General features: G+C 32.4%; 1 protein-coding gene and 1 pseudogene across 1 annotated transcript; one reads left to right on the forward strand and one right to left on the reverse strand.

Moving 5' to 3' along the window:
- The first annotated feature begins 5,918 nt into the window (after positions 1–5,918).
- On the forward strand, positions 5,919–9,619 carry LOC142317452 (uncharacterized; annotated as a pseudogene).
- Positions 9,620–12,368: 2,749 nt separating this feature from the next.
- On the reverse strand, positions 12,369–38,765 carry LOC142334139 (UPAR/Ly6 domain-containing protein crok-like). Its single transcript, XM_075381940.1, has 3 exons — positions 38,608–38,765; positions 16,911–17,069; positions 12,369–13,965 (listed from the first exon to the last, which is right to left on the reverse strand). Exons 1-3 carry the CDS (start codon positions 38,669–38,671, stop codon positions 13,742–13,744), a joined length of 447 nt encoding a protein of 148 aa, XP_075238055.1. The 5' UTR covers positions 38,672–38,765; the 3' UTR covers positions 12,369–13,741.
- Between the last annotated feature and the right edge of the window lie 33,324 nt (positions 38,766–72,089).

Consider the following 72,089-nt stretch of genomic DNA (forward strand, 5'->3'; position numbering starts at 1 on the left):
TGATGGCCGGTCTTGAACTGTTTAGCCATCTATTCTACCTCTTCTCTGCGCTCCATGAGCCATTCCAACCCCTGCAAGGCAGATGCGCACTCGCGCCGCAGCCTGTCCTGATCGACCCATCGCGTTGGTCTAGTAGTAAACGCATCTTCCCAAATCAGCTTATTTGGAAGTCGAGAGTTCCAGCGTTCGTATCTTAGTAAAGGATTTACTTTTATATGGATTTGAATAGTAGATAGTGGATACCGGTGTTCTTTGGTGGTTGGATTACAATTAACCACACATCTCAGGAATAGTCGAACTGAGACTGTACAAGACTACACTTCATTTACACTCAGTTAATGCCTGAGTGTAAATACACTCAGTCTGTATTCTTGTGAAAGACTGTACAAGACTACACTTCATCCTCATTCATCCTCTAAAGTAATACCTGAACGGTAGTTCCCAGAGACTAAACAGGAGGAAAAAGTGCCTGTCCTGATCCAGGCTCCTGAGGTTATAACGATCCAAATCTGAAGCTCGTAGATCGCCTATGTAAACGATCTCATAGGTTATAAGCCTATGATCGCTAATATTGGTCTCGGGCTAAACAGTCCAACTACTTATACTTCGTAGCAGGTCACCCGTCACCAACGTGACGTCGACGTAACTTTCCCTCGGTTCGCTAGAGAAGGTTGGCAGTTGTTCTGCGTCGTTAAGCAAGCAAAGTTTCCTAGCTTTAACGTACTGTTCGAGACCAGCACCTCTGGAGTCAGTGAGTGGTGACCCTAGGAGTAAGACTTGGCGTTAGCGTCCAGAGCAACCAGCACTCTGATGTCCGAGAGACGGTCCAGAATCCTGTCCAACTTCGCCAGCAGATCATCGATTCTTCATCCAAGCTGGAAGAATCCCGTCACTAGTACGACATCGAGCGTACCTCTCGTGATTCGCACAACGGTAAATTGCCCATCAGACCAATTGGGCATCTAGAAGACCCTCAACGAATCTGAGCCTACCACTACCACGGAGAGCGGCCGTTCTCCACGAGAATGAATAATATTAACCCCGGGGAAACCGACCACCCTATCACCTCGTACGACTCCTGGACCAAGAGAACTTCGATGACTTCACTGGTGGCCACCCGAGAATGATGCAAATTTATCTGCCCCAGCCGCAAGCGTTTACATGGTGGAATCCGTCCTCAAAGGCTTCCCCCAATTCAGCTATAACGTGATTCTTTACAGCTTACGCACGAGCAATTTCATACGCCCTACATTGCCTACCCCTCAACCCGGTGACCAGCATCACTGCCTTTCACCAAGATACAGTCGGCGCACTTGGTGGGCGCAGACTTGGCAGGGCGATTGGCTGCCCTGTGCCCTGGAAGAGCACAGCGACCACACATCTCTGACTGCGCTCAGCAGCGGAGAGACGTGTGACCAAAAGCCTGACACTCGAAGCATCGGGCGACTTCTATATGGTCGACAACCCGACGTCCACCGGTCATCAAGTCCTGCTGGATCTTAGGCAAGGTCTCTAAAACCCAGTGACAATATGCAAATTTTCATTTATTTAAAATGTTTGTATACATTCGAGAAAAAAAAGTTTCGATAGAAATATAAATCGCCTGCGGGTCACTCAATTTAATGTGGCAGGCCGCATGCTGACCGCGTGTTGCCCAGGCCTGTTTTTTCAGATTCTTTTGCTTTCTTAAATAGGTAGTAGTGAATGAACTATTTTGTAAAATATCTATGAAATTGAGATAATAATTTTTATTTCAGTTGTTAGAATTGCTAAACTTCTTAAACTTGATATATGAGATATTGCTGACATATTCAGAGAGGATATGATGAATATCTTATCTGTAAAGGATTTTTTTTGTGTAGTAAATTTCACATGCTACACGGTCTCAAAAATATCCTAGTTGCAAAAATGGTCAAAAATTGTGGCAAATTTTCCAATTATCACCTACAAAGTTTTCTAAGAACTATGGTTAAATATCATTTTACATAAATAAATTCAGGAGAAACAAATTTTAAAACAAACAAGTTATCATACTTTTATTATTGTACTGTTGGGTATGTTGTTCTGAAGCCTTAATCTTTCACTCTATGAAGCAGAACTCACCAAGAAAGTTTTGTAATAAATTCCTAATAACTGTTACTAATAAATATGTTTGTTTTTTTACTTCCTGTAGTCATGTATGACTTGTAGACACAGATTTCCTTTATATTATACTGTCTGTAGTTATGTAAAGTTTTAGGAGCATTTTTTTTTGTTTTGACTACAAGTAGGAAGTGGGTGGAGAGTTGTGCGCATCATTAGGTTCTCATAATGGATTTCTATCACAGTCACATTAAAACATTGCTATTAAAAACAAAAATAAATAAATAAAATTGATATTTCTCTATGACAATCACGATTAATTTAAGTGTTATGTATGTTCCTTACATTATCTCAATTAACTGCAAAACAACCACATATTTATATCTGTTATATCTGTACCTTACCATTCTCTCCCATACAATCATCTACAACTTCCAATGTTTTTAATACAACCAGTGATACTAATCAATTTGTAAAAAAAAATTTATATTCTTAGAACCTTTTATCCTAACACATATCTTTATCAGAAATTTTGATGAACATCTTTAATTTGCTTTATGTTATTTATATAAAATTATTTACTTAAATTGTAAGAAGGGTATATATAAACTTATAAATGTTATGAAAATTTATAATTGCTGGAGAAAAAGAACTAATTGCTAAAAGCAGATAAAAATGATAAGAATAATTTTATTATTGTTATGAATGTAAGAAGTATTATTTTACTGGTACTGTTTTATTTTATTATTATTATTTTCTACTCTTATTTTTATTTTCACTTTAATAGCTACAGACATGATTTTAGCATGTTTGAGGCAATAATTTGTTTAAAATGAAGTATTTTATGTTTTAAATACTTCCATGTACCATATACACAGCTGGTTTATACCAGAAGTTTATTGAAAAAGATAAATTGCATCAAATTATTGATAAATACAAATCTGAAAACTAAATCTTGATGTCTTCAATAACCAGAAGATAAATCTTTATAATTTATTATCTGACTGATATTTTTGGGAATATTTAAGATGTGTACACATAAAAAAGTCTATTATCAGCAATAAATCCTACAAAATTTTTGGTATAATCTATGACATTAATTATTTATAACATACTAATGGATTGATTAATCTTAACAGAGGAATTATCTCAGTAATTATTTGACACCAAGCTGAATGTTTTAGTGCTTGAATTTATGAGTTATAAAATTATTAAACAGTTAAAGAAAACTAAAAGTCATACGAAATGTGTAAAAATGTAGTTATCTGTAAAGAAATTCAACAAAAAATATCATCACTTTAGTCTATGCCTTCCATTGTTAATGTTACCAAACTTGATTGTGGTATTAGTTGTAGGTGGTAAATAGCAGCAAATCAACTACCACAGCCTAAGTACATGTACATTATCTGTTCTTCTTCAGCGTCTTAAAAATTCTTCAATTTTTTCATTTCTTTGCAAAAGGCTGTTCTTTTGAATTTTTTATTTAACAAATGCTCTTTCAGCATCTTGAAAATAACGTTTGCTATATTCAATCATATACTTGAAGTTGTGTTCTTTAAAGTTTTGTTTCTGAATTTAGAACACACTGTTTCTCATCAACAGAGATAACTGCCAGATCTACAAAAACACTTATTAATTCTTTGGATGCCACTTAACAATGTAATGAGAGCGATAAGGATACCGATGTGCACAGAATCATTAATAGTTGTTGGATAGATATCTTCCAAAAAAAGTTTAGATTTTATATCATTATATTTGACAAACAATAAATATTAGGATATATCTGTCAACAACATGCCGCTCTTCTTATTGCTCATATGCCCCCTAACCAAGAAATTTTTCTTTATAATTTTAAAACAACTTACCATTAAATCATTCAGAAGGCCTAATAAATCTTTAGACACATATCAGTGTATCATTATTTTTATCCGCAGCATTCAATAATATCTCTTATCCCTTCATGAACCCTAATCACCAGATTTTTTTTACAATCTTCTTACCAATTAATCGGTCAAATGGTCCCAAAATATTTATGTATATCTGTGTTTCTCAAACTTTTTAGCTTCACTATCCCCTTTCAACCCCAACCCAATGAAACCTAGTTAAAACTATTTAGCTGTGTTGGTAGTGATGGATATGAACATGCATGAATGAAGTGTACAAACATGAGCAGTTTACAGGTTCCAACTTGATGTGTATGTGCTCCTTGTAATTTGGTCTGCTTGCATAATATTCACTGTGACAGCATCATGTTCAATCATGCATCTTGTACTTTTGAACATGTTGTGCTCTCACAGTATAAAAGGAGCGCAAGGGATTGCAGAACATCAGTTTAGTTTCAAATGCAAAGCTTGTGTCTGGTGCATTTATATAAGTTTTTAAAAGTGCAGTTTCATTGAGAATAATAATAATTGAAGTTTCGGTTTTTTAGAGTACGGTCAAACATTGTAACTGTTTTTTTAAAATCAGATTCTTATGCAAAATGGATAAATTCGAGAAAAAACAAAGTGAACTATTTACTTACAATGAATCAATTGGTAAAAAGTTAAGATTGTACTATGACAGTTATTTAAATTATAGTTTTGCCTCATTGGGTAGAAAGCTACAGTGCATTATTTACTTTCAAGTCCACTCTGACGAAATAAAGCTATCAAAATTAATTCTACCCTGGGAAACTAAACATCTGGAATTTAAAAAAAAATAAATTACATACTTTGAAAAATCCACAATCTTCTATTTGTAAATCAACCCATACTGATAAAAGTACACTTGAAGCATTTTATCTTGTAGTATTGAGTAGCTAAGATGTCTGAACCCCTATGTAGAAATCCTCACATTCAAGTGATTGGAATTGTGAGATGAATTAATATTTTTCCAGTTATTCTCAATGCTTTTAAGAATAATTAATATATGTTGCTGATAGATTACCTAGCTGATGTATTTCCGCATTTAAACAACTTGGTTGTGAGTTTACAAAGATGTGATAAAAATATTTTATTAATAAAAAATTCATACTTTCATTAAGAACATTGATATCTGGATTATTTGCCTTCAAAGCAAAAATTTATGTTTCCACTCACTTCCGATTACATTGAGAAAAATTTGGATGAAGAAGACACTATTATTACCACAGTTTGGATAGCATGAAGATGTATTTACAAGAATCAAAAATTCAGTTTGTTAAGTTTTTGGTCAAAGTCGCAGACACAACGTTGTTCGAGAAACCTCAGTTTTGCCGATTTTGCATTAAACGGACTAGGGTTTGTCAACAAATCAGTGAATTCATTGGGTACTGAACGATTCTTCTGCTTCTTCTGCCAGGGTGATCATTACACCTCATATTGCCGTTCTTTTCAGCAGCTCTCGGCATCGGAGCGCCGACAGTTCATCACACAGCAACGACTTTGCTACAATTGTCTGGGTCGACATGTTGTGCAGGCGTGCCGCTCATCCAGACGGTGACTAATTTGTCAAGATCGTCACCACACGTTGTTACACCTTGAGACACCAGCTCAACCGTGCCTGCCCTCCAGCAGGCCCGGACTCTTACACCGGCTTCACCAGCTCCAGGTTCAACGTCAGTCAACGCACTGGCTGTCAGCTCGGCGAACTCATCACCAGGACAGTTCAACCTCGAATGAGGATTCGCCTCCAAGGAGAAGCACACCAACTCTCTCCAGGATTCCAACTCTAGAATGGGAGTTATCTTGGCCACCTGTTTCGCCAAACTCATCACTGATGACGGCTCGCATCACCAGGTAAGAATTTTACTGGACTCCGGTTCAGAAGTTTTTCTAATCTCCAAACAGCTCGCGACACGGCTGAATCTTCCTTACATGCGATCCTCGGTGTCGATCATTGTAGTTGGTGGTGTCTCTTCTGGGCGCTCATCTGATCTGGTTCAGCTCACCCTTCAATCTCGCTTCTCGGATTTCACTCTCAACTGCTCATCGTTCACTCTCAACAAGGTCACTTCCTCTCTGCCCTCTTTTTCAGTTTTCTCTACGCCACAGTGGCCACATCTACAAGGATTAGATCTTGCGGATCCCGAATTTCTTCGCTCTGCTCCTGTGGACATTCTTTTGGGTGCTGATGTCTGCGGTCATGTCATGGAGCCGCAGATTATCAAGACAACGGCGGATTCTCCGGTCGCTCAGTCCACAAAGTTCGGTTGGGTCGTTCTAGAGCCAGCCTCTATTAAGGCGACATGCTGCTCCGTCTCTGCTCACACAGCCTTCGATCATTCTAAGCTCACGGAACTCCTCACTCGGTTTTGGAGGCAGAAAGAGGATCCTGACGTGCCCGACAGTGACCTTTCTCCAGACGAGGCGGCTTGCGAACATCACTTTCAGCGGTCGTTCACCCGTGATCTTTCTGGGCGATACATCGTACGGCTTCCGCTCAGAGAATCAGGCTCAGCTCTCGGTGAATCTCGCTCTATCGCTCAGATTAGGCTCCAGCAGCTTCAGCGTCGGTTTGATCGTTACCCAACATATGATCGCCTCTACACAGAATTCCTAGAAGAATATGAACGCCTGGGCCATATGAGAAGACTTTCAACAGCTCCATCGGTCCAGACGAGATCGTATTATCTTCCACACCATGGGATCCTCAAGGAGCATAGGTCTACTACTAAACTCATAGTAGTATTCAACGAGTCCAGTGCCACTTCTAACGGTCTTACACTCAATGATATTCTTTATCCAGGGGCGAAACTTCAAAGAGATATCTTCGACGTGTTCCTGTGGGCTCGACGACATCAATTCGTTTTTATGACCGACGTTACTAAAATGTTCCGCCAGATTCAGGTTCACCCCGACGATTGACCTCTCCAGCAGATTCTATGGCGCGATACTGAAGGTCATCCCGTGACGTTTCAGCTCACCACAGTCACCTATGGAACTCGTCCGGCTCCGGCCGAGTGTTCCTTCAGCTAGTCAAGGACGAGGGTCATCGGTTTCCACTCGCTATCGATCCTCTTGTCACTGGTTGATACCTAGACGACATCTGCGGGGAGCAGACTCCGAAGAGAAGCTCATTAACGTTGCTCAACAGGTTCAGGAGCTCTGCTCTGCAGGCGGGTTTCCGCTCGCCAAGTGGAAATGCAATTCGTCAGCGTTACTTAAGAAGTTCTCGTCCCATTCGAAGGATCAATCGGTCACCCTCTTTGGTCAGTCCACTTCGAAAATCTTGGGCTTGCTCTGGAGCTCTGCCGACGACCACTTCAGATTCTATACTTCCCCTAAGGAGCACACACAGTTCACTAAGCGCAATATCTTGTCGGAAGTAGCTCGACTCTTTGATCCCTTTGGGTTTCTCGTTCCAGTTGTGATCCGTGCTAAGATCCTCCTTCAGGAATTATGGCTCGACAAACTCCAGTGGGATGATGTTAGTCTCCCTCACTTGGGCACTCGGTGGAAAAACTTTCAGGCTGATGTGGCTCAACTTGTGGACCTTAAAATTCCTCGATGACTCGGACTTTCTCATTCGTCGTCTCCAGAACTCCAACGGATTTTCAGACGTGTCTCAAGCAGCCATGGCCGCAGTTATTTATCTCGTTACTCGCAATTCAGGTGGCTCCATTTGCACGTCGCTCGTGTGCGCCAAAACGTAGGTAGCTCCGCTCAAACGGCTCACCATTCCCCGGTTGGAACTCTCGGCTCAGCCGGCACGTTCGGCATGTTATTGACCAGCTCAAGTAGCCTGAGATTCCAGTGTTTTTATGGACCGATTCCTCGGTAACTCTCGCCTGGATCAACTCTCCTGCTTCTCGATTGAAGGAGTTCGTTCGAAATCGAGTTGCCCTTATTCAGGAGCTCACGCCCACTGCTCAATGGCGGTTCATACCAGGGAAGGAAAATCCCGCAGACTGCGCATCAAGAGGATTGTCAGCAGTTCAACTCGTTCAGTTTATTCTTTGGTGGTCTGGCCCTCCTTGGCTCATTCAAGACTCATCTCATTGGCTTGTGCTTGAGGCTATTCTTGACCCAGCTGCACCTCTCGAGAAGGTCTCAGGGACCCCTCTAGCATCCTCTCAGTCACCGCAAGATTGGGAATTATTAGACAGATATTCATCGCTCTCTCGACTCTTGTGTATTACGGCTATTTGTCATCGCGCCCTTGCCCGGTTCCAGTGCATTCCCGGTTCCTCTCTGCTCTTGCCAATAACGCCGGCTGACCTGGAGGCCGCTCAGCTCTCCTGGGTTCGCTCCATTCAAGCCACCCATTTCGCTGCTGAACTCAACCTTCTTGCTCAAGGCCATAAATTATCAAAATCGAACCCGCTCACCCGCCTCACCGCGTTTGTTCGCGGTGAGTATCTGAGTGGGATATTCAGAGTTGGTGACCGTCTCCAGCATGCTCTCATCGGTGAAGACGCCAAGCATGCCATCATATTGCCTCGTCATGCTCGGCTCTCTCATCTGCTTATCCAGGATGCTCATCTTCAGACTCTCTACGGAGGAACTCAGTTCACTTTAGCTCAACTTCGTCGTCGCTTTTGGATTCTTGGTGGCCGCGCGCCTGTTCGCTCTTTCATCTTTAACTCTGTGGTCTGTGATCGCTTCAGGGATCAGAGAGCTCAACAACTGATGGGTCAACTTCCTGTATGCAGGGTGAATCCCGCTCGTGCCTTTCTCTCCACGGGAGTTGACTATGCAGGTCCAGTTTCTATTAAGGCTTGGAAAGGTTGCGGACATAAGTCCTTCAAGGGCTGTTTGGTCATTTTTGTGTGCATGGTCACATCAGCGGTTCACCTGGAGCTAGTATCAGACTACTCCACCAACGGATTCATCTCGCGTCGAGCTCGCTGTCAGTCTTTATATTCTGATTGTGGAACTAACTTCGTTGGAGCGGATCAACAACTAAAACGGCTATTTTCTCGCGGGACACTGGAATATGCAGCTCCATCGGCTGTGTTACTCAACGATGGCACTCAGTGGTCGTTTAATCCTCCTGGTGCTCCCCATTTTGGAGGAAAGTGGGAAGTAGCCGTGAAACCAGTGAAGTTTCACCTTGCTCGCACAGTCCAGAACGTTATGCTCACGTACGAGGAGCTCAGCACGCTTTTAACACAAATTAAGGCCGTACTCAACTCTCGGCGAACCACTCGATCGAACCACTCTCAGAGGACCCGAACGATTTCTCGACGCTCACACCAGGTCACTTTCTCATTGGGGAAGCTCCCATTACGGTACCAGGACCTTTTCTGCACCAGCTTCCAATCTCTAGACTTACACGATGGCAGCTCATTCAACAACGTCTACAGTCGTTCTGGAAGGCCTGGTCATCTAGTTATCTTCAGCAGCAGCAGTTCATCTCCAAGTGGCACCACCCCACTCACGATATCTCAGTTGGCTCCTTGGTGCTGCTCACAGTAGAGCGATTTCCCCCTTCAAAATGGCCGCTTGCTCGTGTTCTTGCTCTTCACCCTGGGAAGGATGGGCTCACTCGAGTGGTTACACTTAAAACCGCAATCTCTACTCTTAGAAGACCTATCTCAAAGCTTGCTCTTCTGCCCATTTGCCCCCAACCCTGATAACACTAATAAGAATTCTATGTGCCGACCGAAAATCGTGAACAACTCCATTGCTGATTGCCGGGGGAGAAAGTTCAGTTTTTGGTCAAGGTCGCAGACACAACGTTGTTCGAGAAACCACAGTTTTGCCGATTTCGCATTAAACGGACTAGGGTTTGTCAACAAATCGGTGAATGGTGTTATAAACAACATAACCCAAGGTTGTTTATTATTACAATTCTGACCTGTGTGCGAATGCCGTTACCAGCAGTCGCCAGTCTGCTCTCTGTGTGCGTTGGGTGTGTTAGCTTCGGTGCTGTGTACATTGTTCTTTTGTTGTCAATATATCGTCGCGTCAAACTCTTTACAAGATTTTAGTTTTCGAAAGACTTCATTTAATGTTTTACTTACTGCTGACGGCTGTTTCTGTATTATCGGAAAAGCTAGAATTAGATTATTTTTTTAAGTGAAATATTGTGCTCGGTAAGGCTCGTCGTGCTATGCGTTCTCGTACTGTGAGTTAAAATTGTATGTCTGAATTACTGTTTTTTTTATTTTGTGAATATAATAATTATTCTCATTTAAGTCTTCTCTTCTTGTATTTCTAGTATAATTATGAATTAAACAAACTTCAAATAATGCTGATATGCTGTTTTATTTGTTTTTTTCTTATTCGTAATCACTACCCAATCCAGACCATCAGATCCTCTCAGAACACAGTTGACAGAGTATTTCATGGAAGATAAAATGATTTCTTGAAGAGATGGGTACTGAATCCATTTAGTGAAAACATTGATCCAGCTGCTAAATTACCAGTTAAGATTCATGACCAGTTCATCAAAATGTCTGCCATTAAATCATTGCAACTACAATTCACATCTGAAGAGTTAGATACATTCTGGCTGGCTCATCGAAGTGAATATGGAGAATTAGTCACAGAAGCATTGAAAGTATTAATCCCTTTTGCTACATCTTACCTGTGTGAAAAGGGATTTTTATCTATGGTTGCGCTAAAAACTAAATATAGGAATTGTCTTTATCACTTGAAAACAATTTGTTTTTGTTTGTTTCTAACATAAATCCATATTTGGAGAAACTTTTAAATGAAAAGTAAATGCAACCATCATGAATTTAATTTTTTCACATGTGCACTTATAAATGTAAGGAAAATGTTTATAATAAATTATTTTTGTGTCGTAAAGTGATTTCATAACTTTTTATGTCTAAAGTTGTACGTTAATTTCACATCCCTTTTTATATCACCCCCAGGTTGAGGAACACTGCTTTATATAAACAACATCATTTATTTAAAATTAATAAGTAAATCATGTAAACAAAAGAAAATATATAATAATTACGATGTATGCTTGGAAGTGTATTTTTTTGGTAAATGTACATAGATGCACAAGTAATATGATTTCAAGGTAAGCCATGTAACTAACTAGTTAGATGAGTTATTAGATGATTACAATTTTAGATAAGATATCACAGTAGATTCCATTTGGAGTAAACTATTAACTTTTAATAGTAAGTAAGCTAAAATATGAAAACTTAATAGGACAGTTGATCTCTTGTTTGTGAGCTGAAATTGCTGAGTTAAGTTTTTAAAATGAACTTTAAAATAGAATCTCAAATAAGATGTTACTCAGAAATCAATAGATAAAAATAGAATAAGTAAAAAATGAATGGAAAGCCTGTGAAATCTCTTCTTAAATTGTGAAAGTCTGTGTAGAAATCTCTGTAAATGAGTAGAAGCATCTCTATTTTTCAGATAAAAGTTCAGTCTTTGTCAAGGCAAACACTGAACAATGATATTTTTCACACAGTAAAAAATTTACCTCCTATAAAAATAGTTTATTATTGGGCTTCAGGCTGTAATTATCTGTACGAATATATGACACAATGCTTGCTGTATATACTATGTTCTTTTACTCCATATAGTAAATCTTTCCATCTTTCATATATAATGGGAACTAAGGCTGGCAGCCTACTCAGGAAATAAATCAATAATTACTAATTTAACGAACAATTTTCTCATATACATAATATAGTATCAATAAATTTATTGGTTATTATTTATAATTTTTTAGGTTATACTAGGGTAAATTTACTGTTTTATTCAGACATTTTTTAACCTTTTACCCTCTTTTTCTGAGAAGATAAAGATATGTTAGGATTTTATCACTTTAAAATTTGAAAAAGCAACATTATTAATCTTTAAAATTATCTCAAATGTAAAATTTTAACATTCTTGTTATATTTTTAAAATTCTAATTATTTAAAATTTTTTTATATTTCCTGCATAATAAAGTAAAGTAATAATGTTTTATTATGTCTGATGAGTAGACTTTGAATGACAACAACCAAAACCAAGGAATGAAAACAAAATTTTACTGCTTTCATATTGTCAACAAAAATCTGAAAATAGAGTAGAGTGGGCTAAAAGGAAAAACATAAAGAGATGAATGCCAGTTTGAAAAATCCAACAGCCGAAGTGATTGAGGGTTAAATCTGTAAATATTAAAAAAAACTTATTCAAATTAAAAACCTTTTATACAAAAATGCTATTTAGAATAATCTGAACTTATTTAGCTCAGTAATATTAATTTATTAATTTTTTTTTTCTGCAAACATTACTGGTTCAAAGACGTGAATGATTTTGTTAAAAATACTATTATATAAATGTAACTAATTGATTATTAATTTTTTTTTTTTATAAGTAGAATATCTACTCTTCATGGTTTATATTTTGAAGGACATAAACACATAATGAGTGATTTCACTTCAGTGTATTTTAAAAACAAAGACATTATACAAAATTAAAATTATTTTATGAAATACCTTTCTCCTTAACTAGATTTTAATAATTTAAATGACAATTTAACTTATGAATTAATATTTAGTGCTAAATGTTCCTTCTTAAATCATTAATAATAATGATAGCAGGGATTTATGAAAAACACTTATTTACAGTTGGACGGAATACTGATTCATTTAAGTTTTACTTACAGAACTAAAACTAAGTAAATAAGTAAATAACAAAGCACGAAACTGTGAATGGTTCAGCAAAAGGTTTATGATAATATTTGGTAACAGTTTCTTGTAACTAAACTAAACTTATGCTTGGGTTATAACAAACGTGTTGCATGCATACATAAATAAGTAAAAATACAAAGGTGTTCTTTGAGGTATGTCATTAGATGTAACTTTAACTGGAGTGGAGAAATATTATATATACTGTCTAGTATTGCACTGGTTAGTAATAGCAAAAAAAAATATTTTGAGATTTGTGTTTGGGGATAGGTGTATCTTTGACACAAATGTACAGATAATTTTTTATATAATGGGTTTGCAGGATGTAGTGTAAAGGATAATTACTTCTATGAATGCCTTCTTCAGTAACTTAACAATGTAGAAATATTATAAGTATGTGATTCTATTTTTTTCACAAAATGCAAGTCATAAATGAAATCTTAACACACATTGTAGATGGTGAAGGTAGTTAGTTGCAAATATGTGCATTTATTAAGATACAGAAAGAAGAAAACCAATAGTTTGCACGAGGGTGTAACTGTAACAAAACATCTAAATTAAACAAATATTGAAATAAAATAATCTTCAGCATCCAATCAAGAGTTAGCTATACATTATGTGTAATAAAGGCTGGGCTAATCTTAAATGGTGTTCTTAGAACTTCTTGAATTTACATCTATTTCTTCTCTGCTGTTCTTTAGAGCTGATTCTTTTTTTTTTGTCATGTACATTATCTAAAATACGTAATGAAATTGTTTTTCTCTGTTGTGCATGTGTTATATATGATATGATTAATGTGTATACATACATGAATTTACTTGCTAGTTGGTGTAAGTTATTCAGTCCTCACTGACGAATCTTTTTAGATAAAATAAATCTTAAGGACTTAAAAAAAAATTTAAGAAGCTAACACAAATTTCACATTTTAAAGTAATTAAAATAGATTCTAATTTTATATGTAAGTTATTTACATTTTATTAACATCATAAAACTATATTTATATATATTTTTAAATAAAATTTTTACAATTTGTTTGCTTATGTCTAAATAAATCTATCTAAATAAAAAAAGAGAAAATTAAAAATAAAATGTTGCACATGCAGATTTTATTTAGTACTGAAGTGTAGTTTTAATGAGTACAGTTAGAGACGGCACAAGAGCCATCATAAAAGGGACACTTTTCATTTCACTGCCATTGCAAGCATCTGTGCTGCAAGTACTACAGTATTCCAGCTTTACATAAGATGCCACACCAGATTGAGAACATGGGCCGTTATCATGACCTTTGGAAACCTCCCAGTTGCAACTTCTTTCAGTGATGACTTCATTGTTAACTGAAAAAAAAGATTTTTTTAAATACTGATCATTTTATTGATACTTACACATTTGCTTACTTACACAATGAGGGCTTATTACTGCAGTTGAGAAAAAGTTCAAAATCCAAATTTTTTTGATTTTGGGCTTTTTTGGACACTTTTGGTCCAAAAAAAAGACACTTTTGATTGCAATCAAAAGGGGAGGTACACAACTAGATGTTATAACAGTCATAAATCCAAAATTTCAACATTTCAACGTTTTTGAGCTATGCGAGATACATACGTACGTATGTACAGATGTTGTGCTGAAACTAATCAAAATGGATTCAGGGATGGTCAAAATGGATGTTTCAATTGAAATTTGAAAGCTGAAATTTTTCACGATTACAATACTTCCTTGTATTTTGTATGAGGAAGTAAAAAGTAATTTCAGAAATTTCTCTATAGAACAGAGGAAAGGAGGTATCAAGGAAAATGGACTACTACAATGACAGCAGACTATTGCTGGATGTTACACCGACATGAACACTATAAAGAACATAGAAGGAAAAGTGCAAAGCAGAATATAAGCCATCCAAAGAAATTTCAACACATGGAATAAAATTGTAAATATTTTACATACTTCGTTATTAAGGGTGGGTGAAGAGAGGAATTGGTTTTCAAAGGCATGACGTACCTAATAAAAATTAATTAAATAAAAATAGGTTAATTTAAAAATGCAGTATAATAGAAATTAGGCCTATTTTGTGGCAATTTTCGTTAGAAATTAAGGAGTAAATGACCCCTCTCTTCAGACTACTCAACTGCTTAGCTATAAGAATGCATTGTATAAGCCAAAAAAGTGAATATATTATATTAATTTATTGTAAAAAAAAACATTTTATGTCTATTTTATAGTATCATATTTTTGCAATTTTTCAACTTTTTACAAATTTTGAAATTTGCGATTTGTGAAAAATCCTGATGTGATGGAAAAAAAGATGAAGGTTACTTTTGGAATCAGTGTTAAAATATACATAAGAATCAATTATCAAAAACAAAAAACATGACCATCATATGCTTGTGTTACGGAAACAAATAAGGAAAGGAAAAATTGTTACTACTTATATATTGCAATTAGAAATAACTATGATTTGTGTAATAGTAGGTGGTTAAATCTTGTTTAGGACCCTGATACTGAACAATGTTGTGTCATTGGTACTTCAGGTGATATAGATATTTACACATCAGTGTTTTTTTGGTCTCAAAATTTTCTTCTTATGTATTTTTCTTGGCCCACGTTAGGAGAATATCTTATGAAACACTGTTTAGAAAAACAAATTAGTTTAACACCCAAACGGTGTTTTCATTTTATCCTTGTTTAGTATACAAATACCCAAGAATGGACATAAATAATGTTATTTTAATGGTTTGAAAAATAAAATAAAATGTTTATTTAAATAGAAAATCACTTTTCTCAAGATTAATAATTTTTTATTATAAGTTATTTATAAAGGAGATTTTTGAAACTGTAACTTTTTATTGTTTCATCATTACCTTATATGATGTCTGATGCACTTAGGATATCACATGAAATATTCCATGGAAAAACAGAACATTTGCATCCACTGTCTCAATGAATGACCCTCATTCTTACAGGATAATTTCGAATCTGATATATTTGGTAAAAAATTGGGGATAAAGACTGAAACTTTCATTTTAAACCTTGATATAGGGGGGAAAGAATTTAAAGTAACAATTACTAAAATATTTTTTACAATCAATTGTGAGGTAAATAGTGGGTAAGAAAATGAAATCTTCTCTTCTTTTCTTTTAATTGCAAATTTAGAGGCACTTTCTCTAACTCTTAGAATATTAATAAGAAAAGAAACTTTAAATATTACATCATAATTTTTATTCAATTATTAAAAGAAAATGCAAGATGTAGAAGAATGAATGGGATGTAATTATCTTAAGTGCCAGAACAGTAATATATCTAGGCAGCATTATATGAGTCAAAAATCATTCCAAAAAATAAATTACAAGCCATTCTTAAGAATAACAATCACCCATGTCAGGCTTACTGCAGAAAGTAGGGAGTGAAGCAGTCTCCTGTCTGCAACTTTACTGATTCAAATGTATAGTTGCATACTGGTGTTTCAAATTCATTGAAGTGTAGGTGATACTCAGCCAGACAAGTTGCACCTCTATTTAGTTAACTATTGGTATTGACTAATAATGAACACCGTTTCTATCATAGAAAGTAATTCTGACTAGTGCCTCTTGATCTTCAGGTGCTTTACTTGCATCACAGCCATAGAAAGACTGTGACAGAGAGTTTAAGGCAAAAGATTAACATACTTCTTTCTGCAGTAAAATAATTCACTGTATATATATTGTTTCAACGTAATTAGGAAATAGTAGGATACCAGCTAGATTTCTGTTTCTTTTAATAAATTTCTTGCTATGTTTTTATATTATTTTAATCCTCCTTGTTATATTATTTTAATTGAAACTTGACATAAACTTGCAGTTACTTAAAATAAAATAATATTAAATGATTTATGACAATAGATTTATTTTTATAGCAGAATTATTTACTACTTAAAATCTGAATTTAAAGCTTTGGTTCCACTAAACACCTGACTATTGTTTTGAGACCAGTAAATATCTATTATTTATTGTTCATATTGTATAACAAAATGAAATGAGTTTTTATAAATAGTGAATAATATTATTTTTTTTTAATTTACCACGTTTCATTATTTGATTTTTGTTACTTCATTAAATTTGTTACTCGATAATAAATACCAAATTATGTTTTCAAGAGCTGTTTACAATAGCGTAAAACAAACATGGTTATACTTTGCATGTAGTAATTGATAGCAAGTCAACATTTTTTAATATCTTAAATAGTTTTGGATTTCTTAAAATCTTAATAATGCTAGGGTAACATTATTTCATTATAAAATAAAATGACTTACTTCTTTTTTTCAGTTTTCTACAAACTGCTAGCGACTGCAAATATGGAGACTGTGATCTATCTCTATCGCAGTCCATTAGCGAATAGTGTGATGCATTGAAGGGGTCTGCACAATGACGATCAGATTCTGATGAACAAACCCAGCAATGAATTGCTTCACCTGCAACAAAAAGTTTTATTAACAGCTTTTTAAATTTTTAATCTTAATGAAGAAATACATCGCACAATGTTGTTTTCTTTAAATAATAGTAGAAGATTGAATTATGTATTGAGATTGATGAAATATGTTTTATTTTACATTTTTTTAAACTGTAGTAATGATTTTTTATTTATTTTTAATATTTCATTTTAAATATTTAGGGTGGAGATCATTAAATAATTGTACTTTTAGCCACAAACTGTGTATGAAATTTCTTACCAACTTTTATATCCTATTGTTAATAACTCCCATCACCTTTCAGTTAAAATAATGACTAAATAAGATTCTTCCCAATAGAACCATTTTAAGTTTTAAGCCATTTTAAGTTTCAGTAAAATTAAAAAGTATACTCCTTAATTCTTCAAAGATATTACCACAATATTTTTAATTTATTAAAGAAAAATCTTTAATGCATAAATTAAATTAGATTTTTAAGAGGGAACTGTGGCTTTTACCTCAACCCAAAACAATTGTGATTAATGTATTTAAAAATTCTTCACATATATCTACCTTATATTTTTATCTAAATCCTCCATATTGAATTTTATATGTACCCTAACATTTTCTAAAATATAATCCCTAATTTTCTGTGATTTATTAACAGTCAATATATTGCTAGTGTTTCTAAAAAATATTATTAATAGGCTTATCCATTGTTAATATTTATATTAGAAAAGAAAGCTTTCACCAAGTTCAAAATATCCAGCCATAAGAAGGACATGATAAATTTGACAATGATAAATTTTTGTTTAAAAAAATGATGTTGGTATTTCTATGACAGCAGCAACAGAAGATGGTATAAAAAATAGAAATTGATGACCACATCACAAATGTTAAAATTTAAAACAGATCTTTATTTTCTGTTTTATTTTAATTTTAAAAATATTACACATGAATGTTCAATATATGATATTTGCATTATTTGAATGAACGTAATAAGCAGCTGACTATCAAAGGAAGAGCATAGAAGAGATTGTTGAAAAAGTTCTTTAATAGAATTCTAGTCTGTAATTCACATTATGATGTCATAGATTAGGTGTTGGGTGTTGCCGAGTTGGGAGGATGAAACAAAGCTGACGTAGTTTCAACACAATAAACATTCAAGGAAACTTTTACGCTATTAACATAATTGATTTAATTTGTATAAATTCTACTAAAGAAATTACACAATTTTCCAGCCTTTTTTCTGAATAATATAATTTGATAGTTTTTTTATATAAAAAGAAACTATTAAATCAGGAAATAGGTCGCTAAAACCCAAAACTTTTGGACGATATCGGTCATGTCCAATTCGATCAATATAACGAGAAATAGTGCTGGACAGAAAATTTCATACGATCTAATGAATTTTTCAGGAATTTGCTGTATAAACTGCCTGACCTACTGGTCAATTTTATAAGCTATTTATTATTTCTAGTTCACTCTACAAAAATGAAGGAATTGTTTAGCAGCGGAATTGATGTAAATGATGTGCATATTGAATATTCAGAACTGGTCCCGTTACTGTAAAGAAATTAGTTTTTTAGTAAAATTTTATACATCTCACTATTAGCTGAATGTAGTCTATTAATTTTTAAATTTTTGAAATGTTAAGATTGATTTTGAAAACTCTAGCAGATAAAAAACGTTTACAAAAAAATTTAACAGATATTTTCCTTATATAATTATATTAAATGTAAATTAGATTTTACTTTTTTTTTTGTCTTTTTTTTTGTCTTCAGTCATTTGACTGGTTTGATGCAGCTCTCCAAGATTCCCTATCTAGTGCTAGTCGTTTCATTTCTGTATACCCTCTACATCCTACATCCCTAACAATTTGTTTTACATATTCCAAATGTGGTCTGCCTACACAATTTTTTCCTTCTACCTGTCCTTCCAATATTAAAGCGACTATTCCAGGATGCCTTAGTATGTGGCCTATAAGTCTGTCTTTTTCCAAATGATTCTTTCTTCATCTATTTGCCGCAATACCTCTTCATTTGTCACTTTATCCACCCATCTGATTTTTAACATTCTCCTATAGCACCACATTTCAAAAGCTTCTAATCTTTTCTTCTCAGATACTCCGATCGTCCAAGTTTCACTTCCATAGCGACACTCCAAATATATACTTTCAAAAATCTTTTCCTGACATTTAAATTAATTTTTGATGTAAACAAATTATATTTCTTACTGAAGGCTCGTTTCGCTTGTGCTATTCGGCATTTTATATCGCTCTTGCTTCGTCCATCTTTAGTAATTCTACTTCCCAAATAACAAAAAACTTCTACCTCCATAATCTTTTCTCCTCCTATTTTCACATTCAGTGGTCCATCTTTGTTATTTCTACTACATTTCATTACTTTTGTTTTGTTCTTGTTTATTTTCATGCGATAGTTCTTGCGTAGGACTTCATCTATGCCGTTCATTGTTTCTTCTAAATCCTTTTTATTCTCGGCTAGAATTACTATATCATCAGCAAATCGTAGCATCTTTATCTTTTCACCTTGTACTGTTACTCCGAATCTAAATTGTTCTTTAACATCATTAACTGCTAGTTCCATGTAAAGATTAAAAAGTAACGTAGATAGGGAAAATCCTTGTCGGACTCCCTTTCTTATTACGGCTATATTTATATTAAATGTAAATTAGATTTTACTAAATTATTATTATTTATAATACTAATTAATTATCTCAAACTAAATATATAAACTTTTGCAACGACAAAGTGAACCAAATTTTATAATGAAATTCTTTTAAAAACTTTAATCAGAAATTTTTTTATATATTTTATTTTAAAATTGGTTTGGTTTGTGGTTGCAGAAGTTTATATTTTAAAATTGCCTTCATCACTGACCGTCAGGGACAAAAACATAGTATAGAATTATATTATTATTAATAATACCAGATCACTGGAATTTATTAAGAGTGAACTGTATATATTCTAAACTAAAAAGAAAGAAAAACTACTATTGAACTACTCTTCGGCATGTTTTTTCAATATTTTCTGTTTGTGTTTGTCATGCACACAAACACACTCATATCATATAAGTTTCCTTATTACATTCATTTTTACATGCGTAAATAAGAATATTTTAGAAATAAATCTTTTACCATATCATGATGTGCGTAAAGAGTCTTTATAACCGATGAAAATATAATTAAAAAAACGGCCTCCAATTTTTTTTTTTTTCTCAACATTTTGTGGTTACCTGGATCTCAAAATATGAAAATTCTGGCTTCAAACTTTTTATATAGCTATGCATACGTAATGCGAGTGTATGTGTCAGTATTGGCGGCTTCTTTATTCGGACTTAAATTTCAGAAATAGTTTAACCGTGAAAGCCGGTGTGGTAATTTGTAATTTGGAGGATTAATTGAACTAAACGTTTGAAAAAAATTGGATTAGACGTTACGGAATACCCACCGGGTTGGTCTAGTAGTGAACTCGTCTTCCCAAATGTGCTGATTTGGAAGTCGAGAGTTCCAGCGTTCAAGTCCTAGTAAAGCCAGATATTTTTACACGGATTTGAATACTAGATCGTGGATACCGGTGTTCTTTGGTGGTTGGGTTTCAATTAACCACACATCTCAGGAATGGTCGAACTGAGAATGTACAATACTTTACACTTCATTTACACTCATACAGATCATCCTCATTCATCCTCTGAAGAATTATCTTAACGGTAGTTACCGGAGGCTAAACAGGAAAAAAGAGAGGCGTCACGGAAAAATTGAGAAATACTATGTCTAAAATGAGATGAACTTGATGAAAATTTACTTTTTTCGTTTTTAGCCAGTATTTAAGAATATGTGAAATGCCGTTGAAATAATACCATTAAACATTTTTTGAGATAAGATTCTAGAAAAACTCTTCCTAAAAAAATAAAAATTTTAGAAGTTTTCTTTACATTCAGCTGTTTAAACCTACTGATTGGTTTGTTTTGAGTTGACTGGACGACTGGCACTGATCTATCTTTCCGAGAGTTAATGGTTCAAGAGTTGATCGTTCGAGACCCTGGTGAGTAAGATTTATTTTAACACTCTTGGTTCCTAAGTAGTTAGCAGGTCACAATTCTGTTGTTTAATATCATTAACAATACAACTTGACTTTTAGCCGCTCGTATACTCGTTACATCAACAAAGGATAAAGCTGCCAACCCGCTCCTTTTCAAGAAATTTTTGTAAGATATCCAGAAACATCAGGAATATTATATGAAAGAATGAATCAAAACCCGTTAGCTTGGGTTTTTATAATCATTTTTACTACGCCGACCTCCTTTGCGTCTCGCCTGGTAGTGGTAGCGTCTCGGCCTTTCATCCGGAGGTCCCGGGTTCGAATTCCGGTCAGGCATGGCATTTTCACACACGCTACAAATCATTCAGCTCATCCTCTGAAGCATGCCTAACGGTGGACCCGGAGGTTAAATAAAAAAGAAGAAAAAATCATTTTTACTACGTTATCAGATTGAGGAAAAACGCAAAAACTTATCAGAACATAAAATTTGAAATTAGAGATCGACAAATTTTTCAATTTACCTTTTTCCGTAAATGAGGCGTTATTGATTCGGAAGTGTTCAACTACTCCGTAGTTGCGGGCTTATCCGCTTGACAAATGTTTCAATGATAACTAAAGAGAGAATTCCTTAGTAATGAATTTTTGGTAATTTTTAACTGGTTTTAGAATTAGTTTTTATTTAATAAGAAAAAAAATTAATTAGATAAATCATTTTAAAAAAAGTTACATAGTGAGCTTAATAATAATTTTCAGTTTTATTTTGTTCTTTTTTTTTTGTTGCTTTTACGACCTCATGGGATCACTAGTTCAATTTCTGGGCAAGTCAATTTTGTAATCGGTTCTTCTTATTTCCGAATCGTGTGAGTTGTTTTATTCTTGCTTCTTTTCTTTTTGCCAACATCCTTTTGAGGCGTTCTGATCTTTGACGCCTGTCCTCCTCTGAATATAGCCTGTTTGATTTCTTTCTGATTTTAAGTTCAAATGTTATCATATTAGTTTTAATCAGTTTATCGTATTTTCTAGATTTTGTGATTAGATCCTATCTTCTTTGGAGATTCTCAACTCTTTGGACTTCCTTTATCCATTTCGGTTTTGTTGTTCTTCCCCAGTATAAGTTAATTATTTGGTTTACAAGTCTGGTGTTTTCTGTTCTAAGTAGGTGCCCCAAGAATGAAATTCTTTTTTTCCTAAAGAAATTTGTTAGTGGGGTTATTATTTTACTTCTTCATTTGGGATTATCCTCCACTGTCCTTCTACTATGTTTTTCTTGTTTATACATTTTCTGACTATCTTCCTTTTTATCTTTTCGATCCTTTCTACTTCTCCAATTTTATATGGTCTGAAGAGATTCTTGCTGGCGTATTGTATATCTGGATGAATTATTGTTTGGTAATGTCTGATTTTAGTTTTTCCCGATAGACATTTTTTATTGCATATGTTTTGGGTAGTTATTAATGATTTTTTAAGTTTCTCAGTTCTTTCTTGCCAGTTTATTTTCTCATTGATGTTATGTGATATGATATGATTTTCAGTTTTATTATTGTGGAAAAAGTTAAATTTTAAGTTTTGCGCAATTTCCAGAAAATGTCAGTTATATTGCTGTTAGCTTTTTTTATTAGCTTGTTGTTCGTTAAGTATCTATCAATCACTTTTAACGTTATAAATATCTACTTTTAGATTGTTGAAAGTATTGTATAAATATATAAAGAGATTTTTGCTACTGTTATTTTTTATTTGAAAGACAATCTGTATTGGTAAAAATATGTACATTAGATTACAATGAAAAGGAGAAAAAGTATTTTGATGTTATAAAAAACAAAATTTCACAACAAAGGATGTTTAAAAGAGTTTTCACTTTTTACAATATTCTGTTAAAATTTGTTTTTCAGAATATGTTACCAGATTTCTAAGTATAATAAAAACATGTATTATTTTATATTCAAAAGATAATCTGTTAGATAAATATAGTAAACAATTAACAGACAATCGATATAAAATTTTAAATAGAATATTATTACAATTGAAATATCATATTTATTTTCTAATGTTGCAACAGACTTATTCATTTTCTCTTAATTTATAAAGTGACTATGATACAGTTACATTCATCAGAATTTAAGTTAAATCTGTATTTTACTTCTGTTATTCATTTATCAGATAATGATTTATACTTTAATGCTCACAAAATATTATAAAATTTATTAAAAAGAAGGTAATGAATAAATTAATCTTTTAGACTTATAAGATGAAGATTAAATTACCGCAGATTTCGTTTTTAAAGGAATGGGTCGAATATTTTTCAGTTTCAAAGGTTTTTTGTATCCTATACTTTTGAATATTTTAGCCCAGTTTATGTTCTTTATATTACGCAAAGCCTAGATACCTAATGAAAATCTGTTCCCTGTCAGAAATATTTCATTATGCTTAGTTGATTCAAGTAATCTTGCATAACATGAGTAGGTGAATACTTAATTCCTATACGAGGTTTCGTTAAGATTCATTTATTTTTAAACCTAAAGAATCTTGAGCAAGATTCTTAGGTTTAAAAATGTCATGAGTTTATTGAACAAGCTAATATTGTATTATACTGTTCTGAGTGCTAATTAAAAAGAATTTTTTTCTGTTCTGTTAATAGGCTTCATTTTCTATCACTGAAAGTTATGTTCACTTTCTGATCGAAATTATTGCAATTATGTATTTATCATTCATATACTTCAACCTTGCAACTGCCAGCTCAGATATTTAACTTAACTTTTTTTATTTTTTTATTTCTCTTACTTATTTTATTTTGATTTTGTAGAAGCAGTTTTGAGAAGTGAACGTTACCTCCCGCCGCTTTTTTTATTTTGACATGTTCATGTCACCTCTAGAAAGAACCTTTTAAGACATCCGATTTATATAACATAAGTATTTAAATGTATTTATCTGAGTAAATAAATGTACCTTTCAACGATTCAAAAATTGTTGTTCCAACAATTAAAAAGTTACTACTGCATTTGATGCTGCAGTAATTTTCAGCGATGTGTCCTAGTAAAATAATGAGCTGCTGTAACAATTATAACTAATAAATTTTAAATTCATGAAATATTTAAATGTAAATAGTTCATGCAACAATTTTTGAAAAATAAAATTTTAAATAACAGTTATGTTTTTTAATATAACTTCTCATAAAAAATTTAAAAAAAAACTGGCCAAACTCGAATCTCCCCCACTGAGTTTCCACATTAAGCGTCATGTATTTCACACAGATAACTCGACTATCAAACTTTATTTATTGACTAGATTAGTCAGTTCCTTCTGGGCTTTTTTTTAATAAGCTTTGTTAAACATCAAAATATAGTTTTTTTTAGAGATTCACCCCTCAGAGTGAATCCTTACCACCCTGTACGGACGGAAAGCAGCCAAATAGCAGACGTGGTTGGGGAGAACAAATAGCAGAACAACAAAAAGCGTTAGTATACTGTGTTAAATATAAAAATAAATATTCTTAGGTGAATCAAATACATAAATATGTAGCAATAAGCGAAAATTGGAATTTGGTCCATTTACTAAAATTACTAACAGACCGGATATGCCACATAATAAAAGGTATAACAAGAGAAAACGTAAAAGGTAGCCAGAATATACTACTCTGGAAATTTTCTAAATAAAAAAACAAAAGCATACTTCTCATAAGTCATCATTGATATTTAGAAATTTCCACCATGGTTGGTAGAGGAGTCCCTCGCCCCATCATCAATCAACCAAAGCAAAGGCTGTTCCCTAATCAACACTACAAGCCCTACTCAGCGCTTATATATGTAAAATTCATATGTATTTCTTATTTCCCTCAATAAAAAAAAATGAATTATTAAACTTAAAATCGGTTAAAACAATTTCGTCGTAAAATTTTAAATCGTCATAATTAAAAATAATATACAGTTAAAACCTTAAGAAAGAGTTAAAATCTAGTTAAAATTAAATACAATCCAGATAAAACTAAAAGTAACTAAACAACTTCATCGTTGGTGAATTTAAAATTCTTGAATCAATTAATAAAAAGAGGTTAAAATCGAGCAATATATATATAATTACAAAAGTTTAATTAATATATAATATATAATTAATATAATATAATATAATTGTAAAAGTTTAATTAATCTCTGTTACAAGAAAAATAATTAATTTTTTTAGTAGTAAAGATTTTTTTCATGAAACCTACAAACATCCACTTCTTCGTACAGCAGGTTAGCAAGAGACATTCTTCTACACAACAGAAAAGCATCAGCTCTAATACGTTCTATAAAATAATAAAAGTGTCGTAAATTTCCGCTAGATGCACGTAGACCAACAGATAATTAATCTGCTAGACTTTAAGAGATAATTGAGGTTCAAAGACCAGGAGAAGAAAATTGAATGGATAATTAATATTGAAGCGAGAGTGAATAATCCGTAGTTCGCCGAATATCGTTCTCCTCTTACTGGGATTAATTTCTAACTTTGGAATGCAACCAGTAGATGAAACGTTTACCAATATTTTCGATCATATAAGTATTAATACATAGATCAAAGTCACGCTTTTTGTTCCACATTATTGAGTCATATTCAAGATGAGATCGCACTACAGAAAATGTAAACTACATGTATTAGAATCAAAATGTCTTTGGCTATTCAATTCACTTGACAAGCGGAGATTTCTTTTAAGTTTACCCACAGTGGTGTCAACGTGGCATGTTTAATTTCGAATCAAAATCAATTCCAAGAACTCTGAAAACTGTCTTTTTTTTAATCTTAACGTAATCAATTTTATATGAAAACATTTTTTTTTTAAATTGATTGTCAAAATATTCGAGAATGCCATTGGATTACTTTGGCTATAACCTTTGCAAATTATCAACGAGATTTATAATTCTATAATTTTTAAGATCATCCGCATTCAATTGTAAATGATATGATAACTGATCACCAGTATGGTTGGTAATAATAATATAAACAGATGTATTAATTTATACTATATTTTGAGCATGGATTGTTCATTACAGTATGTATGTATGGTTCTCGTCGTACAATTATTGCTATCAACTTTAGAATGTTTATTTTTTTAATAAAACGATTGATATGGGAAGTATGAATTCAACATAGTCTATACCGACTTCATTTATAACCTTTTATCTCTTATTTTACAATTAATTTAAAGCAGAGTGGTAGTGGCAGAGTGGCGATTAGATGGTTAAACCAGCTGTTTAAATGAAAAAAAGTTTATATTTTTAAAAAATGCTGTTTAATTTTAGAAATTCTGTCGATAAACATAAAATATACAAATTTATTATGAAAACTCATCATTGAACCATTGTTTTTCATCAATTTCATCATCTATTGCGCCTCATTTTATTCTAATATTTTTGTATTGAGGATTCCCAAATCAACACAACATTTTGTATACATGTAAAGTGCGTTTATATTGCTGATATCTTCTGTACATATAATAAATGTTAACTAAGGTCGTTCTTTTGCGCGTATCACGCAAAAAAACTATTGGACAGATTTTAATAAAACTTAGCAGATTTACAGCTTAGAATCTTCTTCATTATCCCCAATTAAAATTATAACGATATTCCTTATGGAAGTTAAGTTGTTAAAGATATTCATTAAAGAAAAAAACTAATCCTTTTTCTTCAATATTAAAATGATAACTATCTTTCCTTAATGAATATCTGAAAATATTTTATTATTTTGTTGTTGTAATTAGCTTAAATAAGCAAATTTAACGAACTTTTATGGGTTTTGATGTTTATTTTGGGTTGTCAAAAGTTAAAAAATATGCCTTCAAGAAAGGGAAGTAACCTTTCTTATTATTCAAAGTGTGCTAAAAGAATGAAAGTATCCTGTTCAATAGTGACGTCACCGGAGCTGGAAGGTCTGCAGTAAAACTCGTGACAGGTCTGTTCCTAAGACAGAGCCTTGTGAAACCCCTGATTTGGTATAAAAGAATCCAGATAACTCACTGTTGCATATGACCTGGGAGAAGCGGTCTTCGAGATAATTCCGTAAGACCAAATAGAATGATCGAGAAAGGCTGCGTTGGAACGTCTGGAGACAAGGAGACGTTGAAACGTCAGTCTTGACAAAGTCTGGATATCTATCCAGACCTTGTCAAAGACCTGCTACACATCCAAGAAGGCCACCGAGCAGACTCTCCTTTCTTTCAGGCACTGTGTGATGACAATAACAGCTCTGTGCGATTGCTCAATCACAGAATGACCCCTTCTGAATCCATATTGATGATACGGAATAACCTTTTCCTGTTCCAAGGTCGGCTACAGCCTTCGAAAAAAAGTTTCTCAAATAACATCGACAGAATCGGCAGGGGGTTTACTAACCTGTAGGAAGATAACTCATACGCAGGTTTATCCTATTTCAGAATCATGATTACTTGAAACGCCTTCCATTCTGATGCGAAGTACAACGTCCGAAGGATACTATTAAAGAGGTCCGTAATGTACTTGATGGCCTTGAATGGGAGCATAACTAACAATGGATTAATTTCAAGGGAGGGAGTACTTTTTAAAAATAAATTAAAAATTAAACTTTATTAATCGATGCAACTCTAAGGAATTAAAATTTTCCGACTCCTTATTCTCAATAGATTGACGCTTTCTCAAATTAAGCAAATAAAGCAAAGAATTAACTCGTCACATAAGTTCATCGTGCAACTGCTCTCATTATAACTTATGAGTCAGAGATAGACATAATAGAGTTGCATTAGAGCTAAACGTACTGTACAATGTTTCTGAAATTTAAGAGTAGGAACATAGGGGTCAGTTATTTTATATCTAATGTGAGTGGGAGAGGTTAATATTATTGAAGACGTAATTGTAACAGTAAGAAACTAAAATTGCGTCATATAATTCGGGTGCTTTTCAACAAAATGTTAAATGAAATTTTATTGAATGTTTTCCAAAAAATAAAATAGCACGATGAATTTAAGTTTAACTTAAAAAAATATGTACCACGTAAATACGTAATTAAGTAAATATTTTATATTTTTTGAAATGTATGAGAAAGTATATTTTTCGTATCAATATATGAGAAATGTACTATTTTTTATGTTAAACTTAAATTCATCGAGCTGTTTTATTTTGTGATAAACATTCATTACAATTTAATTTAATATTTTGTTGAATATTGAATTTCAATATTCAATTTTATTCGTTAAGTAGACAAAACAAGTTTTGAAATAAATAATATAATATCAATTTTCAAATAAATACTTCAAAGATTTTCAGCATCCTATCTGGTTCATAATAGGGTCTGACAACTGGTCGGTCGATCGGTAATGTAACTATGTTAACAAAAAATGTTAGAGATGAAATAATTTTGTTGTATAAATAAAGTGGCTTATACACCAAACAATTTCGTTAGGCAGGTGTTTTAGATATCGGATCTAATAGTGGAGGGGAGGAACTAGTCCTACTTACCCCTTAAGGTCTTAATTTCAATAAGCCATATTAGCGCTGTCTTTTAACAACAGTTGATGATCAAACCGGCTTTGGGGTCGAAAATTTATACGTGGGTACTTATACGAAAACGAGTACAAAGAACCTCTGTAAGTGAAGTTGAAATAATGGCTTTCTGAAAATATTAACAGAAAAAACATGATTTCTCAGTGCGTTATGTATAAATTATAGCTTGCAGCAAAAGAAAAAAATTAATAAAGATTAATTTTAAATCTTTTAAAAAAAGAATAATTACAGTTAATCAATAAACTTTAATAAAATAAATAAAAATAAAATTTTTTTTTAGTAATTTTAAAAAATGTCTTAAGTAAATGTATTTTGTAATCGTTTCCTTTATTATCCATAATTAAAGTAATGAAAATAAATAATTTTTTATACATTATCCTGTGTTAATAAGGCTTTCTAAATATTTTAAGTATTTTTAAAAAAAAGAAATGTCAGTATAAAATCTACCTCACAATTTTCTCTGTATATCATATATTTGTTTATTTTCCATTTTTCTTGTGAATTTGGTTACCGAAGGGTACTTCAACAAGACAGAAAAAACCACTCAAAGCCGCTGAAGCTGATCTCAATGTATTAATTATTAGTACAGAATCCAAATCGTTCTTCCTTATAATTTGACAGTAAAATTAAAATATATGAATATATTACCTTTTTGATCAGAATTTTTTTTTTTTATCGTATGGTGTCTATATTTTTTTTAATTTTTACTAAAAGCACATATATAATTTTTATTATCGTCTTAAAATACATTTGTCATAAGAATATTTTTCCTTTATGTTTCACCGCTTCAATGTATCAGCATCAACAGGGAATGAATTAGAATATATTCTATATATACAATACTGAATAATGTTATATTGTGGTATGGGTTTTTTGTATGTGATGTGGATAATTTTCATTCCATGATGCTGATACAATGATGTGGTGAAACGTGTAGGAAATTCCTGTGGCAAATGTTGGGGAAGACGATAATAAAAATATATATGTGTTTTTATGAAAAACACATAATATATTTTTAATATATTATGTGTTATTTTACAAGCTAAACGAGCCTTCAGTAAGAAATATAATTTGTTTACATTCAAAAATTAATTTAAATGTCAGGAAAAGATTTTTGAAAGTGTATGTTTGGAGTGTCGCTTTATATGGAAGTGAAACTTGGACGATCGGAGTATCTGAGAAGAAAAGATTAGAAGCTTTTGAAATGCGGTGCTATAAGAGAATGTTAAAAATCAGACGGGTGGATAAAGTGACAAATGAAGAGGTTTTGCGGCAAACAGATGAAGAAAGAAGCATTTGGAAAAATATAGTTAAAAGAAGAGACAGACTTATAGGCCACATACTAAGGCATCCTGGAATAGTCGCTTTAATATTGGAAGGACGGGTGGAAGGGAAAAATTGTGTAGGCAGGCCACGTTTGGAATATGTAAAACAAGTTGTTAGGGATGTAGGATGTAGAGGGTATACTGAAATGAAACTACTGGCACTGGATAGGGAATCTTGGAGAGCTGCATCAAGCCAGTCAAATGACTGAAGACAAAAAAAATGTGTTTTTAGTAAAAAATAAATAAATAAATATTTTTACAGATATATATATATATATATATATATATATATATATGTTTCCCCATAAAATAGGATGATGCGATGGGCTGTTTGATGTAAGTGCTGATATTTTTATTTTAGCTGCTATTGGCGCAGAGCGAACCGAGTGTACCCCGGGCAGCTGTGCGCAGCGCGCGAACGATTCATTCGTTCGATCGATTTATATTTCTTTATTAGAACGATTTATCTGCAATGATATTTGTGTTTTGAGAATAAAAAGGAAAACGTCGGGATTAGAGATGTGTTAAAAAATTACAATTCAAAAAACAGCTAAAAATGTTCAGGATTTTGAAGCTTTTCGTTGTAAAAGTTTTTGGTGTAAGCTAAATTTATGAACATTATTTAGTTACAGCTGCCAAAGACATTTAAAAAAATCACGTGTAATGAAACATAAACCGTGCAACATTTTCACGGCGGGCCATTGGCCCGTCTTTTTTTAGTATATATATGTACATACACACAATGTGACTTCATATAATAACTTCAAGAGCACAATACGTCTAAAAATTATTTTTATGTGAATTCCTACACTATTGTGATTTCACCTCTTATAGTTACAATTTTGATACTAGAATTATTTTTAAAAGTTGTTTATTTTTATTTCCAGAAATCATTACTATCACTGCTAAAATTACGCACGTATATCAAAACAATTTGGACATTAAATGTTAAATACTCGTTAAAATGTATTTTTATCGCTCTATTAAATTACTGATTATGCAGTAATTTATGCTTAAATACCCTGCCCGATTAAAATTAGAAATATTTTGTGCTAAACAAGGGGCTAATGTATTGTAGATGTGTATTTAAAATCTTTAAGTGGTCACACATTAATTATGTTCATAAAATAAAAGGTATTTAGTGAACAAAGTTCACTAAACACATGCATTTTCTTCGAAATGCCAGACCTTTCATGAAATAGACAATTTTCAACACTTCGATTGTCGACTGACAGGAAAAATTGTTTTTTTCACTGACAGCTATTCAATTAGCACTCAAAAATTGTTTCTTGTAATTGTATTTTCAAATATACTATGACACCACTTGAAAAACATCACAACATTAAATATGATATACGTGAAAATTATTAATACTAAAAGACAGAAATTATATTACATGTAGAATGATGTTCTGCACGAGTGTGTTATTAAATTGAAAAGCTTTTGTAAGTTACTCCATGTACCGCTCCATTCAATTGGTTCCGTTCCAAATAAAGAATCGTGCATGAAGTAGATCATTTCATTTAACTTATAACATGTCTACTCGGTAAGAATAGTTACATTTTCTACCTTACCCAGATTTACTTATCAGCTATAATAAAGTCAACAAATGTGATTCAAGACTATGTAAGTCGGGACTAAAATGTATGCACGTACTTTGTTTTAATATTAATTTTTTTTTTTTTGTAAATCATTGTATAAATAATAAAATGAAATGGCGTTAATAACAATTTGAAGGTTTTATTGTACTGAATTTAATGGTTTTTAATGATACAATTTTAACACGAATGACTGGAACACAAAATCTGATTGAACTTTGTAAGTAAGGAGAGATACACAACTTACAACTGAGCTTTCGGAGTATAATAAGTTCTTATCGATTGGAATAATTGGATATTACTTCATAAAATGTAAGATAAAATTTTTATATTAAGTAAAAGGTTTTTTTTTATGGAAGAAAATTCATAACTGTATTGATTATAAACAAACCGCTTACTTTCGGTATTACAATGTAACTGTTACATACATATGAGATCACTCACAATGACAGGTTTGAACCTAATTAGGTCTAGTATAGGAAACTGTTATTCAGAACCTGTGAAAATGTAAAAGGTTTACTAAGCTCAACCGTTATGTGGTAGAGGGAATTTCTGTTTTTAACGATCACCTACACTTAAACGATTAATGAATTCACTTGATAAAAGTATATGCTATAAAGTCAACATCAGAATAACTCCAACGTAGATCAACTGACAATTGCTGCTAATTATTAAGCTAATAAAATAATCTGGCAAAAAAGTTTTGCTACTGAAAGTAAAAAAAAAAACTGTGGTGAAATTTAAAAATTCGGAATACGTCACCTGCAAGTAAATGGTCAATTCAAAGAATAGAAAGAAATTAGGAACAAATAAAGAGTCAACATCGAAAAACGGAGAATAAGTTTAGGTCTGCATTTTCTAAATAGATCAACAAAAAATTACCAAAAGATATAAGAAATTACTAATTTATGACAATTATTGTTTAGTAAAATTAATTGTAACATATTGTAATGTAATCCGGTGCATACTGGTGTACTTTAGTTGTTCGGGTTCAATTAATCACACGTCTAAGAAATATCGGCCAGACACTTACTAGACTACCATTTCATTTACATGCCATATATATCATCCTCATCTCATTGAGCCGCGGAGGGGTTACTTATTTTTCACTACTTGAACAGATTCCAACGTACACATAAGGGGAAAAATATTGTAAAGGATGACATTTTTAATACACTTGTATACGAATATCGAATAAAAAAATTAATTACATTTTTTTTTACAACATAAAATTCATCAATATTTGTGTTTCTTCTTGATCACACCTAGAGTGCTTTAAGGATATTTAATTCACCAATTTATGCATAGACAATTAGAAATTAGGAATTCACAAAAAGGGGGAGAAATCACAATATTACTGAAATATCCATCACCCATATCCAAGTAATAAAAAAAACAAACAGTTTTTCATACCAACCATATAAACAAAAAGGTAAAATTAAAAGATAGAATACAATTATAATCGCAAATACATGCAACGTAATTAAAAAAATTAAAATTGTATGTAAAAACATCATCCGTAAAAGGTCATTCGAGTATGCTGTCGATGTTCATAAAATGTATTTTTGTAATGAAATAAATCATTATTACAGAATATTTTATAAATTTATATATTTAGAGTGTACATTTTACTACTTATTAGCTACTTATTTTACATAATACTACAATGCTAACGCTAAATTTTACTACTTATTAGTTCATAATCTATATCTGTTATTAATATTTTATTCTAATCTTGAAATTTGAGGTAATCCTCCTCTTGAATATAAGATTTTGCGGTATTTAATATAAAGCTTAAAAAAAAAAGAGAAAACGAAATGTGAAAAAAGACGAAGTCAGTGATACCAATAAATTGTATCCAAGTTAGTTAACCAGATGGTTAGCGCTTCCCTTTCATTACGGAAAGTAAGAGTCCAAAGGCAGATCCTTCACCTGCCAAATGTAAGATCACTTACATTTTCTTATTAATAGTTATTTGATATTGTTTCCTAACCATATTTCTGTTATTCAGTCCTAATTAACTGTACATCCTGACGAAAAAAGTGGACATTTGTAACCCAAACTGTTACCAGGTAAACAGATATGCTTTAAATGTAAAATGTTGAGATGGCAATGATGACGGAAAAGACCTTCATTAGCCAATTACCGGATTACATAATTTCCTTAATACATAATTTCATAACTTGTACACTTTAAAAAATCTGATATGGACAACACGTGACTTCCTTGTACGCCTATTAAATTACATTTATACATTTAAAAAAAATGAAAAGTACATAAAATTTTATTTCATTAAAAACTTCGGATAATTTTTCTCTTTTTTTTGTTGATATTATTGAATTATTATTCAACGTAAAAATTATTTTACAATGAAAGGTTAATAATTATTAATAAATCAATACATTTAAATTTAAAAAAATTTTAAATACAGATGAAGTCTGATTCGAACCGATGTGCTAAGATCCAAATATTTCATTAATTAAAATTTAATTTGTCTATAACTCTGGAACCAATAAAAATAAGAACCAGGTGTTACATATCGTAAAATTCTCTCAATGAGGGCTTATAAATGCAGTTAAGAAAAAGTCTAAAATCCAAATTTTTGGGGGGATTTTGAGCGTTTTTGGGACACTTTTGTTTCAGTCGGTTACAATCAAAAGAGAAGATGCACAACTAGATGTTACAACAGTCCTAAATCCAAAATTTCAACATCGTACGGCTAATCGGTTTTGAATTATGCGGGATACATATACACGAACATACATACATACATACATACGTATGTACAGACGTTACGCCGAAACTAATGAAAATGGATTCAGGGATGGTTAAAGTGAATATTTCCGTTGAAATCTGGTAACTGAAAATTTTCGCGATCACAGTACTTCCTTTACTACGCACAAGAAAGTAAAAAGTATGCTTATTAAATTTAATATCGATCTCATATTATATATTTTTCATTAGGAAATATTGGAACTATTACGTTTATATTTAAAATTTTATACTTAACATTTAGCTGAAGTTTAAACAATCAACTTATGTAGTAGTTTTGTCTCTCTCTTTCTCTCCCTGCAAGCGCGCGCGTGTGTGTGACACTTAAAGCGTTAGTTTTTCGTACTCAAATGTAAAAATCATGTTTTTGAATATTAGTCCATCTAGCAGTATCTGATCATTCGTTCTGGGTATTATAGCTCAAGGAACTTACGTGTGTGCCCTTGAGCCAACGTATTATGTATACTGCATCAAACATTGTTTGCATCAGGATTCGTCTAATAGTACAGAAGTATAAGTAGTACAATAATCCCCCTAAATATATGTATTTTATCAGAAAATAATTGTGTTATGTTAATTATATTCTATAAATTTTCTTTAGGGGACAATAATTAATTAGTAGCATACGATACACACTGAATGTAAATTACATTCATTACCTCTATGACTGATACCTCCGAAGTGATGCAAGAATTTTTGCAGGCTAATGTTATCTCAGATAAGTCAAAATATAACTTCTGGGTAACACATATACACGTGGGTTGATTGAAAGATATTTGAGATAATATTATTCTAATAATACTAATTTACAAGAAAAAATCAGAAATAATATATGCTTTGTCTTCAAGAACATAATTTTTCTTTTTTCTATTCTTTAATGTATAATTAATAAAAATAATCAGAAAGATGGAAGAATGAGTATTTTATCTCATTTGACTTAGGACATAAAAATTACTGCAGAGTATTAAGTCGGTAATTTTTCTTCATATTAAATAAAATTACGGTATTTAAATATTTGCTTGAATTTTTAAAAAAATTCGATTACATATTTTATTAATTGGTTTTTATATTTATCTATTTTGAATCGTTGTTAATATTGAAAACATAAAGCATTACTTTGTAAAGTGTGGGGTTTTATAAAAGAATTCAAAGACAGAATTTAATACCTTAAACAACGAAAAATATTTATTAACTATTTAAGCTTACCCTAAATTTTAAGTAGATTTCATAAAAAAAGCTACTAGTTGTAATAGGAACCCTGATTCGACTTCCGGAAAATTTCGTCATATCTTTGCGTTTCACATCCCCCAGACCCCAAAAGTTTAAATATTTATATATATTTCATTTTCTTATGGGCACGATAACTGCCGTAATTTTGCTCCAATCACTTTCATATTGATCCTTAAAAATAACTCATCCCGAAGTCTCGATTGAGTTCATTAACGGCCAAAACCAGACCATGGGGATGGGCTTTTTCGAAAAAACAAAATATTGCTATAAATTTTTTATTAAGTAAAATATCGAATTCGTCTAAAACGTTCCTACTATTTTTATTTTTTGGATAAGGGCCTAAAATCAATGTCAGTAAAGGTTTTTGATATCACCAACCATTGGCCCAGGGGGTGAAAAAATGGGGGTTTGAAGACAAAAAACATACCTCCCTTAATAGGCACAGTTTCAAATCGGTTTAAAGTGGTCGTTAGTCCTCTAAACATTACCTAAAACTTTTGTCTGAACAATTTTTGATTATAACCAACCCTTACGGCAAGGGATGACCAAAAAGTTGCTGGAATTGTAAGAAGATTGGGCTTGTCGTATAATAAACATGTGAAATTTTTTCACGTATAACCGTTGTTTATTGAATAAATTAGAAGTTTTTTTTTTTAACTTTAAGGTAGAAATATTTTTATCCCCTACTTAGCATCGGTGAAATCTACCTCCGCCTTCCGGCGTGCCGAAAGGATTTTTTTTTAAATTATTTTTGAGAAATGTTAAAAATGTTTAAAAAAAACTTTTAAAATTAAAATTCACAAAATCAATGATATTATCCATATTCGCAGATATACATTTTTTCGCAATACTGATGAGTTAGAATCAGTAGTAGATGAGAAAGGAAAACGGTTGAGATGTAAAACAGAATTTCCTTCTAAACGATACTTCACCGTTTTTTGTGTTGTTGGACCGTACACATTGGTCCGTTTTTTAGAGGATGAATTATTTTTGATGATAGTTAAGCTGAAATCGTCGCATTACACTTTAAGAATAACATTTTATGTATTTCTTTCCTCCCCTTAATAGACGTCATTCATTTCTTGAAAGTCCAGACGTGTGATTTAATAATCCCTTGCCGATTTGCTAAACCGGTTGACTCCACATTGTTTGGCAGACGAACCAATCGATTCCACGGTTATTACGGGACATTATGACTGTAGATGATTTTGAAATATTTCATTAATATTCTGTACCAAAAGGAATGTACTGTAAAAGATGAAGTGAGGAAGGAAAACAAACGAAAATTTAACAATAAACTATATTAATTTATGGAATATGTTTCCAGAAGATATACAGAAGTTATTATTTAGTTCCGGAATGTTGAAAATTGCCAAGGAACACAAGTTACACATCAGCAATTCCATAAATTTATATAATCCTAAAATCTTTTCAAACATTATTCGTGTCCGCGAAAAAATATATGAACATGATTGAAAACATATAATATATGAACATAAAAATATACTGGAAGCATATTCAAATAATTAAGAGTTGCTCTAAATTTATATTTATGTGTTCAAGATGTTATATATTTTGTAGTAGATTAAGTTTACAATATTTTTCCCTACATCAGATGTATATTACAAAACTCGTTTATTTACGTGAGATATAGGAAGTATGTAGAAATTTCATGTAGGTCTGTTTTCTAGTTTAAAATTATATTTAATGATTAAATGATAAATTTTATAGTAGAAACGATAGTGAATTGAACTCAGATGTAAAGATATATGCTTGGTTTCGAATTATTACTCATTGATTCCTGTTACAAAATGTCTTTTTTGTGAACGATTTCCTAAGGCTAGCCGTAGGATATAAAATTAAATAAATATTCCGTACAAATTATGGATCCAGTGAAATTCTTTCAAAATAAGATAAATATATTTATCTTAGGTTTATCAACGTAAGATACGTGTATCAACGATATTTATCAACGTTTTAAATATTAAACTCCGTGTATTTCTTCTCAATTTTAACTTAATATAATAATTTAAACCTTACACTAATAATTGTTTTGAATACCTTATAAACTAGAGGTTTTGCAATAAACTCGTAAACTGGATGATCGTATTATTTAAGAAAACAGGAACATCTTTGCACTATTTTACGGTAGAAATGGATCATATGAAACAAAAAATATTTTTTTTTGCAGAAAGACTGTTTAAAATTTTCTTGTAAATAAAGTAAATATGTATTTATTTTATCTAGATCGGTACATAATTAGTCATTACATATATCATGTAAGGAAAGGGGTAGGAATGTTGCTCCACTGATTAAAGAAACTGACATTTGCTTGAAAGAACTAAGAAAACGCGAGAAAATGTTGATCAGAACAGCTCACAAAAGAAAAGTAATAAAAAGGAGTGATTATAATTAATATTAATAGATAAGAATAATAATTATTAAAAAATAATTATATTAATGAAGCTAAGGGAATGCAATAAATAGAAATAAAAAAAGGCGATACAAAATTAAACAAAAATTTGAGAATTATAAATTAACATCACGTAAAATTACTTTTACAAACAAGTAGTGTATGCATACATACATCTCTATTTAACGACTTTATCAAACTTTTAAAATACGCTCTACCGCTTTCATTAGCGAAAAATTGGATATATTTATCCGTGATTTATAGAAATTCTTGTACATGTTTATCTTCTTCTATGAATGGAATTGTCTTTACTTATATACGTTAAACGAGGATATAAGTATATAAAGTTTTGGTTCTGTAAACAAACAAAAATCATAATTGTGTGGAAATTTACACCTAAAGGGTTTTTTTGTGATGAGTTTTTCAGCTCCTTCAGTCCTTTTCACACCAATTTAATTTTAAATAATTCTGTAGACATGTTACATAGACATACTAAATTACAAAATCGATCTTATATAAAAATTTTTCTTTCAAATTAATCAGATAAAAAAAACTGAGAAAACTTTAGAATTTCAGAAATAATATAAAAAACAATAATATTAATAATTGAAAGTTATAGAATAAATAAAAAGATTTATTAAATTAAATTAATTATTACAGACCTGAGAACACAAACAATATAAGAAAGACTCCGGTTAGTCCAAGAACAAGTTTAATTGAAGCCATGACTGTGGTGTATGTAGTATGATCCTATGTAAAACTGTCACATGAACAGGAGAGCTCAATCAGTTCTAGAGGATCTACTCCCACCAGTTCAGAATTCACCTACTGACCTCCCTCTTATAAATGAATGATGTCAGCTGTTCCCGATTTTTGTAGTCATTTCTTTATTCTTTGTCTTTTAAATTTATCTTAATAAGTCTAGTATTTCGTAGTTTGACTGAGTTATAAAGGTTAAGAAGAAAGAACACACGTTTGTTTACTGTAGTACAGTTTCTTCATCATGCCTTTGAAAATTATTATAAGTGATAAGTTTTAAGTTACCCTTTTTAAATAGTTCGGGTGGATTTTAAATCGCTGCTAAAACAAATCCTTGTTTCTTTTTGCAAATTAATTTTTCCTATGATAATAAATAGTTATCTACTTACGCAGTTGCGTAATTAAATTATAACATTATATTTCATTGAAATGAGAAAATAGTAAATAGGGATATTATCAATTAAACTCCACGGGACAATACGCGCATAACAGAACTCGTTCACTATTCTCTACATGCGCTAGCAAATTCCACTGATCAACAGTTAATTGAGAGTAAATAGCTGATCCTTATAGTATTTTTCTTCCTGATTTGAAATATGAAATTAGACTTCCACGATCAGGCTTTTTTTTCCTGTTTAGCCTCCGGTAACTACCGTTTAGATAATTCTTCAGAGGATAAATGAAGATGATATGTATGAGTGTAGTCTTGTATATTCTCAGTTCGACCATTCCTGAGATGTGTGGTTAATTGAAACCCAACCACCAAAGAACACCGGTATCCACGATCTAGTATTCAAATCCGTGTAAAAATAACTGGCTTTACTAGGACTTGAACGCTGTAACTCTCGACTTCCAAATCAGCTGATTTGGGAAGACGCGTTAAACCACTAGACCAACCCGGTGAGTTCCACGTTCAGGCTTATTTTTTTTGTAACTACCATTCTTATTTTCTGGTAGTATCAACCATTAACCTCATAAGTATAGCATTTTGGGAACATATTTCATTATATTATTTAATAACTAAATAGCTTTTGTTTATTTATTACAACCCCTTAATTGTTGTCACATTGATTTGTTAAACATTAATCATCATGTTTATTATTTACAAACTAATTAAAATGAACAAGAATGTAAGTCATTCTTCCTATTTTCATCTTACTATAAACATATCATCCATCCCTGAGTTATTTCCGTCGTTATTATATTTACTTATAAACTGTCGTGTAGACTAATGAAATATTTTTAATTCTCATTCTAGTGCGAGTTCTCGTGTGTATAATAAACTTTTGTAGCTACCTTTCGTATTTGCGAGTATATGTTGTTCAGTATAGCGAGTGTATGTTTATTAAATTAGTGTGTTTACAAAGTGTTTTTTTTTTTAACAATATTAATTATTGTAATGTATCAAAAATGCCTCGCAGTTGCATTATTCATTTAAATAACTTCTGCAACATCTGTAGTGAGATAATGTTGAAGTCTCAGAAAATAAATATAACTCCACTGACAAAAAAGTCGTATGAACTGTATTTCGGATGTAAATTAGATGATCAGGACAAATCTTGTGTTCCTCATATTTGCTGCGCTTCTTGTGTAACATTGTTGACTGGTTGGCTCAAGCAGAAATACTGGTATCAAGCCTGAAAGGATGGCATCTTTTACAACCAAATACTAAAACACAGTGCTTTCTGTGACAAACCGTCAGAATTTGAACATTTCTTCTGTCAGTACAAAAACTTAGTATAATATATTGATGTGGACTCTTTACGGGCAGCTTTGGTACATATGCATCATCCTGACGAATCGCTACTTTTTATTGACTCGTCAAAGCTTAGTTTGAAAGTTGTTCTACATCACATTGGAAATAAATACCCGTCCTTATCATTAGCCTACGCAGTTCACATGAAGGAGTCTTATGAAAATATGAAACTTGTGTTGAGCAGGATTCAGGATAAAAAATATATATGGCATATTTATAGAGATCTGAAAGTAATAGCGCTTTCACTTGGACTGCAACTTGAATACATTAAGTTCTGTTGCTTTTTGTGCAAGTGGGATAGTAGGGATAGGAAAAACCGTTACATAAAAGAGCAGTGGCCAAAGAAAGAGGTACTGACTGTAGGAAAGAAGAATGTTGTTAATCAGGCATTAGTAAAACAAGAAAAGGTTTATCTTCAGCCACTACGTATTAAGCTAGGTTTATTCAAATGTTTTGTTAAAACAATGGATCGTAATTGTGCAGGGTTTCAGTTTTTTAAAAACAAATTCCTTAATATAAGCGATATTAAAATAAAGGAAAGTATATTTGTTGGACCACAAATAAGAAACCTAATGAGTGATCAGCGTTTGAAGAATGTTTGAATGACTTGGAGGTTGCAGCATTGAAATCATTTCAAAATATAGTAAACAACTTCCTTGGAAACCATAAGACCAGCAACTTCAGAGAACTTCCAGGTGAACTCCTTCAGAAAGAACTTGAATGTAACATTTCACTCAAAATCCATTTCTTACATTCACATTTGGATTTTTTTTCTAACAATCTCGGCACTACCAGTGATGAACATGGAGAATGCTTTCACCAAGAGATATTTACGATGGAAACACGATACCAGGGAACCAGGGAAAATGGAACCCAAAAATGTTAGCTGACTATTGTTGGAATCTAAAGAGAATATTTACCTACAAGAAAGAGAATGAATCTAGAGCAAATTATTGTAGAAAATCCAAAATATATTTTAAATAGATTTAAATAATTTTGAAATAGATTTTAGGTGGATACAAAATGCATGTAATGTATTGTCATGTTACGTTCACCATATATATGTTGTTTCAAAAGAAATTTCAATTACAAAAAAAAACTGAGCCCGATAGAAAAAATATATTAACATATATGAAATCAGCATAAAAAATACTATAAGATTAGCCATTCACTCTTATTTAACAAACAAAAAATTAAGTTTTGTTGACCAGTGTTATTTTTATTACACTGTATTTAGATTTGATAATTATACAAATAGATTACTACAATAATAACAGGGAAATTAAGCTAACAAGGAAGGTTATATTAACATTACTAAATAAAGCCTATTATGCTAATGTATCAACGATACTAAAATCTTATCATATTAATCTCTAATTATTTATCCTAAAGAAAAGAGTTAATCATGAAAAATTACAAAAATCTTTCGTGATTGGATAAATATAAATTATTTTTTATTAGACAAATCGATAGATAAATGTAAATTATTGAAAAATAAATAAAAGTACACTGACATGGGATTTATTGAAAATATTACAGTATGAAAAATCTTTTACATTATTTTAATTTAACCTTCAAATTTTCCATTTTTAACAGCATAGAAATTACCTCAGTTTTTGTTTTTACATATTAAAATTTCTCAGTAAATCTTATTTTCAAAAATTTATAGCTAATTAAAATAAATATCAGTAGTATAGTATCATATTCAACTGCAGAGAGTTGACCGAATCAATCATGTTTTGTTTTTTTTCAAGTATCTGTAAAAATCCACCACTATAGAAATTTTCACTCGTAATGATTCTCGAAATACATTTCGAAAATGTATTTATTTTGTAGGTACGTCATAATTACTTACAACTTACATCGAATTAATAAATTAAAATCATATCTAATAAATGTATGTTAACAATAGTCATTATGTGTTACTTCATAAGCAAAGTCAAAATGACAAAAAAAGTGTAATAATTAATTTTTTGTCATATTGAGGCAAAGTAAGTAAAACAATTTTTTCGCAAAAAATTTATATCTCTTTGTATTAATTTTCATATGAGCGATTAAATATATATTAACGTAGGTGAAAAAATGTAGCGAAAGTAAAACAGTTAGTGGAATTTTGTAAAATAAAATCATATCCTTTGGCCCCACCATCGTGCGACCTTTGAATCCCAAGTTTGCTTTCTTGAAGAGTCTTCAATGGCTCAATTTAAAATGTTTCTTCTTTCTCTCGTTAATGCACCTATTTGGAAGGAGATGGCTTTTTGAAAAAAAGATAAAACATTACTTTTCTGATATTCTATTGTTCATAATACTATAATGCTAGAAAGAAATACTAAGCACGTTTCAAAGCTCAGATATATAGGATTAATAGAGAAGTTATTTTTTCATTATGATTACACTGACAGACAAAAAAAAAATTGTTTAATGTTTCTCTAAGTGTGATACCATTTCTTGAATTGCTTTTTTGATACATTACAAATCAGTAAATATAATTTGTCTATCACCCTTAGTTTTAAACTACTCTTCACAAAAAAATAAGGGAAAATATAATTAAAAATTGTAAAATTTATAATTTTGCATGGCCATACCTGAATTAGAATGATTTCACTGACGCTTTTCTTTTGTAAATAGCCTCAAGCACATCCTGAATTAATGTCCAACAGTAGTCGGCTAGCAGGTTAGTATATTACTTTCCCTTTATAGGGCTTTCCATCATCAAAATGTCTTGGTGGAAATGTTCACCGTGTTCGTCACTTACGTCTCCGAGGTTGTCCGAGAAAAAAATCCAGATGTGAGTGGAAGAAATGTATTTTCAAAGACATATTACATCCAATAGCTCTGCATGAAGTAAGAATTTGATTAACAATATCGTGGTAATTGTTAGAATTTTTTTTGTCGAGAAAAGTTTTGAAAAGCTCTTTAAATAAAGCCCATGCTGCACTTTCTACATTATTTAAGATTGAGTTAAATACATTATCTTTGACCAACTCTCTTGTCTGAGAACCAACAAATATCCCTTCTTTAATTTTTCCTTCACTTACTTTCAGAAATTTCTGTTTTATGTACAAAAATCCGGAACTATCCTTCTTCATTGTTTTTACAACATTTTTCATTAGTCCTAGGTAGATATGGTGAGGTGGTAAAAATATTTTTTTGGGTTTAACTAAGGGCTCATGAATAATATTTTTCCTACTTAGAGTTAAGTTGTCTCGTTTCTTCTACTCTTTAGTAACATAATGTTTATCCCTAGCTGGCTGTCCCATTCGCAGAGAAAACGTATGTGCTTAGTATAGGATAATTGCATGACCAACAAAATAGCTATAACTTTCACCATCTATGTTTATTATAATTTATTTTTTCAAGAACATCTTTCATCACATCGTATGTCTCTTTCAAATTAATACCACAAGCGATTGGTATCGAATGATATTTGTTACAGTTGTGCAGTAAAACCACTTTTAAATTATACATGGACGAATCTATGAAAAGGAGCCAATCCTCAGGTTTATGAACTTATCCTAAGTGCAACATAAGCTCATCAATATTTGTGCAATAAACCAAATTATTTTCATCAATATAGTAATGAGAAATTTCGTTTTGACGGATTCGAAAGCCTGAAAAGTTTGTATTTTTTTGAATTAAATTCCAACCTTGCATTTTTCACTCATTACATCAGGGAACCACTGCAGCCGATTGGTTTAAGGCGTCAGTCAGTCGCTTCCCGCGACTGATTTGGCGCTAGTATGCCTATTTCCGTACTACTACTACTACTACTAATAATAATAATGATAATAACAATAGCTCTTGATGGGTACGATTTTTCTTGCTCTGTGTATTTGCTGTTTTTATTGAGTTTTTCTTTGTAATTTTGTAGTTACTTTTTCATTGTTTTGTGTTTTTTTTAGTTGTTTTTTCCCGTTTTTATTGAGTTTTTGTGTTTCGAAACAGTTTGTTTTGTTTCCGTTAACCTATATTTGATTGTGTGTAATTTATTCGTTTTCCGTGTTTTTTAGCCACGTTTAGTTTTGTTATATTACATTAATTAACTTTGTTAATTAGGTGTTTAATTTAGTTTTGTCGCTTTATTTACATACAATGACGTGTTTTATATTTATATTTGTGTTTAGCCTACGGTAACCAAGGCCTGTTTAGTTAGCTTAGCAACCGTCGAATCTTTTCGTTTATATCAACTTAAATTTTTTGTTTTGGTGTTTGGACTAAGGAAATTTTTGGTATTTTTTCTTGTCATGTCGCATCCTGAGGGATCAAAGAGTGAGGGTTCGCCTCCCGGCAATGATGAACGTCCCTCTTGTGATGGTTTTCTTTCCGGATTTCTTTCATCCGCGGGGTTGAAAAGCCATCGCAAGAAGAAAACTGTGCTAATACAGGAGACTACCCCTGATAGTAGAGGGACTGATAGCTCTAAAGAGGCCTAGACTGACAAATATCGGTATATGGAGGCGTCCTATTTAGAGCCTAGACGTAGGGAGAGGAAGATGAAGGGAATGTCGGCTCGGCGGCAGCAGATGGGTGTGGGTTCGCCAATTCCGACTCGAGTACAGGATGGGCGTTGTAGAGGAATCGAGGAGGATTTCCCGCCTCTGCCAATGAGATCAGATGATGAAATGGGAGGTGAACAGCTGACTTCAAAGCCATTGGGGAAGTTGAGGCTGCGACTTTCTCCCCCTTGTACTAAGGAGAAGAAGAAGCCGATTGCTAGTTGTAGGGGCTTCTTGTCCTACAGGGAAGAAGTTTCTGATCCAGACAGGCGCTGTTTATTACAAGTAGCGTCTAACATGGAAGATAAGGAGCCAGAGAAAGTGAGGGGAACCAGTAGCGAGAGTAGAAGCTTTCAAAGGCGGGCAAGATGTCTAGCTTTTAATACAAATGTTCTACTTAAATACGTGAGGGAGATGAGTTCGCTTATCAGACAGAATGAGAACACAAAAACGGAGATCCAAGAGTGTTCCCTAAACATGGACGGGCTCGCTCGAATGATTGAGAAGTTTAAGGACGTTTTCGACAAAATTGGTACAGAGCCTCAGGCAAAGCAGCCCAATAGGTCAGAAGTAATGGAGAAGCTACGCAGACGCGTATAAGATCTCAGGGGCTGTGCTGCTTCAAGAGGTGGCCACTCAGACTTCGAGTGGTCTGACTCAGATGCCTGATGGAAGATGTGATCAAGGTGACTTACTTCAGGCCCTTGAGGAAGGGATCTCTGATAAGGCTCTTTTTCGACTGGTTCAACGAAGTTGGCCGAAAAAGATATTTTTTTATTTTACAATGGTGAAAGATCCTGGGAAAACTGATGAGGCCTCTTAGGCGTGGTTACTGGACTTAGTGGTGAGTGTTGGCCACTCTCAACATTAACCAGCCCTTCTTCGGGCTCCTTGAATTGGAAAACTGGTTAGTGAAGGCGGTCTACAAGCAGGACAAGTGCTTATCGAAAAGTTGAGTATCACTGTTTTATTTGGTGATGCGATTGAAGATGGGCAGACCACTTAAGTTATTGTCGTTGACTCTGCCTAGGTGGAGGATAGGATCGTTCAAAACCTTATGATGGCCATCTTTGATGTAGTTTCGGCGCGCCCGTAGTGAGTACGTTCATGTTATCAAGGAAGCCAAACTCAAATTTTGGGTAGACTCTATGCATTGGTTTCAACGCAACCATGGCAGCTCACGTTACCGACCAAAGTCAATGCACGTGCTGTCCAGTGTTCGATGAGGGTTTGGTGGTCGGGACCACACCTTAACATCTGTGGTGACTTACCAGGCGTTCCTGGATATTCTGTTTCCAGATGCTCCGGAGGATGTAGCAGAAGTCAGCGTCAGGACGGGTGAGACACCATTACTGGCGTACGGAATGTAGATCCCGTGGATATAGACCAAATGGTTTCTCGAATAGCACTGAGAAAGGCACCGGGGATTGAACAGCTTGACCCGGATATATTTTATCATCTGCTGGCTGTCATAAGAGAGCCACTTGGCAGGCTGTACTCGGGTTGCTTTAGCTGGGGTTTCTTTCCGTCCTATTGGAAGGTGATTTTCGTGAAATTGCTCTTAAAATCAGAAAATAATCCGAATGAGTTCGGCAGTTACCGACCTATCAGCCTCTTGCCGGTAATCGGCAAGGCTGGTTGTGGAACGGCTCCACAACCAAACATCGATATGAACGATTTTCTAAATTGAGGCCAATACGTTTTCATGAAGGGGTTCACATAGAGAATTGTGTGTTAAATGCTATTACCGAGGTGGAAAGCGCCGATTGTAAATATTTTTTGGCAATTATTATTGACATAGAGGCAACATTTCCTTCCTTGTGTTGGAGTTCTGTCCTCTTTGATTTGGGACGCCGCTGTGTTCCATAACCCTGCAGTCCGTGACTATTTGTCTAATCGAACGATTTGTCTGCACTCTTGAGAAATATAAACTTAGTCTTGGGTACAGAAATCTTTAAATTTTGCATTTCCATCCATTTCTCTGCGGTTGACAAAGCCGCCTGCGTGCGGTCTTTTAGCTGCGGTCGTGAATTACTAAGAACTAACAGAAGACAGTCATCGGCGAAAGCCTGTACCGTGACTGCATCTGGAAATCTCAATACCAGAAATCCGTCGAATACGAGGTTCCACAGCAAGGGACCGAGAAGGGAACCCTGCGGCCTCCCCCTGGTGTTTTCCACAACTAGGTGAACATCCTTAAAAAACGGAAAAAAAATAAAACAAAATAATAATGTTAATAAAATTAATAATAATAAAACATATTTTAAAGTTAATATAGTCAGGCTATTATCGAGCCGCTTTCATTATAAACATAGTATAGTTTAATTTACCTGCAAAATGATTTATCATTTTTCCATTATTATAATTTTTTTTTATAAAATGAAATTGATTATTTCCATAAAGCTGACGATAAATTAATTTCCATTATTCACACAAAATTAACCTAAAAGGCTAAATATAAAAATCATACTCTAAAATATTAATTAGAAAATTTATTAAGTAGTCACGCTGATTTAAATTTAGATTTATCGGAAATTACTGAGTCAAGTTAACTTTTTATACGAGATTGATCAACAAAAGAAAGAGTGTGCATTCTGTAATTTTACTAACAGCATATAGTATTTTAGTAAGGTAATAATCACAAATTTTGTTCAGAGAAAATAATTAAAAAGTCGAACGCGACGTCATCTAAATACAATTCGTCATTTTTTTTTTTTTGTCTTCAGTCATTTGACTGGTTTGATGCAGCTCTCCAAGATTCCCTATCTAGTGCTAGTCGTTTCATTTCAGTATACCCTCTACATCCTACATCCCTAACAATTTGTTTTACATATTCCAAACGTGGCCTGCCTACACAATTTTTCCCTTCTACCTGTCCTTCCAATATTAAAGCGACTATTCCAGGATGCCTTAGTATGTGGCCTATAAGTCTGTCTCTTCTTTTAACTATATTTTTCCAAATACTTCTTTCTTCATCTATTTGCCGCAATACCTCTTCATTTGACACTTTCTCCACCCATCTGATTTTTAACATTCTCCTATAGCACCGCATTTCAAAAGCTTCTAATCTTTTCTTCTCAGATACTCCGATCGTCCAAGTTTCACTTCCATATAAAGCGACTTCCAGACACTCCAAACATATACTTTCAAAAATCTTTTCCAGACATTTAAATTAATTTTTGATGTAAACAAATTATATTTCTTACTGAAGGCTCGTTTCGCTTGTGCTATTCGGCATTTTATATCGCTCCTGCTTCGTCCATCTTTAGTAATTCTACTTCCCAAATAACAAAATTCTTCTACCTCCATAATCTTTTCTCCTCCTATTTTCACATTCATAGGTCCATCTTTGTTATTTCTAATACATTTCATTACTTTTGTTTTGTATTTGTTTATTTTCATGCGATAGTTCTTGCGTAGGACTTCATCTATGCCGTTCATTGTTTCTTCTAAATCCTTTTTACTCTCGGCTAGAATTACTATATCATCAGCAAATCGTAGCATCTTTATCTTTTCACCTTGTACTGTTACTCCGAATCTAAATTGTTCTTTAACATCATTAACTGCTAGTTCCATGTAAAGATTAAAAAGTAACGGAGATAGGGAACATCCTTGTCGGACTCCCTTTCTTATTACGGCTTCTTTCTTATGTTCTTCAATTGTTACTGTTGCTGTTTCGTTCCTGTACACGTTAGCAATTGTTTTTCTATCTCTGTATTTGTAAATTCGTCATTAGTAAAAATAATAAAATGCATTATTGTATTGAACAAATCATTTTCCTTGTTAATTATGCAATTAATAGTGATGATAACATAAAGAAAACCGGTTGTTGTTTATAAGTGGTTGACATCATCGTTGTTATTAAAGTTCTTAAGCGTTGCTTACTCGATTAAACTCCAGCTCAAATGTTTAGCTATTTCAAACAGTGTAGATATTAGTTTTATACAAAATGGTTAAAAAGCTAAACCCTGTGCCAATAAATAATGCGCCGCAACAAGATGATATTTTCGTCAGTACAACGATCTAAAATTCTCAAAAACATCAGCCAGCAACATTAGATCCCATTTTAAATAAACGTCGCTGTATTAGCCTAATGTTTTGCAAAATGATTCCAGACTCTTCTTGCGTGTTTATATTCATCGTCAGTAATATGTGAATTGGTTAATGAACTGTAGAAGTTTGCTTTTGCCGGTAATTGTGTTTTGTTCAATTTTGACTACGAATTAGTATATTCGTAAGGATACACGCTCTTTTTTGTAACCAATACTAAATCGTCTATTTTAAAATGTTTTAAGTGGCAGACTGGATGCTAATTTTTCTAAACTTGAAGCAATAAATTGAAAATTATCTAAAAATTTTACACTCAAATTTTTCGATATCCAATTTTAAACGTTGTATATTTTCTAGTAGTTTTAGGTATGATGTTTATATTTTCCCTGTTATAATCCAACTGTCTTATTATGAAATTTAAGTTGTAACCGGTTAAATTGTGAATAAATATTCATATGGTAATTTATGCTTTGTCTCTGTAAATTTCAGTTATTGCATAATGCGGCTCGATAACGAGCAGTAAAATGGCAATTATCTCTAACTTTTTCAATTTCTTCACCAGACGATCACTCATTTCTCGTCGCTCAGCGTTGTCGAATTCTTTTTTTAATCATCCTTCCCCCTAGGAGAAGACACCCGCCTTGTGACACTTCCGGTCGCCATACCAACCTCTCCCCCCACCTGATGGGATTTAACGGGAGTAGTATTTCGCCCTCTAATTTTTTACATCGACAGTTATAAGCCAGACCCCTCGTTGGGATGCCACCGATGTAAATGCCTCGATAGATATTTGCATCGGTGGTTTTTGAAAACAGCTTTTGCCTTCGCTGTAGGCCTCATCCGGACATCTTGAATGTTCTACATCGTTTCCTTCTGAACTAGCTAACAGAAACCGCAGAAGTAGGAACCCGGCGTCTAATTCTAGTAGATGATCCAATAATAATTCTAGTACTTAATTCTAGTAATTCTAGTAATTGATCCAATTCTAGTAGATATCTCGAATTCAAGCCAATTTATACAACATACCATCAAAAACGTGTTATTCGCAACAACGAAATTTAGTCCTAATTCCCTTAATGTACTCAACTTCAGTTCATACCCCAGACTTAGGTTAATTACGGACTCCGGTCTCGTCTAGCAATGAGAGACGGACAGACCTCCTACTCCCACTCAGCTCCATTGCAGAGTACCGTGTGACATTTACTTGCTTTCAAACATTAGCCTCCCATTACAACATTAGTCTACCCATTTTTTCCTTCGAAAAATTGCTTGTAAATGTTACCAAAACCAATCGCCATGTAATCAACTGAAGTTTTTGAAGGGATAGGTTTTCAACTGCACTAAAAATATCTTTACTAATTCTTATATTCAAAAAACTAAACGCTGGAAGTTGGAAACTAGGCCGATTTCGATTGTTACCTTTACGTCTAAAATAATACATAACTAACTAATAATGAAAGTTAGGGTTCTGAACTTTCTGAATGCTACAAAATTTTTAATGAGAAACAACATGGTTTTCTTGAAGATGAAATACATAAATAGCGTTGTACAGTCTACTTGAAAGAATGCGTGAATAGTAATTTTAAACATTGGCATTATTTTTAGATATAATGAAGGTTTTCGGTAGTATCAATGACGAAAATTTATTGAGTTAGATGATAGGAATAAAGATCCAACTGAATAATGCTGGTAGAATTCGACCCACTTTTAAATCAAGGCTACAGAACTATATAACTTATTAGGAGGGATTACACCAAATGCATTTAAGACCGTTAAAAATGGTCTGAAAAACGGTAATTATTAGAATTGTATTGGGAAAAAAGTACGAGCCAACTGCACTGATCTCTAAAAGATTAAGTAAATTACCATTAAATCACCTTAAATTCTTGTACGTATTCAAAATATTCAGTTTATTGTTCAAGAAATCTAAAATAATTTCATTTACAGATCTGGAACACAGAAATTGGGATCATCTGTTTGCTGCGAATGAATAACATTTTATTTAGACATTAATTTCTTTATATCAGTACTAAAATATGTAACACTTGGTGGAAAGATTAAAAGCTTAAAAAATGAAAATGTTTTTTTCCAAAAGAAATTAATGAATTTTTTCATTAAATGATATCCAACAGTAGTTGAGGAAATTGTAATAAGCGTTACAAAATAACAGAAAGGGTTTACTTTTTTCCCTAAAAAAGTTATCTCTGTATACTTCTCTATATATTAGTATATGGCAACTTACATAATTTTTCTTTTTTTTTTTTTTAATTTCGATCATATGTAGTAGTACATGATAAAGTACTACTACCGTTGAAGGGAGACAGAAAACGTTCTAAATGTTTATTTACTTACTCTAAATGTTCTTTTGAAGGTCAGAGATATGGAGTTGATTGCTGATTGAAGAGAATTAAAAATGATAATAATAATAATGTTTTTTTTATGCAACTTTCCTTTTCATACACCATAATAACTAAACATATTATCCTTTTAATACCAAGAATAGTATTTTAAGATATTATTATTATTATTACGATAATTAAAAATATTATTTCTTGCTTTTGTTTGATTCTATGAGTATTTTTTCTACAATTATAATATTTATTTGCTGCTTAAATAATTAATACGATTCGGTTAAGTATTTCTCATAACTTCAAATATTGGTATTTAACTTATTGTGAAATATTACTATAAAGATTGAACACCAAAAAAATTATCACCCATATACACTAGGCAGTTGAACTACAAAACTAAACTTCAAACAAATAAAATTCAGTCACTGTATTTTTTTTTTTTTTTTTTTACCCCAGGTAACCGGAAGTGAACAGATTGTCTTATATTTAAGTATTATTTTTGTTTATGTATTTTTAAACTAAATATAGTAACTGCGTAATACAGGAGTGAAATAAAGAATTACAGTTATCAAATTGTGAAAAAATTATATAGGTGAATTGAGTTTGCTAACTAACCACTGATCGAATTTTGACAGCATCAAAATAGTTTTTAAAATAATCTCCAAAATTTTACCGAGCATTTGACAATGGCGTTTTATATTTTGATCAAGTTATCATTCATTTCAATTTTGCTTATTGTTTCAAAAATTTCCCAAATGTTGAAAAATAATGCAGGTTTTAATTAAAAATACTAATATTCGTCATTTGAGATATTTTTATAAATGTTTTAATTTTTTGAAAATCTATTTGTTGTTTCACCTTGCAAACTTAAATTCAAGTTATTGAGGCGATTGAAAATATCTGATAAGTAGGCGAATGTTGTGATTCACAGCTCGTCTGTCAATCGATCACGCATTCCAAAATCGGTATCTATTGGAATAAATCCTAGTAAAAGTAGTTACTTTTATACGGATTTGAATACTATATCGTGTATATCGGTGTTCTTTGGCGGTTGGGTTCCAATTAATTGCACATTTCATGAATGGTCGACCTTTTTTCTTTTTCCTGTTTAGCCTCCGGTAATTACCGTTTAGATAATTCTTCAGAGGATGAATGAGGATTATATGTATGAGTGTAAATGAAGTGTAGTCTTGTACATTTTCAGTTCGACCATTCCTGAGATGTGTGGTTAATTGAAACCCAACCACTAAAGAACACCGGTATCCACGATCTAGTATTCAAATCCGTGTAAAAATAACTGGCTTTCCTAGGACTTTAACGCTGTAACTCTCGACTTTCCAAATCAGCTGATTTGGGAAGACGCGTTAACCACTAGACCAACCCGGTGGGTACGAATGGTCGACCTGAGACTGTATAAGACTACACTTCATTTCCTCATTCATCCTCTGAAGTAATATCTTGTTGTGGTTCCGAGTGCTAAACAGGAAAAGAAGATGTCCATTAGGAACATCTGTATCGCTGAATGTAGCTCAAATACCTACTTAACATTTTTCCTTTACAAAGTCATGTCACCTCTGTGTGCAGCAGTAACTAAATGTCACTGGCCATTTCAGTGCATAGTTTTGAAAATAAACGTTAATTTAAAGCTCGAGATTTAATAAAATTGACAACCTTGATGGCCACATGGAGAACATGTTTAATTTTTTCAGACTCCTTTTTACCGCTAAAAGTTCTCTGTGGGTACGGAACAGAAGGAGGGTAAAATTCTCTGTAACCGATTTTAAATTGGTGACAACACCTCCGTATTTTCCGGTCATGGCTCAAGCACCTCAGAACACAAGCCAACACATTAAAACATATCTATTATTATGTACTGTAAGGTATTTGTAAATATTTCTTCATTTTTCGTTTACATCGCTTAATACGACCAGCCGTTTAACGGAGCCATATGTTCCGGTCCCAAAGTGGTTCTATTATCCGGAATCCATTTTATATGAAAAAACCTTTGGAAAACACTGTATTAAAAATAATATTATTAAATATCTGGTGTACAAATAAATTTGTGTTTAATACAAACGTTTTCTATTTTTTATTGTATCTGCATACCATCCTGAGAAGATTTGTGTACCTCATCTGATACACGTACGACAGTTGAGAACCGCTGATCCAGAGTATTTTGCCTTTTTGCCTGTTTTATTCCTACGACGTCTTATCCCTTAAAAGTAGACATGTTTAGAACAATTACCCAAAAAAAAAGTTTTCGAGTTTCAGTAAAATTTTGCTGTTTCTATGTAAAATAACATAAAATAAAAGCACTACAAAAAATAAAAACTAAAACTATAGTAGAATTAATTATAGATTAACTAATAAAATAAAGTGATAAAGCAAATTTGAATCAAGTTATTTATACTGTATATTAAATACAGTAAGATTTTATCACTTGTATGATTTCGCTTCCAACATGCGAGTAAATTATTCCCTAGAATCGATTGCGTACTGGAGACTACTTACTGTCTGTTCACATGTCTGAACTCTCATTTGAATTAAGCTTAATTATATAAAAACAGAATTCCAAAAAAGGGTTTTCTGAGATCAGTTTATTTGGTTTATAATGTAGAGTGATATTAAATTACAAAGAGACATAAAATTTCAGTCAGTTATCCGATATTAGAATTTTATGACCCAAACTAATGTAATACCGTTTTGTAGCAGTTGGTGAATCTTAAGTAGGTTTCCAGGCGTTCCTCAGGGATCCGTGCTTGGACCTACCCTGTGGAACGTCTTCTATGACGGGATTTTTAGATTAAATTACCCGGAAGGGGTATCAGTGGTCGGCTATGCGGACGACATAGCGGTTCTAGTGGAAGATAGAAATGTAGATATCGTAGAGGACAAAGCCAATCGAGCGCTATGTCTAATTGACGAGTGGCTGGAAAGAAATCAGTTGCAGATTTCCCTTAGGAAATCTTGTTGCATGGTTCTTGCTGGTAGAAGACCCATCAGAAACATAAATATAAACATCAGAGGAGAAAGAGTCATCGAAGTCAACGAAGCGAAATACCTTGGTGTTCTGCTAAACAAAAGCTTAAAATTTAGTAAACATGTCGATATGATTTGCAACAGGGTTATCCCCACCATTAAGGCCTTGAGGGGCTTTTTCAAAATCATGGCACAACTAATAAGATGGAAATCAGGAGGCTGATAACGGCGGCCACCACATCGGCGTTATTGTATGCGGCCCCGGTATGGGGAAATGCAATAAATACACAGAGAAATAAAACTAAACTAAAAAGTGTTCATAGACTCGCTCTGCTTAGGGTGGCTGCAGGCTACAGAACAGTGTCGTTTGATGCGTTGTGTTTAATAACAGAAGTTCCCCCTATATATTTGCAAATTAGAGAGAGGACATTAAGAGTCACGGGACTTCCCAGAGGTGAGACCATAGAGCTAATACAGCAAGAGTGGCAGAGTGCGTGGGTGCACTCAACAGTTGGGGATTGGACGAGAAGGCTAATCCCCAACATAAATACATGGGTTGGCAAGAGACTGGGTGACGTGAACTTCTACAGCACGCAACTATTGACAGGCCATGGTTGTTTTGGTCAATATTTATTCAGAATTGGGAAGAGGGCCACCCCACTATGCGTTTATTGTCAGGAGATCGACAATGTAGAACACACCATCTTCGCATGTCCCAGATGGGCTGATAATAGAAGGGAAATTTTAATTAATAAACTGACCGCTGAAAATTTAATTAATTGGATGGTGTATATTCAGGAAAATTGGGACTGGTTCAAGAAGTTCGCGGGGGAAATTCTCCGTATTAAAGAAGACGAAGACAGAAGACGGGGGTCGTAGTTAAAGTAGGGAAGGGAGGACAGTACTTCCGTGGAGGGCCCGCATGCTGAGGTGTGCGGGTTCCTGAGAAGAAAGGGAACTCCTGGGAAACTGTGGGGTAAAGTTAAGACAGAGCCCCGGCCGGCGGTGTCGGCCCTGCGGGTGCCTTGATGCTTAGTGGGGTCGGTGCCGCCTGTTTGAGGCATGGCAAAAGATAAAGACCGAGACCCGGTTCCCTGCCGAGGGGCTGAGGGACGGCGTTGCCGGACCTTGGCCATGAGGTGGGGGATTAGAGGCATGGTAAATGAAAAATAAAAGATCCGAGACCGGGGAGGCTAACCTGCCGTGCCGGACGTGCTGCCGGTGGGTGGGGGACGCCTCCTTTGAGTATATGGACACTCTCCCCGACTGCGTATACTTAAATGGATATCCGATCGTGACGAGAAGGGGGAAAAAAAAGTAGGTTTCCAGCTCTGGATTGCTTTGTTATAAAATCTGCAGCATTATATTCAGGCTAGCTAAGTGTACTACTGTGAACTTAATTTTTTATGAGATTTTTACTGTATAATTGACTTGAAAGAAACAAGTGTTCGTAAGGAACTGCTGATAATACTTCTCATTGTCCATAATTAGTGGTTCTAGTATTTTCAAAATACATTATTTTTAAATGAATCTTCTTACAAATTAGCAGTTCCTTTAGCCCTACCATCTCCTGCATCAAATTTCAAATAGTTACCTTTAAAAAAATATCTTGTACGTGATATTCTTAAAATATAAAATAACCTAATTCATGTTTTTTTGAGACATAATTCAATCCGATTTTGACGAAACAAAATTTACCGTTTTGGCTTCATATTCTTAATCGTTTAGAATATAAGGATAAAATGCGGAAGGTTTTATCTTGACTTTTTAAAAATATCCCTAAAATATTTAAGCTTTACAATAAATATTAAGCTGATGAAATTTGAACAAAAACCGTACTATTTTCGTTCAGAATAACGGTTTTTACTTGAAAGATTTTTTGATAAAATAACTAACAAAACTTTTATTTATTTTAACAATGTTGAACGACTGCTTTTGAAAACCAGTTATTCTATTACAGCTACATTATAGTAGTTGTACGCAAACAGCTCAGAAAATTGCATCTTAGCAGAAAAATATAATTATTTTATTATAAAAAATTAATCACCTTACTTTTTCTGCAAGGCAATTAAAATTTAGGACTTCCGTAGAATCTAAATTTCAGAACGAATAATTGTACAAAAAATTAATTCTTTGAAGAAAAATTATGCTAAGTACATTCTTTAGATCCATACATGAATGAATTCGGTCATTCTATTGCAATGACTGAAGTAACTGCACTAACTAGTATCTCTACGTTTTTAACGTTTTTTTCGTCACTAATAACAGAGAACTTTATCAGAAAAATCGTTAGTACGGAAAAGAACAGTAAAGAAAATAATAACTTAATATATAGAAATATTTTTTTCATTTCTTTAAATGCATAGTTGACAAAACCTGCATTTGATTAATGGACATTTTTTTTATTATTTTAGCGGTATAGTTAATTTAAGACAAAGATTTAACGTAAAAATTTGTCTTAATTAATGTATGTTATGTTATCCACACATGTTATATTACAAGCGATACTCCTTTATTTTGAAAACAAAGGGAAAAGTAGGATAAATTTCTTTAGAATAATTAATAAAAAAAATAATATAAAGATAATTTAAATAAAATACTTGTGTACGAATAACAAATAAACAAACAAATGTCTATAACTTGCAACTAATAAAAATATGTCTCGAAATAATTAAGAATCACGTGATTAAATTCATTGCATTCGACTGGAGCAGAAACGAATGTTGCACAGATTTAGGTCTTTAGTTCACAGAAAAAAGAAAATTCTGTTTTAATTTGGAAATTATGAAAGCTAAAGGTTTTATACTCAGTTTAATCATTAACTACCATCATCTTTCATAAAAATTTATTTTATTATTTTGTAAGCTGTGAATTTGTTTAAAGATCTTTTCTTGATCTTTAAACAAATTCACAGATTGTTAATCTGCTTTTTGATTTCTTGATAAATCAAGAAAGTTTTGAGTAATTGAATTGTAGGACAAAACTGTCGTTGTTGCAATCAATACTTGTTTTGTTGGTATGAGGATAGAGAATAGTATTTTTGGTGTTTAAGGATTCAAGAAATGATGTTTGTGCATGTCCAATTACAGTTAGATGTAGGAAGAGTTTCTGTGTTAGAGGAAGGCGCGGGGATCGCGCTTCCGCGATTCGGTAAACTTGATAGTCGAGGGTTGTAAGTTACGGTAGGTGGTCGTAGTTGAAGAGACCATACGAAGACGGTAGTACATTGTGTAAATACACTGATGAAAATATTTGCCGAGGCTTTTCCAACGGTGGCATCCTGACAGAGGCCAAACTGATGACTGTATTGTGTTATCAAGTTTAGAGGATCCAGCAGACGACCTTCGGTAAAGCCCATCAGAGCTAGGAACAGAGGGGTGATGTGGGGACCGAGATCGTCACAAGGCGGGTGTCTTCCTCTTCGGAGGTCCGGATGCCTATAGATCCTTCTATATTTGGTCGTAAACTTAAGTACAAAAACTAAAATATCATTCGTTACATGTTTAACTATGTACCTCTAATAAATTATAAAAATCTCAAATTCATTGTGTAGAACAATTTTTAGTAATGAATGCTTTTCGTTTAACGAATAATATTTTGATAGTTAAATGGATTTGTTTTATACTAAAATGTGCCGATAGATAAAATCCGTTTCCTTTTTTCTTGTTATTTATGATTTTCAGCTCGATACAATCTTTTAATAAGCTGCATAAGTTATTTTTCAATGCTTTCCATACTTATGTGGTCCCCACCCCTGTTTCCTGTAATGGTATTTCTTTACGATATCGCTTGACTAGCTTGTCAACCTTGTACGTATTTAATAAGCATAACACGCTGAAAGAGTTTGCGACATACATACAGAGCAGTACTTAAATATCTTGTATTCGCAACACAACATATTCTACAAAATATTTTTGATTTTTCACGTTTCTAACCGCTTCAATCTTCAAACCATCGTGAAACGATACTGTCTTCATATACTTTATTGTTTTTTTCCATACTTTTGCTGGCGATGAACAAGTGGATGTTAAATATTTGCATAAAAACGTTATTATTTAAATGTTTATAACCAGTAAATTTCTTTAAAATATTTTCACTATATATTCGGGCCCTTGCTTTTATTGTTTGTTAATGAAAAATGTTAAAATTTTATTTTTTTTAAAACACTGTTCACATGTAAATAAGACTATAGATTAACCAAATCAGAAGTTTTAGGTCGTATAAATCTCAAATATACTCTCATGTATAAGTTTAAATTTAATAATTTAAAGTTTAAAATTAATTGCTCAAAAAATTAAAATAACATAAATCTGACATAAAGAAAACTCAACATCTTATAATTCAAAACCATTCACAGCTGATAAATCAGTTGGAAAATTTAAATTTGATTCAAAGTAGCATAGTTTAATGTAATCCCAAAGTCAATCCAACAGATCAAAACCTGGTTGAAGCTGGAGATAAACCTTTAATCTGATTAGCTACTGGACAAATTTGAATACTTATTTTTGAAAGAAGACCAAAAAGGACTAAATGATATTTTAGTGATAGCTTTCCCTTTAAATTATGTTTATTCGCGTAAATACTTTCTTCCCTTTAAAATTTATTTATTTATACTTGTAAAGCAATTTTAAAAAAGAAGAATATATATGCTTTTACATTTTGAAATAACAAAAGTAGTGAGTGGTAGAAGCCAATATTTCCTTCTGAAAACCAGGATTAAAAAAAATTATCTTGTTGAACGTATCTCTGTTCCAGTCAGAATTAAATGAAAATTTCAACTCATTTTGCTTTTAATTTTTTTTTTTTTGTTGTCTTCAGTCATTTGACTGGTTTGATGCAGCTCTCCAAGATTCCCTATCTAGTGCTAGTCGTTTCATTTCAGTATACCCTCTACATCCTACATCCCTAACAATTTGTTTTACATATTCCAAACGTGGCCTGCCTACACAATTTTTGCCTTCTACCTGTCCTTCCAATATTAAAGCGACTATTCCAGGATGCCTTAGTATGTGGCCTATAAGTTTGTCACTTCTTTTAACTATATTTTTCCAAATGCTTCTTTCTTCATCTATTTGCCGCAATACCTCTTCATTTGTCACTTTATCCACCCATTTGATTTTTAACATTCTCCTATAGCACTGCATTTCAAAAGCTTCTAATCTTTTCTTCTCAGATACTCCGATCGTCCAAGTTTCACTTCCATATAAAGCAACACTCCAAACATATACTTTCAAAAATCTTTTCCTGACATTCAAATTAATTTTTGATGTAAACAAATTATATTTCTTACTGAAGGCTCGTTTCGCTTGTGCTATTCGGCATTTTATATCGCTCCTGCTTCGTCCATCTTTAGTAATTCTACTTCCCAAATAACAAAATTTTTCTACCTCCATAATCTTTTCTCCTCCTATTTTCACATTCAGTGGCCCATCATTGTTATTTCTACTACATTTCATTACTTTTGTTTTGTTCTTGTTTATTTTCATGCGATAGTTCTTGCGTAGGACTTCATCAATGCCGTTCATTGTTTCTTCTAAATCCTTTTTACTCTCGGCTAGAATTACTATATCATCAGCAAATCGTAGCATCTTTATCTTTTCACCTTGTACTGTTACTCCGAATCTAAATTGTTCTTTAACATCATTAACTGCTAGTTCCATGTAAAGATTAAAAAGTAACGGAGATAGGGAACATCCTTGTCGGACTCCCTTTCTTATTACGGCTTCTTTCTTATTCTTCTTCTTCAATTATTACTGTTGCTGTTTGGTTCCTGTACATGTTAGCAATTGAACATTTAGCTTTTAGTTAATTGAACAAAAATTTATAATTTCAGATTGATATGTCAATACATTATAAAATTACATGTTATAATTTCAAATAAAAGAATATGTGAACGATACATTTTCAAAATGTATTTGTCGTAATTGTAATTCACCTTATTATGCGAGGAGGTAGGAAAACACACTATCCAGTATTGTTTTTGTGATTTCTTTTGCTATGAAAACGTAAGTGTTTACAAACCAAAATTTTTAAAATCCGATGTGAGAATTTTGATCTGAATTCCTCAGAGCCGTCAAAAATTAAAAAAAAAAAAAAAAAAAAAAAAAAAAAAAACATTACTAGTATTAGTTTCAAAGTAAAATTACTAGCTTCAAAGGTAAGATTTTCTTTCGAAGATATCATTACTTATTAAATAATTAAATGCAGGTCATTTAACCAAAAATTGCATAAACATAAACGTGTTTTACGTTCAGTCGGTTTAATTTAGCTGGCTTAGCCCCGTAAGAATGATAATTTTCATATTTTAGAAATAAAACTTTTGATAACATTTTTTACTGGTGATAAAATTATTAGCTTTTCAATTTGTACGAACGGCTACGAAAGAAACACCTATTAATTTCTTATAAAATATTTTAACACCTGTTTTAAAAGATGTTTTGCATCAACAAGGTAGTAAACGATTCATTCGTGACGGGGTACCTCCACATTTTAGTGGAGAATTTAAGAACTAGGTACCTATTATGATATAATAATAAGTGAAGCCAGCGTTCCTTATTATAATTAATTTACAAGATAAGTTTCTATTAACTAAGCTTCATTTGTATAATCTTTAATACTTTAATTTAAATTAGAAATATTTAATTTTTAAAGTTATATCAACATAATTACTTGAATGATAGAGCAAGATTAAATCTCTCTCATAACTATATGTGCTTAATACTGATCTGCATTGGGTTGCGACCAAAACGAGCGTAGGAGTTTTCACTGTTCTCAATTGTAAATTCATAATAGATCTTACGAAAACTTTAATACACAGATAAAAGATCAAGAGAGCAAGAGAAAAGTTTTGATGAAAAATCACAACGCGCTGAAATGATGCGGAATGAACCTTATACTCTACAAAGAGCCACCGAAATAATTTTAGATCAAGTGAAACGTAATTAACCATCTACGAAGGACATTTTGAACAATTTATATAATCATTCCCAAACTGAGATAAAATTAATATTAACCAAGCATTCTGAATGATGGGCTGAGGATACTTTTCTCAGCGACAGTCGTAATGCGAAAAGCAGTGTTAATTACTATTCTTTCCGGGACCACTTCACATGACATGATCTAGAAACGGTTTCGACGATGAGAGCGAATATAGCGGAAAAAGGGTACCTACCATTTTAAGAGCAGGAGGATGACAAATTTTATCTTTTCACAGAATGAAGAAAGCGTATACTGATAACTTGTTTTTTTTTTCGATTTACTAACCCAAAAAATTCTGGTTGGATTATTAAATCTCAAATATTGAAGAAAAATCTTTCAATGCTAGCAAAAATCAGTTAAAAAGATAAAGATTTCGTGCTAAGTTATTATATATTTAGTTTTAATTAATGAGGCGTTCAAATTATCACAGTGTTATTCGCCAAGTCTTTTATTGTATAAGTTTATCACATCGAGTTGCTTGAAAAAATATTTTACATATTTTTACTCAAATACCTTACTTGTTTGAACGAACAAGTAATTGATCGATTCACAGTTTGGCTTTTAACAGAAAAGAACGGAATGAATTTTGACTTAATAAAATTAATTTGAAAATAAACGAAATTAGAAAAAAATCAGGTGTAAAATAGTAGGAGTTAGAAGTTACCAAAAGGTTTATTAGAACAGACCATTCAGCGCGATGTTATAAATTGAACTGAGATATTGCGTATATTAATAATACCAAAGAATACTAATTGTTCTTATTTGAAAATGTGTTTTAACTTGTAGATCTGACGGTGGTAGAAATGAAATGTTACTCTATAATTGATAAATATTTGAAAGGGTTGTTAAGAATTTTTGATTACTTTAAATTTATATTCAAGTAACATAAACACATTAATAACATATAGTTGTTAATGTAACCTGTACCTAGAACGGTTAGAAACAATTCTTTTCATCTCTATTTTTCAGAATTGAACGCTGGTAGAAAAAGTTGGACTGAGCTTGTCTGAAAGGTAGATACTGGAGTGCATTTATCTAATATAAATTTCTCTCGGTGTTTTTACACTCCCACAGTGAAAGCAGCGTGTGCGTGCTTCTCACACACTTCCGCAGTGAAGAAACTAGAAAATTAATTTTTAAAATGCTGTGGAATAAATGATTAAATATATACCTTGAACAAAAATTGACGTGTACGATATAGCTTTATCAAATCTGAAATTCTCTATACGTTACGTTGTTAATTATAAATGCTTAAAAAATAATAAATATGTAGAAAATTATAAACTAAAAAATGTTTTGCTTAGTTTTTTTATACAATTAAGGAAAAACCAAATTAGTAATTTTATTGTGAATTGCTATTGGTTATTGTGAATAAAAACAAATGGTACTTTTAAAATTTAAATAGTTCCGTTAAAAAAGAATGTTTATTATAAAACAACTGTTTTTATAATTTTTTTCCGTTTTTTTTTTTGTCTTCAGTCATTTGACTGGTTTGATGCAGCTCTCCAAGATTCCCTATCTAGTGCTAGTCGTTTCATTTCAGTATACCCTCTACATCCTACATCCCTAAAAATTTGTTTTACATATAAACGTGGCCTGCCTACACAATTTTTCCCTTCTACCTGTCCTTCCAATATTAAAGCGACTATTCCAGGATGCCTTAGTATGTGGCCTATAAGTCTGTCTCTTCTTTTAACTATATTTTTCCAAATGCTTCTTTCTTCATTTATTTGCCGCAATACCTCTCCATTTGTCACTTTATCCATCCATCTGATTTTTAACATTCTCCTATAGCACCACATTTCAAAAGCTTCTAATCTTTTCTTCTCAGATACTCCGATCGTCCAAGTTTCACTTCCATATAAAGCGACACTCCAAACATACACTTTCAAAAATCTTTTCGTGACATTTAAATTAATTTTTGATGTAAAAAAATTATATTTCTTACTGAAGGCTCGTTTAGCTTGTGATATTCGGCATTTTATATCGCTCCTGCTTCGTCCATCTTTAGTAATTCTACTTCCCAAATAACAAAATTCTTCTACCTCCATAATCTTTTCTCCTCCTATTTTCACATTCAGTGGTCCATCTTTGTTATTTCTACTACATTTCATTACTTTTGTTTTGTTTTTGTTAATTTTCATGCGATAGTTCTTGCGTAGGACTTCATCTGTGCAGTTCATTGTTTCTTCTAAATCCTTTTTACTCTCGGCTAGAATTACTATATCATCAGCAAATCGTAGCATCTTTATTTTTTCACCTTGTACTGTTACTCCGAATCTAAATTGTTCTTTAACATCATTAACTGCTAGTTCCATGTAAAGATTAAAAAGTAACGGGGATAGGGAACATCCTTGTCGGACTCCCTTTCTTATTACGGCTTCTTTCTTATGTTCTTCAATTATTACTGTTGCTCTTTAGTTCCTGTACATGTTAGCAATTGTTCTTCTATCTCTGTATTTGAACCCTAATGTTTTTTAAATGCTGAACATTTTATTCCAGTCTACGTTATCGAATGTCTTTTCTAGGTCTATAAACGCAAAGTATGTTGGTTTGTTTTTATAATAAAAAAACTTTTTCAATCCTTTAAATCTTGATTTTGAGTAGTTGGCTCAAAATTACAAACAATAATCAATAATTTATTATAACCTATAATTTAGTGCTGACTCGTGAAACAAAATTTATTTATTTTTTTTATTTCTTCCAGTTTTATTACTTTTTAAAGTTTATTCTATTTACGGACTAGATTTTCAAAAATGATGTCCTTTGTAAAAAAAAGTCGTTTGTAAGAAAAGCAAAGACGAGAAAAACTACTTCTTTAGAATAGGAAAAGGATGAAAACAGATCACTATAGAGAATATGGTTTCCTGAACTATGTAAAATGCTTGACACGATTTAATTTTCTAAATAGTTTATTATAATTAAATAAAAATGATGAGAAAAAATAAATGCTAATTAAAAAATTAATTATCTATTTATATAATGCAATTTTTTTGCTTAATAAATCTTAAATCTCCGGTAACTACCGTTTAGACAATTCTTCAGAGGTTGAATGAGGATGATATGTATGAGTGTAAATGAAGTGTAGTCTTGTACATTCTCAGTTCAACCATTCTTGAGATGTGTGGTTAATTGAAACCCAACCACCAAAGAACACCGGTATCCACGATCTAGTATTCAAATCCGTGTAAAAATATTTGGCTTTACTAGGACTTGAACGCTGTAACTCTCGACTTCCAAATCAGCTGATTTGGGAAGACGCGTTAACTACTAGACCAACCCGGTGGGTTTTCTTAAATTATCTAAATAACACTTACATCACGATTCTGGTGATAGTGATGAACTTCTACAAAATAATTATTTAAAGAATTTTAAGAACACATAAAAAAATGCATACGGATCAAATTTAAAACGTCCAATTTTTAGAAGTCTGTTAAAAATTAAAACATTCTTTGGTGATTTAAAACCATCGATGGACCATAAGATCAATTTCTTCAAACCAGAGCTTTTAAAAATTTCGTAACTTAAAACATTATATAAAAGTACCTGAAAATTAAATCTCTAAAATATAATAAACACATCTTAAAATCATAACATAAACTTTAAGTTGTGTGTTAACATGATATTTTTAAATTTCAGTGAAAGTTCGCAATTTAACTATATCAATCACACTTTATTACTGTAACAATCTTCCTGTTCTCCCTAGTATTCGATTATAGTTCTGCCTTCAATATACATATAATGTAAATTTATTTAAATATATGTTCTTTAACATATGAAATGATCTCCGACCGTTATGAAAATTTCAGTATGATTATTTTTTGATGCTAGATCCTATTGTTCCATGGCAATGCCATAGGATTAATGACGATGTTCCGTTCAGCTCTCTAAGCTCAAAAAAAGAGTAAAATACATTATGAAAACTTAAAAAATGCTTCTTTTCCTCGACGAAAGCAATACAAAAATTTTCTTCAGTTAGTTAGACCTTTGATGACACTCGCAGTCCATCGGTCCAATCCAGAACTTACTCTTAATGAGGTTTTAGGTTGTATTAAAATTAGATCCACTTGAAACCAAATTGTAACATTTTCACAATCAGATTTTATTTGGAGTAATATATCTTGTGAACGGTTTGGAAAATTTCTATTTTATCGATATTGCTGAAAGTAAAGTTTGTACTTATAATGTACATATAGGTTATGTAATGTGAATAACAAATTTTTCTGGGTGACGCACATACAGAATCATTAAATTTGGTGTATTATCAGTATAAAGTATCAACATAAATTGGTTTAATTCAATAAAATATTAAGTCTTAAACGGTCTTTAAATTTGTAAATTTAGGTTTCTTAATTTATTTACCTTACAATCTTCATTTTGTGTGTGCCCAAATAACTCAAAAACTAGCAAACCGATATAGCTGAAATTTTCATAGTTTATTATTTTTCCCGGCAGTGTTTACATGTTATTAGTTTAATAATATTTAATAATGTAGTAGCATAACATTTAGTCACATAATAACTGTCTGAGGAAGTCGTTATTGACATTATCAACGATCGATATGCACAATGAAAATAGACGATATCTCTCAATATATACAACGATATTAAGTTTAGTAAAAGAAGTTTTAGGTTATTTATTTATAGTTTTTTTTTATGATTTATATAATTGTCAGTTTGGTGAGGTTTGAACTAAATATTCTGGCAACAGCGAAACATTAGCTGTTAATAAAAAAGAATATAATAATAATTTATCAAAATTAGGGATGAAGTTTAATAACTTAAATCTTGATTACTCTCCTTATATTTTAAAATGGTAAAAAATCATGAAAACCAAAAATTGTAGAACTCGAGACCTAATTGTTCTACTGGGACGGGCAATGGCGAGAATTAAGGCATACCTAATCATCAGCCAAAATATTTCCTCAACTTTGAGTCGAGATATGAACGAATATTGGTTTTTCCTGTATTATAACATGGTAAGGAGAACTTTGAAATACTGGCCACGAAGTGGCCAGGGGTTGCATCCCTCTAATTTATTATAAATTAAATAACCAAATTTAATTACTTTATGTCGATTCGGTAAATTTAATGAAATTTTATTGTAATAATGTATCGTAATGAAGAAAAGAAAGCAAGATCTGAACGGATGAAGAAATACTGGGCAGCTCGAAAGAGTAAAATAACACGCTTTTCTCAGAAAAGATCCAACTAAAATTGACTTAAGTGGTCCCATGTTGGACGTAAAAGCATAATAATAATAATGTATCGTAATAAAATAATAATTTTGAGAGATTCAGGAAAAAGCGATTAATAATTAATGTTTAAATTAAACATTAATTAAATGTTTAGTATTTAGTTAGATTAATGAGGAGAAAAAATTAAAAGTATCTGTTATTATTACAATAATTAAAATAATTTTGCTGAATAAATATCTGAAACAGTAATTATTGCAGATAATTAGTAACTCTTTTGAGTGTAGTATTACCTAGTAAAACTGAACTGATAATTTTATAATATAATAAGTAACAAAAACGAAATTTGTTAGTAGATCGATGTTTGATGAAAAATTTGATTTCTTAAAAGAAGCCTACTTATACAATGAAAGCATTTTAAGAAAGTGTTTGTTTTTAACAATCGATCCGTTCTGCAAAAACGCTCAACAACATTTGGCCGTTACTTTTTTTATATGTGCAACTCAGACGATACAGCAATTAGGAAGAAACATAGGGTGTAACGAATGAAGAAAGACTTGCTGTCTCCATTCTTCTACTTGTTACGCAAACACAGGTCGGGGTTATGTTGATACGGTAAAGTATAGTATTATAATATATTTATTCACGCTTTTCCGAAGACCGGCTGAATTTAATGAGGAAATTAACTTCAATGAATAATACACTTATTTATCAACATAAAAAAGGTAATTGTTGCAGCATATAATAATTTCATTCCTCATCTTAGAGGTTTTAATAAAAAAAACGGATAATAGTGCTCCAGTGTACATTTTTGAAGTGAAATTTATCTGTTTTTTTTTTTTTTTGTTTTTTTATTGAATTAGTATTTCATTTTTTAACAAGCATTAGATCTACAATACATTATTCAAAAATTCAAAATATTTTAGTAAAACTAGTCGGTAAATAAAATTATAGCAGTAATGGTAATCAAAATTATTTAATTAATTTCTTTCCAAAAGAACAATTTACAAATGTTTCGTGATTTTTTTTCATTTTATCTACATATTTTCTATGCATTTAAAAAAAAATCTGATGTGGACCCCACATGACTTTCTTGTACGCCTATTAAATTATACGTACACATTTTTTTTTTAAAATGAAAAGTACCCAAATTTTATTTCTTTAATAACTTCAGATATTTTTTCATTTTTTTGTTTTTTGTTATTAAATTATTATTTATTGTAAAGATTTTTTTTAAAAAGTCAGATGTTAATAATTATTAATAAATCAGTACATTTAAATTAAAAAAAAAAGAAAGTAAAATAAAAAAGCGATGAAGTCTGATTCAAACCGATGTGCCTTCCCCTAAGATCCAAATATTTCATTAACTACAATTTTATTTTGCTATAACTCTGAAACCAATGAAAATAAGTATCACTTATGATATATCGTTGAAAAGCTCTCATTGAGGGCTTATTACTGCAGTTAAGAAAAAGTCCAAAATCCAAATAATTTAGATTTTGGGCTTTTATGAACACGTTTGGTACAATCGATTGCAATCAAAACGGGGAGGTGCACAACGAAATGTTACAACAGTCATAAATCCATAATTTCAACATCCTTCACCTAATAGTTTTTGAATTATGCTAGATACATTCGTATATAATTACGTACAGACGTCACGTCAAAACCAGTCAAAATGGATTCAGGAATGATCAAAATGGATATTTCCGTTGAGAAAACCAAAATTTTTCGCGATCACAGTACTTCCTTTACTTCGTATAAGGAAGTAAAAATATTAAAAAATATCCGATAATATATAATATACATATATGAAATAAAATGTTATGTACTTTTCATTTAAAAAAAAAAATGTGTATATGTAATTTAATAGGCGCTCAAGGAAGTCATATCAGATTTTATATTTTTTCTAGTTTATTTATTTCACTATCATCTGGAATTTTTTATGTACTTGTTAAAGAATTTTCCCAATTTGGACACGGTTTAGGTTTCTTGACTTTTTGTTTTGCCATTTTACCTTTAGTTGGTTCAATACTAACGGAACTATGAACTTCAGAAGAACCAGTGATATCCGAAGGAATGAGATCACCCCAATCGTTGATAACAATTATCAATTGGTTATCAATATTTTCTTCGTCCGTATTTTCATCAACATCAGGTAGTATAATTACTGAATTAACATCGTATGTTGCTTTCTCTTTCTCGGTCTCATCAAATGCTACAAGCAGCTCTTCTGCTGTTCTGTTATATTCTTCTTGCAAACTCATTGCAGAATATATTGGTCAAAGTAAAATATCAATATTTGCGTGCTAATAATTACGTCTAACTGTTCGATGAAACTACACACTAGAAACTAATAACTAAATTTATATTTTTTTTTTTTTTTTGTCTTCAGTCATTTGACTGGTTTGATGCAGCTCTCCAAGATTCCCTATCTAGTACGAGTCGTTTCATTCCAGTATACCCTCTACATCCTACATCCCCAACAATTTGTTTTACATACTCCAAACGTGGCCTGCCTACACAATTTTTCCCATCTACCTGTCCTTCCAATATTAAAGCGACTATTCCAGGATGCCTTAGTATGTGGCCTATAAGTCTGTCTCTTCTTTTAACTATATTTTTCCAAATGCTTCTTTCTTCATCTATTTGCCGCAATACCTCTTCATTTGTCACTTTATCCACCCATCTGATTTTTAACATTCTCCTATAGCACCACATTTCAAAAGCTTCTAATCTTTTCTTCTCAGATATTCCGATTGTCCAAGTTTCACTTCCATATAAAGTGACACTCCAAACATACACTTTCACAAATCTTTTCCTGACATTTAAATTCATTTTTGATGTAAACAAATTATATTTCTTACTGAAGGCTCGTTTAGCTTGTGCTATTCGGCATTTTATATCGCTCCTGCTTCGTCCATCTTTAGTAATTTTACTTCCCAAATAACAAAATTCTTCTACCTCCATAATCTTTTCTCCTCCTATTTTCACATTCAGTGGTCCATCTTTGTTATTTCTACTACATTTCATTACTTTTGTTTTCTTCTTGTTTATTTTCATGCGATAGTTCTAATTCATCTATGCCGATAATTGTTTCTTCTAAATCCTTTTTACTCTCGGCTAGAATTACTATATCATCAGCAAATCGTAGCATCTTTATCTTTTCACCTTGTACTGTTACTCCGAATCTAAATTGTTCTTTCACATCATTAACTGCTAGTTCCATGTAAAGATTAAAAAGTAACGGAGATAGGGAACATCCTTGTCGGACTCCCTTTCTTATTAGGGCTTCTTTCTTATGTTCTTCAATTGTTATTGTTGCTGTTTGGTTCCTGTACATGTTAGCAATTGTTCTTCTATCTCTGTATTTGAACCCTAATTTTTTTAAAACGCTGAACATTATATTCCAATCTACGTTATCGAAAGCCTTTTCTAGGTCTATAAACGCCAAGTATGTTGGTTTGTTTTTCTTTAATCTTCCTTCTACTATTAATCTGAGGCCTAAAATTGCTTCCCTTGTCCCTATACTTTTTCTGAAACCAAATTGGTCTTCTCCTAACACTTCTTCCACTCTCCTCTCAATTCTTCTGTATAAAATTCTAGTTAAGATTTTTGATGCATGACTAGTTAAGCTAATTGTTCTATATTCTTCACATTTATCTGCCCCTGCTTTCTTTGGTATCATAACTATAACACTTTTTTTGAAGTCTTATGGAAATTCCCCTTTCTCATAAATATTACACACCAGTTTGTATAATCTATCAATCGCTTCCTCACCTGCACTGCGCAGTAATTCTACAGGTATTCCGTCTATTCCAGGAGCCTTTCTGCCATTTAAATCTTTTAATGCTCTCTTAAATTCAGATCTCAGTATTGTTTCTCCCATTTCATCCTCCTCAACTTCCTCTTCTTCCTCTATAACACCATTTTCTAATTCATTTCCTCCGTATAACTCTTCAATATATTCCACCCATCTATCGACTTTACCTTTTGTATTATATATTGGTGTACCATCTTTGTTTAACACATTATTAGATTTTAATTTATGTACCCCAAAATTTTCCTTAACTTTCTTGTATGCTCCGTCTATTTTACCAATGTTCATTTCTCTTTCCACTTCTGAACACTTTTCTTTAATCCACTTTTCTTTCGCCAGTTTGCACGTCCTATTTATAGCATTTCTTAATTGCCGACAGTTCCTTTTACTTTCTTCATCATTAGCATTCATATATTTTCTACGTTCATCCATCAGCTGCAATATATCGTCTGAAACCCAAGGTTTTCTACCAGTTCTCTTTATTCCGCCTAAGTTTGCTTCTGCTGATTTAAGAATTTCCTTTTTAACATTCTCCCATTCTTCTTCTACATTTTCTACCTTATCTTTTTTTCTCAGACCTCTTGCGATGTCCTCCTCAAAAATCTTCTTTACCCCCTCTTCCTCAAGCTTCTCTAAATTCCACCGATTCATCTGACAACTTTTCTTCAGGTTTTTAAACCCCAATCTACATTTCATTATCACCAAATTATGGTCGCTATCAATGTCTGCTCCAGGGTAAGTTTTGCAGTCAACGAGTTGATTTCTAAATCTTTGCTTAACCATGATATAATCTATCTGATACCTTGCAGTATCGCCTGGCTTTTTCCAAGTGTATATTCTTCTATTATGATTTTTAAATTGGGTGTTGGCAATTACTAAATTATACTTCGTGCAAAACTCTATAAGTCGGTCCCCTCTTTCATTCCTTTTGCCCAGCCCGTATTCACCCACTATATTTCCTTCCTTGCCTTTTCCAATGCTTGCATTCCAATCTCCAACTATTATTAAATTTTCATCTCCTTTTACGTGTTTAATTGCTTCATCAATCTCTTCGTATATACACTCTACCTCATCATCATCATGGGCGCTTGTAGGCATATAAATGTTAACAATCGTTGTCGGTTTAGGTTTTGATTTTATCCTTATTACAATGATTCTATCGCTATGCGTTTTGAAATACTCCACTCTCCTCGCTATCTTCTTGTTCATCACGAAACCTACTCCTGCCTGCCCATTATTTGACGCTGAATTAATTACTCTAAAATCACCTGACCAAAAGTCGCCTTCCTCTTCCCACCGAACCTCACTAATTCCTACTATATCCACATTCACCCTATCCATTTCCCTTTTTAAATTTTCTAGCCTACCAACCTTTTTTAAGCTTCTAACATTCCACGCTCCGACTCGTAGAATGTTATTTTTTAATTTTCTGGTGACCCCTTCCTTAGTAGTCCCCACCCGGAGATCCGAATGGGGGACTATTTTACCTCCGGAATATTTTACCAAGGAAGGCGCCTCCATTATTGCTATGTGAAAATGCAGAGAGCCACATTTTCTTGGAAAAAAAGCAGCTGTAGTTTTCCATTGCTTTCAGCTGCGCAGTACTCAGAGGACTGAGTGATGTTGATACAGTCGTTTAAGTCATTGTGACTCACGCCCCTAACAACTACTGAAAGAGCTGCTGCCCTCTTTCAGGAATCATTCCTTAGTCTGGCTCTCAACAGATACCTCTCCGATATGGTTGCACCTTCGGTCCAGCTA

The sequence above is a fragment of the Lycorma delicatula genome, chromosome 1 (genome assembly GCF_047948215.1).
Source record: "Lycorma delicatula isolate Av1 chromosome 1, ASM4794821v1, whole genome shotgun sequence".
In the NCBI taxonomy this organism is placed as follows: Eukaryota; Metazoa; Arthropoda; class Insecta; order Hemiptera; family Fulgoridae; genus Lycorma; species Lycorma delicatula.

Bases quoted from the DNA above. Each gene is read 5' to 3' on its own strand.
- LOC142334139 (XM_075381940.1), bottom strand. From the start codon at position 38,671: ATGGCTTCAATTAAACTTGTTCTTGGACTAACCGGAGTCTTTCTTATA. The intron at 17,070-38,607 runs GTCTGTAATAAT...TTTTTGTTGCAG, and splicing joins TATATTGTTTGTGTTCTCAG to GTGAAGCAATTCATTGCTGG. The intron at 13,966-16,910 runs GTAAGTCATTTT...CTTTTTTTTCAG, and splicing joins TAGAAAACTGAAAAAAAGAA to TTAACAATGAAGTCATCACT.